Source organism: Oncorhynchus mykiss, chromosome 11, assembly GCF_013265735.2.
Source record: "Oncorhynchus mykiss isolate Arlee chromosome 11, USDA_OmykA_1.1, whole genome shotgun sequence".
Lineage (NCBI taxonomy): Eukaryota > Metazoa > Chordata > Actinopteri > Salmoniformes > Salmonidae > Oncorhynchus > Oncorhynchus mykiss.
The window spans coordinates 49,984,172-50,050,628 of NC_048575.1; the positions used below are offsets into that span (position 1 = coordinate 49,984,172).

The 66,457-nt window shown below is 43.7% G+C and overlaps 2 protein-coding genes across 7 annotated transcripts; one reads left to right on the forward strand and one right to left on the reverse strand.

The window, feature by feature from the left end:
• Nucleotides 1-2,734: 2,734 nt before the first annotated feature.
• Nucleotides 2,735-14,043, forward strand: LOC110535848 (mitochondrial-processing peptidase subunit alpha). Its single transcript, XM_021621172.2, has 13 exons — nt 2,735-2,781; nt 9,786-9,988; nt 10,094-10,173; nt 10,319-10,401; nt 10,579-10,673; nt 10,842-10,942; nt 11,123-11,386; nt 11,482-11,574; nt 11,696-11,814; nt 11,898-11,988; nt 13,262-13,324; nt 13,426-13,570; nt 13,726-14,043. The coding sequence occupies exons 1-13, from the start codon at nt 2,735-2,737 to the stop codon at nt 13,893-13,895; spliced, it is 1,554 nt and encodes a 517-aa protein (XP_021476847.1). The 3' UTR covers nt 13,896-14,043.
• A 3,407-nt stretch (nt 14,044-17,450) lies between these two features.
• LOC110535850 (phosphatidylinositol polyphosphate 5-phosphatase type IV) lies at nt 17,451-25,065 on the reverse strand. 6 transcript variants are annotated; one of them, XM_036935671.1, is made up of 11 exons: nt 24,744-25,065; nt 22,383-23,275; nt 21,351-21,474; nt 21,121-21,233; nt 20,917-21,041; nt 20,577-20,696; nt 20,343-20,450; nt 20,011-20,172; nt 19,745-19,860; nt 19,474-19,610; nt 17,451-19,293 (listed from the first exon to the last, which is right to left on the reverse strand). In XM_036935671.1, exons 2-11 carry the CDS (start codon nt 23,219-23,221, stop codon nt 19,161-19,163), a joined length of 1,977 nt encoding a protein of 658 aa, XP_036791566.1. In that variant the 5' UTR covers nt 23,222-23,275; nt 24,744-25,065; the 3' UTR covers nt 17,451-19,160. The 6 variants fall into 6 exon arrangements, with proteins under 6 accessions (XP_036791566.1, XP_021476849.1, XP_021476848.1 ...); XM_021621174.2 differs by lacking the exon at nt 24,744-25,065 and adding an exon at nt 23,880-24,698 and having other exon boundaries at nt 22,383-23,292; XM_021621173.2 differs by lacking the exon at nt 24,744-25,065 and adding an exon at nt 23,880-24,695.
• Between the last annotated feature and the right edge of the window lie 41,392 nt (nt 25,066-66,457).

Below are 66,457 nucleotides of genomic sequence, written 5' to 3' on the forward strand. Positions count from 1 at the left end.
CTACCTACCTACCTACCTACCTACCTACCTACCTACCTACCTACCTACCTACCTACCTACCTACCTACCTACCTACCTACCTACCTACCTACCTACCTACCTACCTACCTACCTACCTACCTACCTACCTACCTACCTACCTACCTACCTACCTACCTACCTACCCACCCACCTACCTACCTACCTACCTACCTACCTACCTACCTACCTACCTACCTACCTATCTACCTACCTACCTACCTACCTACAGGTTAAGGAAAATGTGCTCATTTAGTATTTCTCCAGTAGGTTTCCTCAAGGAGAAAGACCCCCACTTCTATGTCAAAGATAATAAAACAAAAACCCTTTAGTAAATACTACAGTAATGTCCCCCAAAACACTACAGTAAATTCTACAGTGTACTAGAGTCTGCAAAAACCCTACAGTAAAAACTACAGTATACCGTACTACAGTCCGCAAAAACACTACAGTAATTACTGTAGTATATAGTACTATTTTTTATTATTTATACTGTAGTTAACTGTAAATTCTACAGTATACTACAGTGAATACTACAGTATAGTCCGATGAAAAAACATTCATACCATTGTATACACTATACTATTTTTTCATGTGGGTAGATCTAACCAGAGACATATTTTTGTGATGAGGAGCAATTCCACTAAACTAAACTTGGCGAGACTTACCACAGAACCTGGAGGGGACTGGAGTATCTAGAGGGGCATTCTTCCTACCAAACCACATGACCTTTGTTTTGGAGGTGTTCAGAACAAGGATAAGGGTAGAGAAAGCTTGTTGGACACTAAGAAAGCTTTGTTGTAGCGCATTTATAAGACTGTATCATCTGCATATAAATGGATGAGAAAGCTTCCTACTGCCTGAGCTATGTTGCACATATTTGCAAATAGAGTTGCACATAGTGTGCTTAAACTAATAACACACAAAGTATTGTATTTTTCTTGTGTATATTGAATACATAATTTAAACATTCAGGGTGTAGGTTGGAAAAAGTGTGAAACCCTAGGCTAATGACTTCTCCAAAAGCTAATTGGGGTCAGGAGTCAGCTAACCTGGAGTCCAATCAATGAGACGAGATTGGAGATGTTGGTTAGCGCTGCCTTGCCCTATATAAAAACACTCACAAAATTTGAGTTTGCTCTTCACAAGAAGCATTGCCTGATGTGAACCATGCCTTGAACAAAAGAAATCTCAGAAGACCTAAGATTAAGAATTGTTGACTTGCATAATGCTGGAAAGGGTTACAAAAGTATCTCTAAAAGCTTTGATGTTCATCAGTCCACGGTAAGACAAATTGTCTATAAATGGAGAAAGTTCAGCGCTGTTGCTACCTAGGAGTGGCCGTCCTGCAAAGATGACTGCAAGAGCACAGCACAGAATGCTCAATGAGGTTAAGAAGAATCCTAGTGTGACAGCTGAAGACTTACAGAAATCTCGGAAACATGCTGACATCTCTGTTGACAAGTCTACAATACGAAAAACAGTCAAACAAGAATGGTGTTCATGGGAGGACACCACGGAAGAAGACACTGCTGTCTAAAAAAACTTTGCTGCACGTCTGAAGTTTGCAAAAGTGCACCTGGATGTTCCACAGCGCGACTGGAAAAATATTCTGTGGACAGATTAATCTACAAGTTGAGTTGTTTGGAAGGAACACACAACACTATGTGTGGAAAAAAAAAGGCACAGCAGACAAACATCAAAACATCATCCCAACTGTAAAGTATGGTGGAGCATCATGATTTGGGGCTGCTTTGCTGCCTCAGGGTCTGGACAGCTTGCTATCATCGACGGAAAAATGAATTCCCCAGTCTATCAAGACATTTTGCAAGAGAATGTTAGGCTCTCTGTCTGCCAATTGAAGGTCAACAGAAGTTGGGTGATGCAACAGGACAACGACACAAAACACAGAAGTAAATCAACAACAGAATGGCTTCAACAGAAGAAAATATGCCTTCTGTTGAAGCCATTCTGAGTGGCCCAGTCAGAGTCCTGACCTCAACCCGATTGAGATGCCATGGCATGACCTCAAGAGAACAGTTCACACCAGACATTCCAAGAATATTGCTGAACTGAAACAGTTTTGTAAAGAGGAATGGTTAAAAATTCCTCCTGACTGTTGTGCAGGTCTGATCCGCAACTACAGAACACATTTGTTTGGAGTTATTGCTGTCAAAGGAGGGTCAACCAGTTATTAAATCCAAGGGTTCACAATACTGGTACAGATCTACTAAAAATCCTAGTCATATATGTTTCAGTAAGTTTGGATTTTTAGCATTTATAACAATGGTTATCAACTGTACTGCAGGGATAATTGAGGTTGTGGTGGCACCTGCAGAGAGGTATTTGGGGAGAGGTATTTGGGAGTGTGAGTTATAGGGTGTGGTGGTGTCCCTTCCTTTCAGATTGTTGGCCTGAGGTAGGACTAAATGTTTTATATTAACAAGGCAAGTCAATTAAGAACTATTAAGAATGGTAGTGTTATTTTTTGTGTTTGATGTTTTGTGTTTGATGATTTTCTGTATTATTTTTTTCCCAGCAAAGTATAAGGGATTTGTACTCCAGTCTAGTAGATGGCGGTAACGCAACATTTATTGAATGCCAACAGCCGTTAAACCTCATCGAAGAAAAAAGACAAGGAGGAAGAAGAATAAGAAGGAAAATAAAGTGTTTTGAAATAGCATCCGGTTGAAATAGTGGTCAAAGAGAATTCAAGATGGCGGCGCACATGTCGCATTGTAGAAGTTGGGGCCGTGTTCAGAGGTAATAGTCAGAGTTTAGTACTTGCAAAAATAAAATACCGTAATATTTTATATTCACGTTTATCCTAAAGCATTTGAATTGACTTTACTGAAATATGTATTTTCGTGATCAGCTAGCGCGCAAGCAAGCCGTGTAACTGATTGTTTGTTTGACTTAATCTATGTTGTGGAAAGCTATATAGCATTATTGACAGTGGCGTTATATGCATGCGAGTACAGTCGTGATTTCCTCTTTAGCTAGCTAACTAGGTAGCTGACGTACACTGTCACTGGCAACTTGGATTTCTGGACAAACACACTTTGGCATCATCAATAGTTAGCATATGGTGCTACCTAGCTCTTTTTATAAGCTAACTACTACCTTTAGAGTCTATTGACAATAGTATCTTCTGGTCGTGGAAGTTTTAAGGTCCACTATAATTTCTCGGTTATTTCCTGATTACAAAATTCTAGTAGTTCGCCTATGTTCAGTTAATATAACAAAACAATCAAGTATAGTGTAGAGAATCATTGGACCATCTAAACCACTGAAATATTTTCCATTACCAAAAATATTGTATTTTCAGGTGTTTGAAGCTGGTGTACAAAACTAATAGTAAAAGATGCATAAACGAAAGTAAGAACAGGATGCATAGAAATCGCACACACAAAACATATACAGCTTCTTAGAGTTCCTTTTGATGATAATTACATTTTATTTTTAAGTTTATTATTATTATTTTTTGTATTTTACCCCCATTTTCATGATATATGAAGGTCAAGTCATGAGTCGCTAGAGTGCGATGGCCAAAACCTCCCCGAACCCGGATGATGCTGGGCCAATTGTGCGTCGCCCTATGGGACTCTCGGTCACGGCCGGTTGTGAGACAGCCTGGGAACGAACCCGGGTCTGTAGTGACACCTCAAGCACTGTGATGCAGTGCCTTAGACCTCTGTGCCACTCGGTAGGCCGAGAATTCCATCTCTATGTTTACGGGAAAAGGGGCATACATATAGTCTCCAAATATCTCAACACAACTCTCTGATGGAGTTGAGGGGAGACTACTGTGGGCTGACTGGAGCTCTGATATCACATAAAATGAAGTTATCAAAAATTATGGATTTCAGCACCCAAGGAATAGCCCACCGTATGGATGGTGTGATGCAATTGGGGAGCCTTCGGAGGCCCTCAGAGGCCAAATTGAACTCCGTACGGCATCGCAGTGGGCCTCTCAATTTTTTTTGTAACAATGTAGAGAGCTCCGTATAGGTCTGCATTGACTTGATTGGTTGACGGTAGGTGAGGGCGGGAGGTCCTGTATAAACACTAACTCCCTTGACAAATTCCTTCACAACAGCTCTGTGCTGCTCTGCAAAACGCAAGACTGCAAAACACAAGACTGCAAAACACAACAAGTATGAATGCCCTGACTTCTGCAGAGGCCACATCACTGTACGGCCAATGCAGACAACGGATTGACCATGCAGCGTCTTTAAGATACAACTGGTCCACGGACCCCAACCGATCCAAATGTAGCATGTATCGGTCAGATAATCGTTTCAAACTTTATCAATAGCAGATCTACTAAAACATTTAGCTCATTACTTTCTTTCTACCTTTCAAAAATACCTCATATTTTGTGGCACCTCCAGTGTAGAACTAAGCATGTAACTGTTGACATTTGTTTTGCATGCTGAACAAGATCAACTCCAGGCAATATTACTATCCTAGTCAAACTGCGCACTGATTTAAACAATCAGTGTAAATATATACAGGGTAAAGTTGATCATTTCATAACGACGACAGCAATCACGTTGCAAGGCACACTGCATGGCCAAAGCAGGAGCTCCCTAAACTTCCAAATGGTCAAAACCATTAGATTTTGAGGTGGGGTGAAATCCGAAGTTGTGCTTTATATTTGTTGGAGATGTCATAGCTAATTTGTAAACTAAAAAAAATGATGCGTTACTAGCCCAAACAGTTAATCTGCAAAAATGATACGTTAATTAGTGGGCGACGGTTATTTCTGAAGTGGGGGGACAAAAAACAGGCTACATTGCACTCCCCTCCCCAAATCTGATATTGGTAGTTGGGTGGTAGATGCCAAGTCTCCCTCATGGCCCATGTGCCTACATTGTACATACACCATAAACATGCAACATTCACACACACACATACACCATATATACAGTTGAAGTCAGAAGTTTACATACACCTTAGCCAAATACATTTAAACTCAGCTTTTCACAATTCCTGATATTTAATCTGAGTACAAATTCCCTGTCTGAGGTCAGTTAGGATCACCGCTTTATTTTAAGAATGTGAACTGTCAGAATAATAGTAGAGAGAATGATTTATTTCAGCTTTTATTTCTTTCATCACATTCCCAGTGGGTCAGAAGTTTACATACACTCAATTAGTATTAGCTAGCATTGCCTTTAAATTGTTTAACTTTGGTCACACGTTTTGGGTAGCCTTCCACAAATTTCCCACAATAAGTTGGGTGAATTTTGGCCCATTCCTCCAGACAGAGCTGGTGTAACTGAGTCAGGTTTGTAGGCCTCCTTGCTCGATACACACTTTTTCAGTTCTGCCCACAAATTTTCCATAGGATTGAGGTCAGGGCTTTGTGATGGCCACTCCAATACCTTGACTTTGTTGTCCTTAAGCCATTTTGCCACAACTTTGGAAGTATGCTTGTGGTCATTGTCCATTTGGAAGACCTATTTGTGACCAAGCTTTAACTTCCTGACTGATGTCTTGAGATGTTGCTTCAATATATCCACATGATGCCGTCTATTTTGTGAAGTGTACCAGTCCCTCCTGCAGCAAAGCACCCCCACAACATGATGCTGCCACCCCCGTGCTTCACGGTTGGGATGGTGTTCTTCAACTTACAAGCCGCCCCCTTTTTCCTCCAAACATAATGACGGTCATTATTGCGAAACAGTTATATTTTTGTTTCATCAGACCAGAAGACATTTCTCCAAAATGTACGATCTTTGTCCCCATGTGCAGTTGCAAACCATAGTCTGTCTTTTTTATGGTAGTTTTGGAGCAGTGGCTTCTTCCTTGCTGAGTGGTCTTTCAGGTTATGTTGATATAGGACTCATTTTACTGTGGATATACAGTGCCTTGCGAAAGTATTCGGCCCCCTTGAACTTTGCGACCTTTTGCCACATTTCAGGCTTCAAACATAACGATATAAAACTTTTTGTTTGTGAAGAATCAACAACAAGTGGGACACAATCATGAAGTGGAACGACATTTATTGGATATTTCAAACTTTTTTAACAAATAAAAAACTGAAAAATTGGGCGTGCAAAATTATTCAGCCCCCTTAAGTTAATACTTTGTAGCGCCACCTTTTGCTGCGATTACAGCTGTAAGTCGCTTGGGGTATGTCTCTATCAGTTTTGCACATCGAGAGACTGAAATTTTTTCCCATTCCTCCTTGCAAAACAGCTCGAGCTCAGTGAGGTTGGATGGAGAGCATTTGTGAACAGCAGTTTTCAGTTCTTTCCACAGATTCTCGATTGGATTCAGGTCTGGACTTTGACTTGGCCATTCTAACACCTGGATATGTTTATTTTTGAACCATTCCATTGTAGATTTTGCTTTATGGTTTGGATCATTGTCTTGTTGGAAGACAAATCTCCGTCCCAGTCTCAGGTCTTTTGCAGACTCCATCAGGTTTTCTTCCAGAATGGTCCTGTATTTGGCTCCATCCATCTTCCCATCAATGTTAACGATCTTCCCTGTCCCTGCTGAAGAAAAGCAGGCCCAAACCATGATGCTGCCCCCACCATGTTTGACAGTGGGGATGGTGTGTTCAGCTGTGTTGCTTTTACGCCAAACATAACGTTTTGCATTGTTGCCAAAAAGTTCAATTTTGGTTTCATCTGACCAGAGCACCTTCTTCCACATGTTTGGTGTGTCTCCCAGGTGGCTTGTGGCAAACTTTAAACAACACTTTTTATGGATATCTTTAAGAAATGGCTTTCTTCTTGCCACTCTTCCATAAAGGCCAGATTTGTGCAATATACGACTGATTGTTGTCCTATGGACAGAGTCTCCCACCTCAGCTGTAGATCTCTGCAGTTCATCCAGAGTGATCATGGGCCTCTTGGCTGCATCTCTGATCAGTATTCTCCTTGTATGAGCTGAAAGTTTAGAGGGACGGCCAGGTCTTGGTAGATTTGCAGTGGTCTGATACTCCTTCCATTTCAATATTATCGCTTGCACAGTGCTCCTTGGGATGTTTAAAGCTTGGGAAATCTTTTTGTATCCAAATCCGGCTTTAAACTTCTTCACAACAGTATCTCGGACCTGCCTGGTGTGTTCCTTGTTCTTCATGATGCTCTCTGCGCTTTTAACGGACCTCTGAGACTATCACAGTGCAGGTGCATTTATACAGAGACTTGATTACACACAGGTGGATTGTATTTATCATCATTAGTCATTTAGGTCAACATTGGATCATTCAGAGATCCTCACTGAACTTCTGGAGAGAGTTTGCTGCACTGAAAGTAAAGGGGCTGAATAATTTTGCACGCCCAATTTTTCAGTTTTTGATTTGTTAAAAAAGTTTGAAATATCCAATAAATGTCATTCCACTTCATGATTGTGTCCCACTTGTTGTTGATTCTTCACAAAAAAATACAGTTTTATATCTTTATGTTTGAAGCCTGAAATGTGGCAAAAGGTCACGAAATTCAAGGGGGCCGAATACTTTCGCAAGGCACTGTAGATACTTTTGTACCTGTTTCCTCCAGCATCTTCACAAAGTCCTTTGCTGTTGTTCTGGGATTGGTTTGCACTTTTCGCACCAAAGTGCGTTCATTTCTAGGAGACAGAACGCATCTCCTTCCTGAGCGGTATACCGACTGCGTGGTCCCATGGTGTTTATACTTGCGTACTATTGTTTGTATCAAAAGCTTCTAAAGCCATGACATAATTTTCTGGTATTTTCCAAGCTCTTTAAAGGCACAGTCAACTTAGTGTATGTAAACTTCTGACCCACTGGAATTGTGATGCAGTGAAATAATCTGTCTGTAAACAATTGTTGGAAAAATGACTTGTCATGCACAAAGTAGATGTCCTAACCAACTTGCCAAAACTATAGTTTGTTTTCAAGAAATTTGTGGAGTGGTTGAAAAACTAGTTTTATTGACTCCAACCTAAGTGTATGTAAACTTCTGACTTCAACTGTATATATTATCATTTACACTTGCACAGACAGATCCAGCTCAGAGGCCCAGCTCATGAGCAGCAGATTGTAATTTAGAATGAAAAAATGGTTTAAGTTTCAAGCTTTAATGTCACGTGTTAGCTATTTAGCAGACTTATGGCTTGGTGATAGAAGCTATTCAGGAGCCTGTTGGTGTCAGACTTGATGTACCGCTTGCCATGCAGAAACTGAGAGAAGTCTGTGGCTTGAGTGGCTGGAGTTTGTAATGATTTTCCTTCCTTTCACAGCCTTAATGTAACAAATGTTAGATCATCGGACCAAATCGCATTGATTAGTTCTCTAATCAAACTGAATGGCATATATTCGTTTTGAGTGGTCTTTAAAGGGAATGATGCACATCCCTAGCATTTACACATAACATTGTCCTGCCGGCTACAACAGTACTAAAACCTGTTAGAACAGTATACAGTAAGTGTATATTTTACATCTGATATTGTTTTGATGTGATGAAAGTAAAGGGCTGTATCTTTCTACAACTGTACCGCAATTGAGAATCGATTCGCGGTTAGATAGAGTATTTGGCTGTTTTGGCTACCAGAGCCGGTCTACCTCTGAAAATAGCATAAGGTCCTTGGACCTAATGGACTAACGGTAACGTTAGGCTCCTTAAGAGTATATATTGGGCTAGGTGCTACCTAGAACATGTGGGAAGGTGAATCCGGTACTTAGGTGTGACTTCAGTTCCCCTGACTGTCAAGACATGCTGTTGTTGATTGCCACAATCCATAAACTAACCTAAACCTGGCCTCTTTTCTAATCTTGGTGTGACATTTGTTTCCTCACTCGTCTCTAATATATATGGTCTAAAACGCCAAACGGTCTCTACAAGTCAGGATGTTGAATACATCTAATTTGAATTTACTCTGTTGTCTGACCATTTCGTCCTTATTCGGGTGGAAATGGGAGACAAAATATCCACACGAAAGTAATATTAACTGACCTAAAACGAGGATCTCTGTGTGTGGCTATCCCGATTTGTCTGCTTATCAACTAAAGCTGGACATTACATGATTTTTAAACTACTTGGGATCCACAACACATTTCTGAGATTGCAGGTGAATTGTTTAATTGTAGGCGCCAACTAAAACGTCTTAGGTCGCAGAATGGGAGCGGGAGAAGGACGTGCGATTATGGGTCTTTCGCTCTCCCGGTCCGCATTTTAGGTCCAGATAAACATAATTCTGACATGCTAGATATTTTGCGTCTTATCTTTTGTGCAATTTGTCCTCTGTTGCTTGGCTACAACCTCAAAGAAGGGGTAATGATGACACTTCTTAAAGCCACAGGCACCACGACTCATCTGGAAATGTATAAAACCGGGATGGGAGGCAATGTGAGCAAATTTGTGTAATATGAGCACACCAGTCGCAGACTTCAGGATGACAAGATTATGCTGACAATTCGCATAATGTTGGTGCTCCCAAGATGTGAAGATTTGTTTTTCGTGTAATGTATGCCTAGTTAAAGGCACAAAACGTAAGTTTTGCAGGTGTTTACATAGTTTTGCGCATGTGTCAGGTCATCGTAATCTCAACGGCAGTACTGACGTTCTAAAAAATTGGGTACATTATATTTTCCTGTGGATATTTTTCTTACATTTCTGCCTGAATAAAACAACTACAAGAGTAAGTTCAAATGTAATGTTGTTCATCATTTTGGCTTGTAAAGAAATGTATGTTTTTGCAGTCCTTTAATTCAGACTGGATTGCAGAAATCTGGGATTACAGTCTGATTTATTTAGGCACATTTAAACCTTACATCTTTGCATTTACAGGTTTGGAATTGCAGTATATAGAAAGTACAGCAGTGGCAGCAGATATCCAAATATCTCCCTCTCTGCACCGTTACCAGGGATCCCTAAACCAGTGTTTGCATCCGTTGACGGGCATGAGCAATGCGAGACTAAAATCACTACTTTGGAAAATGGCCTTAAAGTAGCATCTCAAAACAAGTTTGGTCAATTCTGCACTGTTGGAAGTAAGTTGAATATAATTGATATTTTCTTATTCTATTTCAGAAAGTCTCCATTGCTGCATAATCAATAAAGTATGAACGAATGATGATTTGCTTCTCTCCTTCCAGTTTTAGTGAATTCAGGATCCAGACATGAGACAAAATACCCCAGTGGAATTGCACACTTTTTGGAGAAACTGGCCTTTTCTGTAAGTGTCATCTGCTTTGAGACGGCTTGTGCAAGAGATGTTCCACCGTTTTGCCTCAGTCTTGTCACTGTTGTAGCATAAGCAAATCGATGGCCATGTTTTTGTTTATGGGAAACGATGAATGTACGTGTGTGTGCGTCTTCAGTCCACAGCCCAGTATGGCAGTAAAGACGAAATTCTTCTCACACTTGAAAAACATGGAGGGATCTGTGACTGCCAAACGTCCAGGTATGAATCATTTCCTTTTGGCTTCAATGTCCAGGCACAGTATGTTTTCTCTCTGACTGGCGGAAAGGTATAGGAACTATAGTCATGGTACTCTTTATCCCTTTCAGTGTTGTACTGCTTTGGAAGGGGATGAAGCTCTTCAGTCAGTTTGTGTGACGCCTAAGGTTTTATTCACAGAGACACAACCATGTATGCCGTCTCTGCCGAGGTGAAGGGACTGGACACGGTAGTCAGCCTGCTCTCTGATGCTGTATTGCAGCCACGCCTGCTAGGTGAGTCAACACTCTGAGTGACAGGTCTGTCTGTCGTCATGTTTGACGTCTCCTTCAATGATTTGGGGAAAATGTTGACTTAATTGAATTGTCTACGAAAGTAAGACTAGTAAACGTTTTTTGTGGGAGTATATTTTCTTCTTCGATGGCTTTGCTTCTGGTTACTAGATGAGGAGATTGAGATGACTAGGATGGCAGTGCGCTTTGAGCTGGAGGATCTGAACATGAGGCCTGACCCTGAACCTTTACTGACAGAGATGATCCACGCAGTGAGTCGTGCTATTGATTGATACTCAGAAATTATTCTTGAGCTGCACGACGTCTATTGTTGCACCGTTACTAATTTACTTTGGCCCCACCTCTGCAGTGAGCCTAGATCAATTGCGCCATTTTTGGACAAATTCGTATGATGATACATAACGTTTCACAACACTTACTCTGTGAACTAGGCAGCATATCGGGGGAACACTGTTGGGTTGCCTCGCTTCTGTCCAGTAGACAACGTGGAGAAGATTGACAAGAAGCTGCTACATACGTACCTGCGGAGCTACTACTGCCCAGAGCGTATGGTGCTAGCCGGTGTGGGTATCGAACATGAACAACTGGTGTCCTGCGCCAGGAAATATCTGCTGGATGTGAAGCCAGTATGGGGAGCCAGTACGCCTACCAATGTCGACCTGTCTGTGGCACAGTACACTGGTGGAATCGTAAGGGTAAGAGCAGGGGGGAAAAAATCCCTTTCCTTCCTTCCTTTTTCCTTGTTTATTTTACTAAATCAGAATGTAAATCTCTGTTTTGATCCTCTCAGATGGATAAGGATATGTCAGATGTGAGCCTTGGCCCCACTCCCATCCCTGAGCTCACCCACATCATGATTGGCCTGGAGAGCTGCTCGTTCCTGGTGGGTGCTCACTGTGATTGGTTGGTGTGGAGGATCTCCCGCCCACTTGCTTGAACTGTCTATCTAGCTCTATCTAGGCTATCCTGTATCTGGATGTTATTATACATATTTTGTGATACAGGAGGAGGACTTCATCCCATTTGCCGTCCTCAACATGATGATGGGTGGAGGCGGGTCCTTCTCAGCGGGGGGTCCTGGGAAAGGCATGTTCACTCGGCTTTACCTGAACGTGCTCAACAGGTAAGCAGGATACATCCTTCTCAATTCTAATGAAAGTAATTACGATTGTATATTTTTTAAATTCATTTTTTAAAAATCTACAGGCATCATTGGATGTACAATGCCACCTCATACCATCACAGTTATGAGGACAGCGGCCTGCTGTGTATCCATGCCAGTGCAGACCCCAGACAGGTAGGGAGAGGAGATTCAGGAGGGGCAGGACTTTACACTGTAGTTTAAAGGGCTAATACTAAGCCGCCATATGCTCGGAATATAATATCTGTTAAAAATAAAACATTTTTGTTATGTCTTTTAAAATTAATAATTTGGTGGTTGCTTATATTTGTCAAATTTCACACATTTACATGCACTCAGTGGCCAGTTTATAATGTATACCCATCTAGTTTTGTGTCTGACCCCCCTTTGCCTCCAGAACAGCCGGAATTCTTTGGGGCATGGACAAGTTGCTCAATTGGTATCAAGGGACCTAACGTGTGCCAGGAAAACATTCCCCACATTACACCACCGCCACCAGACTGGGGCCATGGACATGTACTGCTTATGCCAAATCCTGACTGCCATCAGCATGACTCAACAGCAAGCAACTGAAATTTGTTGGCCTAGGCAATATTTTTCCACTCAATTGTCCAGTGTTGGGGATTGTGTGCCCACTGGAGCTGCTTCTTTAGGAGTGGGACCTGGTGTGGTTGTCTGCTGCAATAGACACGGACTAACGAGTTGTGTGTTCCGAGATACCGTTCTGTACACTAATGTTGAACTGCGGCGTTATTTGCCTGTTGGTGGCCCGCCATTCTCATTTGACCTCTCAACAAGCTGTTTTCGCCGACAAGATTTCCGCTGACTGGGTGTTTGTTTTGTCGTACCATTCTCGGTAAACCCTAGACAGTGTCGTGCATGAAAAGCCAGGAGGCTGGCCGTTTCTGAGATGCTTGAACTGGCGCGGCTGGCACCGACAATCATACCACACTCAGTGTCTTAGGTCACTCGTTCTGCCCGTCTAGCATTCAATTGAACAGTAACTGAATGCCTCAATGCTGGGCTCTGACTGCTTTATATAGCAACCACGTGACTGTTTGTAGGAGCGACCCATTTTTGTGAATGGGGTGGTGTACCTAATAAACTGGCCATTGAGGGTGTGAGAATTGGATGTGGGTTTTTTTGCACATCCCAACTCTCTGAGACACCCTCAGAGTGGGGCCAGGGTCTGTCATTATCAATGGCGACCCTGGCGCAATTAGGGTTAAGTGCCTTTCTCAAGGGCAGATTGACAGATTTTGCACCTTGTCGGCTCAGATTGTTAGTTAGAATCCTTATGTTACTGGCCCAATAACCTTTAGGCTATCTGGCGCCCCTGGATTTGACTTTTGTATGATGTGTGTTCTCTTGACGTTGTGAAAGTGCTGCCATTCCAAAGTTGTTGATTACAACATCTTGCTTTGTCAAGGTTCGGGAAATGGTGGAGATTATAACCAGAGAGTTTATTCAGATGGCTGGGACAGCAGGAGAGGTAAGGGTTGTCACAAAAGCCATTTTAAAATGACAAAGATTTCTGAACTTGGAACTCTCTCTTTGAACTTCCAAACGTTGCATCTCTCTTTCTGTGCTCAGATGGAGTTGGCGAGAGCGAAGACGCAGCTCAAGTCCATGCTGATGATGAACCTGGAGTCGCGGCCGGTTATCTTTGAGGATGTCGGCCGACAGGTTCTAGCCACAGGGAAGAGGAAGCTGCCACACGAGCTGTGTGACCTCATCAGTGAGTAGTAGTGCCCTGGGTCATAATAGTGGATATTGATATCCTCAAGCCCAGAATGAAACATTGGTGTCCGACAATCTGCAGGGAAATGACAAATCATGACTCTCATGGCAGATCAGTAGTTCTTTATGCTGACTTTTCACTCCTCTTTCCAGGTAACATTACAGCAAGTGATATCAAGAGGGTCACAACCAAGATGCTGCGCAGCAAGCCAGCAGTAGCAGCGCTAGGAGACTTGACTGAGATGCCCTCCTATGAGCACATCCAAGCTGCCCTGTCCAGCAAGGACGGACGCCTGCCTCGCATGTACCGCCTCTTCCGATAGACCTCCCTGCGTTTACCCTGACATCAATGTATATATATACTGGACACTGACCTACACTACCGGTCAAAAGTTTTAGAACACCTACTCATTCAAGGGTTTTTATTTAAAATGTTTTCTACATTGCAGAATAATAGTGAAGACAAACTATGAAGTAAAACATATGGAATCATGTAATAACCCAAAAAGTGTTACAAAAAATAGCCACCCTTTGCCTGGAAGACGGCTTTGCACACTCTTGGCATTCTCTCAACCAGCTTCATCTGGAATGCTTTTCCAATAGTCTGGAAGGAGTTCCCACATATGCTGAGCACTTGTTGGCTGCTTTTCCTTCACTCTGCGGTCCGACTCATCCCAAACCATCTCAATTTGGTTGAGGTCGTGGGATTGTGGAGGCCAGGTCATCTGAGGCAGCACTCATTACTCTCCTTGGTAAAATAGCCCTTACACAGCCTGGAGGTGTGTTGGGTCATTGTCCTGTTTAAAAACAAATGATAGTCCCATTAAGCCCAAATCAGATGGGATGGTGTATTGCTGCAGAATGCTGTGGTATCCGTGCTGGTTAAGTGTGCCTTGAATTCTAAATAAATCATAGACCGTGCCACCAGCAAAGCACCCCCACACAATCACACCTCCTCCTCCATGTTTCAAGATGGGAACCACACATGCGGAGATCATCCGTTCACCCACCCGGTGTGTCACAAAGACACAGCCGTAGGAACCAAAAATCTCAAATTTGGACTCCAGACCAAAGGACAAATTTCCACCGGTCTAATGTCTATTGCTAGAGTTTCTTGGCCCAACCAAGTCTCTTCTTCTTATTGGTGTCCTTTAGTAGTGGTTTATTTGAAACAATTTGACCATGAAGGCCTGATTCACGCAGTCTTCTCTGAACAGTTGATGTCTGTTACTTGAACTCTGAAGCATTTATTTGGGCTGCAATTTCTGAGGCTGGTAACTAATGAACTTATCCTCTGCAGCAGAGGTAACTCTGGGTCTTCCTTTCCTGTGGCGGTCCTCATGAGAGCCAGTTTCATCATAACGCTTGAAGGTTTTTGCGACTGCACTTGAATAAACTTTTTGAAGTTCTTCAAATGTTCCGGATTGACTGACCTTCATGTCTTAAAGTAATGATGGACTGTTGTTTCTCTTTGCTTATTTGAGCTGTTCTTGCCATAATATGGACTTGGTCTTTTACCAAATAGGGCTATCTTCTGTATACCCCCCTACCTTGTCACAACACAACTGATTAGCTAAAATGCATTAAGAAGGAAAAGATTCCACAAATGTACTTTTTAAGGCACACCTGTTAATTGAAATGCATTTCAGGTGACCACTTCATGAAGTTGGTTGAGAGAATGTGCAAAGCTGTCAAGGCAAAGGGTGGCTATATTTATTTTGGTTACTACATGATTCCATATGTGTTATTTCATAGTTTTGATGTCTTCACTGTAATTCTACATTGTAGAAAGTAGTAAAAAGAAAAACCCTTGAATGAGTAGGTGTTCTAAAACTTTTGACCGGTATGGTACAATAATGTTCTCTCAATGGAGCTGTGCTAAGCACTGGGAGAGGATTAATGTTTGGATCTCCAACTGTAAAATAACATTTTTGAGTGAGGTGATTTTTAAAAAAAACTAAATGTTACACTGTGAGGATATACCCTGCTCTGCTTACCTGGAGCGTCTACACTTTCTTGCCAGAGGGAAGTTTTCATTTCCTTTTCACTATCCCACCTGACCCACGTTGGCTGGGATGGTTTGCATGCTTTTGGGTTTAATTCCAAGTATGTGTGAATGAATATGGCTCGAGAGTTACATTGCTGGATCTGTAGAGGGAGACCTACAAATTACCTTCGTGGTAAAAAGGAAAATAAAGGGTTGTGATTCTGTTTCCCGGCCTTCTGTTGGATAGCAAACAGGCCTGCTGGTTGCCCGACAGCGATGGACCTTCGGCGTATGAGTGTTGTTAACGATGCGTCGTTCCTGTAACAGCCAAAGATGTAACATGCGTTTCCCAAAACACCACACCGAGAGAATGTTCACGAAGTCCATCGTTGGAGCATGTCGATACAGTGATAGGATCAATAGAAAGGCTGTGCTGCTGAGGTTATCGGTGGTCACAGACAGATAAACATCTTGATCCTGTTCACGAAGTGACGTGGAGGGCCCCCCAAAAAAAGCATCTAATGACGCACCTAGTAGTTCTACGAGTGGTCTGAGGCAGTCGGTAAATAATGTGCGTTTTCAAATACAACTTCAGTAGCAAGGGTTTTGGGAAACTGCTCAGAGATTTAACAATGCTCCTACAAAGGCTCTAAAGATGAACTTAGCCTTAAGATACCTTTGGAAAACCGGGCCCTGGACTACACTGTATGTGTGAATGTCCTAGCAATGTCCTACTACACTGATGTTTGCACATTTAACACAGATACTTCCTTAAATTTGAGACACTTTCTAATGACATTTCAGAAGCTGGAGTCTCACCCAAGGCCTTGTCATCTTCAGCAGACGGTGACAATACTAAGAGAGACGTATCTGACTAACTGCAAGCACTTCTGTCAAAATGTCCCTTACACATATGGCTGAGTTGGTCACCTGTGTACAGCAGAGATAAGATGTTTGGATTAGTGTCACCAACATTGAGGCTGTTTCTTGAAGATAGGTACACATTGATTTCCACTTATCCAGACTGAAATTAGACCTACTGTATGATGCTGTGTAGTTATAGTATTGTCAGTATTCTAAGCTATATTCTTTCATTCAACCCACTATATCACTGTTTTGACATCTGTGTATACAGAGTGTACAAAATATTAAGAACACCATCCTAATTAGGTTTCACCCCCCCTACAAGGTGTTGAAAGTGTTCCACAGGGATGCTGGCCCCATGTTGACTCCAATGCTTCCCACAATTGTCAACTTGGCTGGATGTCTTTTGAGTGGGGAACCATTCTTGATACACGGGAAACTGTTGCGCTTGGAAAACCCAGCAGCATGCCAGTTTTTGACACACTCAAACCGGTACACCTGGCACCTACTACCATATCCCGTTCAAAGGCACTTAAATATTTTGTCTTGCCCATTCGCCCTCTGAATGGCACGCATACTCAATCCATGTCTCGATTGCCTCAAGGCTTAAAAATACTTCAACCTGTCCCCTTCATCTCCAGACTGATTGAAGCAGATTTAACAGGTGATAGTAGCTTTCACCTGGGCAGTATGTCATGGAAAGAGCAGGTGTTCCTAATGTGTTGTACACTCAATGTATATCGTACTGTGTGTGTGTGTGAGCTGATATCCTTTCAGGTGCCAGAGAAATCTTTCCATTTTTTTCTCATTTCCAAAACTATATCGTGGTATGTGTCTTCTCTACATTGTAATCATGTATTTAGCTTTTTTCACTTAGTTTCAGAATACTGCCACAATCCTAAATTTAAAACCAAGGTTTCTCTGCGTCCTTGAAAGTGAAAATAATGAATGTGATGACCCATATGTGTATCTGTATTCAGCCCAATTGGAGATTTGTTTCTGGTAAATTACAAATTATTGCCATGAATTAGCATTTATAAAGCAATTATACTGCCCTTCTTTGAGGGATATTTAATGTCCACTTCAGATGACAGAAAACATTTGTTTCACAATCTCAAAAATAACACAGAAATAACATTCCAAACAGCTTATGTGATGTTACATCACAAATCATGTTATAAAAGACCCACAGATATGGAGTCCTGAGAAAAATCACAAATAAGATCACAGGCACTTGCCCTGAGCGTTAAAGTGAATGACAACTCATGATTCACCATTACACCAGAACCATTGATCTCCATGCAATGAATCCTCTTCCCCTCGTTAGCACAATACAGTACATGGAAAGTATTTGTTTTGATTAAGTTACATGAGTGTATTTAATTTAGTCACGACAGATGACATTAAGGCAATGAACCAGAGTTCAACCGCTCCAACACGATCCACATCACCATTGCAAAGGATGGTTCTGTATCCATTATGTGAGATATTAAACAATATGTTAATAAGCAAGATATTTCACAAATATCAATCACACATGTTTTTTTATACAATGCCAGAAAAGCCACCATGCCTTAATTCAATAAGCACCATACTTGCAGGAAATGTATGTTCATCAAGCAACATCAAAATAACTGAAATTCCCCTTAAATTTGATAGGGATAAGTCCATTTCTGTGAAATCATGGGTCAGTTTCTTTACTGGAGGAAATCCAAGAACACCCCAAAAGTTTGGTATTTCAGAGAAAGTGCTTTATACTGCTTAAGAGCTGTTTGATGAAAATGCATTGACAAGGCCTTTGAATACAGGTACACCAAGTAAAAAGTGACATTACATATGGACCATATCAACCTGGCTTGTTAAATAAATGTACAAAATAAAACCAAAAAAAAAAGAACGTATTAAGTACAGTATACTCAGAGCAACATCAGCCAACCAGCACACACGGGTGACTGATTGCCTTTCAATCTTCAATGTCAGGTTCCCCAGTTCAGTCTTGTTTATAAATAGACCAGTTTACTGCCGAGTCTGCAGACTGGAGTCTGTCTGAACTCAAGGTCCCTGCCTTCGAGAACAGCCCCTCAGCCCCCCCAAACCACATTAGTGACAGTTCCAAAAGCTCTCAGTAGGGGGCGCTCATGGATCAGCCTACGTGACTTCCATGGCTCACAGGGAGATTCTCAATTGGGCAAAAGTCCGTCCTCTCCTCCCTGACCCGGAAAGCGATAAGTGGTCGAGGAGAGTGTCAATTCGTTAGTAGGCGAACGGAGGAGTCTGCTCATTACTTACTTCAGCAGAGGTTCCACAATAGTATCCTGGGCTAGTGTTTTAATATCCACCACACCCCTTTTGAATCAGCTGTTGTTTTCTCAAAGGAGAAAAGTATGCACACATTTAAAAACTATACGCTACTTTTATCTAGAAAATGTCTCGCACAACTAGCTAAATTTGTATCCATTTACACATTTATTTGGAGATTCTACCCCTGTCAACGTTATTTGCCTGATAACACGCAAGTGGAGAACGAGAGTCATTTCATACAAGCACATTTGTTTCTACGTTTCCTCTCCTCGACTCTGCTCCTCGATTACCTTTGACCTTTTTTCAAAAGCAGGCGAGGATGCAAGGCCTCGGACAAAAACCAACAGATTCTCCCACAGACTGGGCTGGAAGTGGAAACACAAGACTGGTTCCCTTTGGTCCCTCATGGCTGGGTCAGATTGATTCTGATCCAGGTTCAGGAGATGGAGCAGATGGTGCTGCTGCCCTGGTCCTTCGTGGCTTCTCTCTTCTTCAGCTCTCTGGTGATCCTCCTCCTGATGCCCTCCAGGTACAGACTCCTGTCAAACTGGCCCGCTCCCAGAGGAATACTGAGAAACACGCCAGACAGTGAACAACAAATAAAGAGGGTTAACCAACTGTTCTAAATCTTGAGCTTTTCGTTGACCGCACTTTTGGACACCTATTACTACGAGAAAGGTTAATAGTGTTGGAGCTGAAAGCTGCAAATAGCTTGCTGCTGTAAAAAGAGAGGCAGGGGTGGGACTCACTTGTCTCTTCCAGGACGGAGTTTGACCTGGAACATGCCGATGACAGGCCGGTGGTCTGACGTCTTGATCATCGAACAGCTGGTGTACTTTATCACTTTGATGTCACCCACCTGCCTGTTCCTGAACAGTATTCTGTCCTAGAGCACACAGAGGAACAGTGAAATAAAACATTCCTTTTTTTGTGTGTGTGTGTTTAAAACAAGCCTATAAAATAAAGCAAAGAGGCCTGCTTGTATGAATGACACAGGGTATCGCTGACGGTGACACGTACTGTGTATGAGGGAGTTCTCTGCTTAGAGGTGGTGTCATACACGTCACAGCCAACGTCAAATTTGTAGGTGGGGAGGAACTGAATCAGTGCTTCCTGGAAGCCTTTAAAGATGGAACCTAGAACAGAGCATAACACGTGTACTCTATGTCAAGTATCTGTCACAGTGAGCGTGGTAACAATACATTGAGATATCATCCACAATCTAATACATGTAATATTTGCCTAAACCTCTAGCGTTAGAATGGTGTTGTTCCATGTAGACGTACCATCCTTCATTTCCTTGGAGAGTTGGTCATGGTGGAGAAGAGGACCCATGTCCACACCCTGGTTCTGGTTTAGAAGGGCCTCTACCTCCACACGGTCTTTACTCAGGCGGAAGTTAAAGTCCCCAAACCAAAAAACCTCATCAAACCGTGTTGTCACATCCGCTGAAAGACATAGTCATTATCAGTAACATGTACTTATTGAGCAGTTGTTCCATGAGGGAAACCACAGCATTTCTCCTCACATAATTAGGATGCTCTTCTAGATGTGACAGCAGTACTTCAATATAGTAGTAGTACTGAAATAAACAGCTCTGGTCTTTAAGAGTACTTACAGGATGTGGAGCGGTAAGGGTTGGTGTCTGGAAGAACTTTAGGCAGAGCAAGCGCTTCAACGATCTTGTTGTAGTCCAGAATCCTCTCGTACACTCTGGAATCTCCAGCTGGAACATAAGGACATTTATTAAATCACATAGTTAGCAGTGTGACTGTATCCAAAAAGATTTCCACTTCCTGTTTACATTCACATGTAATAGCATCAGCTCCTGAACAACAGAGGTGTCACTCACAGGTAAAATGGGAGGTGATGAAGAGGAAGGAAGTGCCAAAGAAGGTGAAGCCGATCCCCACGGCTCCTTTGGTTTTAATCTGAGACATGATGCGTGTTGTGACCGTGGCATGCTCCACTTCTGTTAGGAGGAGATGCGATGGTTACAGGGGCCAAATCAGATCACGTACTGTACACATAAAATGTGCAGTGGGTAGCCAGAGAGATCACCTTACAATGTTACCGCTCTTACAACATTTTAATTAGAGACAACCTTCTGAGATTTGTTGATGGGAAAGGACTGATTCACTCTCCTCTGAAAAAAAACCTGACAACTTGTAGTAGTGCCATTTGGGACGGACCTGAGCAGAACCAAATGAGGTCCCTCCTGACGAACACAGTGAGGTAGAGAACCCCGTGGGAGGCTGCGTAGAGCATGACGTAGTACGGCCCCAGAGTCTCCTGAAGACGGATCTCCCATTCCCTTCTGTGACACACACACACACACACAATATCAGCATAGAGTGCTGAAGACACAATTGATATAATGCAAAATGCTCTCATACACAGTCGTCCTATACCGGTCTGGACATCCCTCCTGGACTCCGATGATGTAAAAGTCTTGTGCAAATTCAGAGTCTGTCGGGAGCAACAGATCATCTAGGTTGTTTGGAAGTCCCTGAAAATGATACAGAAGCGGCCATTTAAAAAACATTTTTATCAAAGAGTGAGTGTAGAACTTGCGTACAGATATTCAGGCTCTAGGCCTAATGTTGAACAGTAGGAGTGGTCCCACCTTCTCTCCATGCATGTTCCATGTGGCTATGTAGATGCCAACTCTCCTCTCTGGGAAATAGCGGTCCAGCTCCTCAGCGCCCAGAAGGGCACCACTGCCCAGCACGCTGCCCTCCAGAAAACTCCTGGAACACAATGAGGAAATGAACACTTCATAACCGGAGGTATAGCAGCACGGTTTTCCCTGCTTGCTCTAACAAACAGTTCCTATTCTTGGCTACTTTGAACCAAACCCATTTCAAAATGTCTGGTAGGCTCCATTATACAAGTTAAGTAGAATACACACACAATTCAAAGAACGCTGGATATTGTTGGCGCTGAGGCACATTTCAAAACATAGGCTTCTTCCATAGCTGATAGTTGTCTGAAACATTTCAGATAAATCCCCCGATTCCTTGAACAGCTCCTTGCTGAGGCACAACATGTGTATTGAGACCCATCTTTGCACCCCAAAAGGTGGCAAAAGCTATGCTGATTCACACACTCCCACCTGACAATTTCTGCTGTCAGAGTGAGCACTTACATACCATAAGCCTCTGAGGCCTTCATTAAAGCAGCCAGTGTTGCTAGAGCACACACCAATGCTAATGCCCTAGCTGCAGATGTGCCACGGTAATAATTACAGCACAGTCTTCTTGGTTACAATTCACTGATGAACGTGACTGCTCACAATAAGTTACAATAGCTCAAATGCCCATCTGTAGTTCATGCAGAATATATTTAACTCAAGGCCCACCTCAAGTCTTACCATGAGATGTCATGTTCCACATCGCAGGAAGTACATGATTTTATCAATGAGATGGAGCATCACTTAAGCCCATCTTCATTTTAGAGCTGCATCAAACATTCAACGGATACTTTATACACTGTATTTAGATCATCTATTACAGTTTCAATGCCTTCAGAAAGCTATCAAGACTTATAGCACTCTGATACCGGTATGGTATCCAATACAGGTAGAGAAGGCTTCTACAGGACGTATCTGGTCAGTAATCTGGAGAGGATATCATGAGTGAGAGGCGTGTAGTCCTACCTGTTCCTGACGTCCCTGGGTCTGATGGGGTTCAACACGCTGAAGGTGGACTTCATGGAGTTGACAGAGGTGTTGTCCAACACCATGTTATCCAGAAGCCGGCTGTCGCTCAGGTTCCTGTGCAGGTGCAGCCTCTCAGGCCCAGCTCTCCCCGGCACAATGCCATAATCCACGCAATCCCTGTCAATCCGATTAGCCGTCCTTAAGGACTCCGACGCCAAGGTCTGCTCCAGAGCAGGAAGTGGACCCGATGGCTGTAAGGGAGAGAGGCGTACCTTAAAGGGCCTCCCCCGCTGCTCCACTGGGTCACCGTGGTGGTCGTGGGGCCTCCTCTCATACTCGGAGAGGCTCTGGCCCCTGGCTCTGAAGACAGGGGACCCTGTAGGAGTTAAGAGGGGTCCAACGATGGAGCCCTGTCCGTTCCTTAAGGTGGCAGCACCGCTCAAGGTGAACACACCTGTAACTGTCGAGTCCTCCTTAAGAGAGTCTGTGGAGGAACCAGTCTCAGCTGGGTCAGTCAGACTCTCCTGGCTGTGCTTAAGTCTTCTGCTTCTCACCTCCTCCATCGAACCGCTCTTCCCTCCCTTCGACAGTGCAGGGGGCTTGGGCAGCAGGGGCGGTCGCGGCTGGTAGAGACTGGGCTTGCTGCTTTGGTCTTGTACATCCTGAGGGAATTGCAGGGTGTCGATGAGCTTGGTGGGTTTGTTGTCCTCTGTAGAGGGGTTCACTGGCCTCTTGTCACTGCTAACTCCTGGATCCTTCCCACCAGGAGCTCCACGAGGTAACACTCCATCAGGCTGAGAGGGGCTGCTGTCCTCCCCATTCTCAGTCATCCTCATGCCAGGCTGCACCTTCTGTCAGATGTCTGTCAGTATCATGGCATGGAAGGTCATCTAGAAAACAATTATAGCTACTGTACTATTAATGAGAATGGATTGACAATATTTCTAATTATATGCATGATTGTTACACTAGCTAGCTAGACACTTGCTATGTTACTTATCTTACACAAGCAATGACGCTAGGTAGGTAACGAATTGATTAGCCCGACTAAGTTAGCTGCACATATGGTTGGCTCATGTTAGCTAGCTAAATTACTGGAAAAGAGAACTCCACAGACAAAAGAATAAACCTTAGTTACCTGTATATTTAACAGCTCAGTTGGCAGTAATGTTAACTGGATGCTAAAATTGCTAACTACTGTGATGACATGTAAAGCTAACTAGGTAGCACGTTTACGATAATGCTAGCTAGTTAGCTACATCATCGTAAACATGTGCTGCTAGAAAAGATAGGGCGCATAGTAAGCTGCTAACATTAGCTATATATCATTCAAATTCACATAACATTCGCTAGATAGCTAGCGCACTGGTGAAACGTTGTAGCCGCTAGCTCTGCTAGCTAATATTCTAACCTATGACAGAACGCTAGGAATATGGCAGTCTGGGAAAGACAAATGCATTAGACATGACACTACATTTAATCAACGTTCGATACCTGGGGAAAAGCGAAATCAAGTTTCGTCCATTACAACATTGTGAGAATATATCGTTAGAGCTAACGTTAACTAGCTAGCTAGCTATTTTTAGTTTAGCTCCCAACGCTAAACCAAACTTTCCACTTCTCTATGATCACTTGACATGGTTTTTCTTCTTCGTTGATGTTTATTGGCAGACTACATGCATAATGTGTATTGCCGCCACCTACTGTAAGGGGTAGTAAAAAAAATACCCCCAAAACAAATTAATAACTAATGACCAAAAACACTAACCAAATTCACGCTACTATCCTGTATAAAATAAAATAGACACTACTCCTTCGGTCGGATTTTAGATCCCTACACAGGCTCATTGAACCTCTTCATTCAGTACTACTTGTAACATTTCAGCTGTATAGTCCTGGAGATCCATAAATATATTTGCCGCCTTCACAATTATGTCTAACTTAGATTTGTGTATTCATTTGACTAGTACAATTTATCACTTGCGCTATAAAACGCAACTAAGTCCACCTTCTTCACTGTTAGTGTGTCGGGATCCGTCTCCTGCATGGCATTCACTGCAGACTGTGGGCCATCCACTACCATCTCATCTCACCTCTACTCACTCCTTCAGCTATTTTCACTGCCTCCACATAGGCGACCTGCTGGATAGCCCTGATCCTAGCTACTGCAATCTCATTCATCCTTACAGGACACACCGGGAACGTGATTCCCATCACAATAACAACATGCTTCATCGGACTCTTCAACTGCTACATAAAGTATTTATTACTTCGACAAACACTTGCCACGTGTCCAAACTTGTTAGAATTGTAACACTGCAGCGGCTTCTGTACAGTACATATGTTGTCACCGTATACCTCACATTTCCACGTTTGACATAAATCGGGTGAACCACTTAATCAAACCGATCGGCTTTGCTCCTTCTTTCCATCCATCATTTAATTCAAGAGACGTGCGTCTACCACTCCTGGGACGTTATCCCTTAACCCCACAGCCTCTATGTCAAACGAGACACGAGATGACACCTTTATCCGGAGCCCTACTCTGAAAATCACAGCTTTCCACGTCATACGTCAACATCTTGTAGAGCCACAGATCTTTCTCCTTTTGCGCTTTCGACACTCACGATATCAATATCATACCGCTCATTGCCACTCTGACCGATTCCACTCTACCCAAATCGTCGTTCACCATCTTCGAGACCGCAAACGAGAAAACAAAACACACGTTGCTTGCATTGTAGCGCCACCTACTGGTAACTAGTAATAGTAGTCGTACAACTACGCGAGCCACCCTGATCTCATGTCATGAGTTTACTGTACATAAATAGTTCGCTCATACAATTAGGATTTAGAATATTAAAATGGACATGAATGCTCTAAAAATGGTTTATTTCACAATAATTCGACATTACAAAGTATCAATGGCAGCCGATGCTGAATTATTTTACACAATTCACATACAAGAAAATAATCAACACAATATTAACTACAACTTTAAAATATATATATTTTGGAAAACCATCAGAGCTAAGGGTAAAACAGAAATGGCAGTCCACAGCTCGCTGGTTGAGCAGTCTAGTTCTATGAAAGTATAAAAGGTCAGCCATTTTGTTCAGACAATTGTTTACAGACAGATTATTTCACTTATAATTCACTGTATCACAATTCCAGTGGGTCAGAAGTTTACATACACTAAGTTGACTGTGCCTTTAAACAGCTTGGAAAATTCCAGAAAATTATGTCATGGCTTTATAAGCTTCTGATAGGCTAATTGACCTCATTTGAGTCAATTGGAGGTGTACCTGTGGATGTATTTCAAGGCCTACCTTCAAACTCAGTGCCTCTTTGCTTGACATCACGGGAAAATCAACAAAAAAATAACCTCAGAAAAACAATTGTAGACCTCCACAAGTCTGGTTCATCATTGGGAGCAATTTCCAAATGCCTGAAGGTACCGACATAACCTGAAAGGCCGCTCAGCAAGGAGGAAGCCACTGCTCCAAAACCACAATATAAAAACCCAGACTATGGTTTGCAACTGAGCATGGGGACAAAGATCGTACTTTTCGGAGAAATGTCCTCTGGTCTGATGAAACAAAAATAGAACTGTTGGGCCACATCGTTATGTTTGCAAGCCGAAGAACACCATCCCAACCGTGAAGCACTGGGGTGGCAACATGATATGGGTGATATGCTGCAAGAGGGACTGGTGCCCTTCACAAAATAGATTGTATCATGAGGAGGAAAATTCTGTGGATATATTGAAGCAACATCTCAAGACATCAGTCAGGAAGTTAAAGCTTGGTCGCAAATGGGTCTTCCAAATGGACAATGAGCATTTATTTAACTAGGCAAGAACAAATTCTTAATTTCAATGACGGCCTAGGAGCAGTGGGTTAACTGCCTGTTCAGGGGCAGAACGACAGATTTGTACCTTGTCAGCTCGGGGATATGAACTTGCAACCTTTCGGTTACTAGTCCAACGCTCTAACCACTAGGCTACCCTGCCGCCCCAAGCATACTTCCAAAGTTGTGGTAAAATGGCTTAAGGACAACAAAGTCAAGGTATTGGAGTGGCCATCACAAAACCCTGACCTCAATCCCATAGAAAATTTGTGGGCAGAACTGAAAAAAGTGTGTGAAAGCAAGGAGGCCTTACAAACCTGACTCAGTTACACCAGCTGTGTCAGGAGGAATGGGATAAAATTCACCCAACTTATTGTGGGAAGCTTGTGGAAGGCTACCTGAAATGTTTGACCCAAGTTAAACAATTTCAAGGCAATACTAGCAAATACCAATTGAGTGTATGTAAACTTCTGACCCACTGGGAATGTGAGGAAAGAAATACAAGCTGAAATAAATCATTCCCTCTACTACATTTCACATTCTTAAAATAAAGTGGTGTTCCTAACTGACCTAAGATAAGGAATTTGTATTCGGATTAAATGTCAGGAATTGTGAAAAACTGTGTTTAAATGTATTTGGCTAAGGTGTATGTAAACTTGACTGGGTGTGGTAACTCATATGTCTAAAGTTTAGTAAAGATGTTAGGTACAGTGGAACTCTTTATAAATGGAAGCATAGCAGTGTATCAACCTACAGTTGGGAAGTCGGAAGTTTACATACACCTTAGTCAAATACATTTGAGTTACCACACCCGGTCTCAGGGATGGTTGACTCTGGAAACTCCTTTGGTCTCTACTGTTAGGTACGTCAGCTTTGAGTTTTCTTGAACCTTATCTGTGGAACAATCTTCAAAATGTTCTTAAACGTGATCTTGTGGTGCCTCTAGGGGAATTCAGAAAGCTGATTAAAGACCTTATTACTGATGAATGTGTTTGTTTTTATGACCATATTTTTCTTTCTGCTTGCATTTAGTATTTGTATGTTGATGCGTGTATTTTCTGTTAATTATTTAATTCAGGGCTCATCTGTAAAAGAGACCTTGGTCTCAGTCAACCCCCTCGTAAAATATAGATTATATATATATATATATTTTATTTACAATAAAATAAATCAAAATAGACTTGTCTGTTTGTTCAATGTATTCACACATAGCTACTGTAGCCTATATTTATGTTGAAATGACTTATTGTTGTTTATTTTTTCCCAGTAAGCTCTTTGAGATTCTGTAATGAAAAGCATTATAAAAAGTTGTTAAGTAAAATATTTGTTGCAGCCAGAGACAACCTTTGCAATTGCACTTTTAACCAGAAGGTGTCATTATAGGGATGTGTACTGTAAATGCAGCAAGTGTGGCTACTTGATTCACAATAACATATGAAATACATCTGATTTAGCTCAATTATTGACTTGTACGTCATCTACACACATTCACATATCCCATTTCCAATGAAATAGTGGGTCGAGTGAAGAGAGCAGGTTTGCAGACTGTTGAGGCCATGATTATTCAGCATACGGTCGACGAGGCTATTTACCCAGAGTAAATACAAAGGCCATTTTCTGAGCTGTTTGAGAACTGCTAAGTTCCTGTGTTTACTCATGTTTAAAATTTTTATTGGCTCAATGATCCTGCAGCACAGAAGTGTTCTCCTGTGATTGAATCACGGTGCTTTATCTGAAATCCCAGCGAGCGCTCTGACATTGAGTCTCACCCTGGTAGAGAGCAGATGGATGCTGCAGCTGGCTTCATGCAACTCAGCTCGTGTTTGATATCGTCACCTTTTATGGCTCCCTCCTACAGTTGAAAGCGAGATGGCTAGGTTAGAGAGGACCTGGGAATCTTGACTAGAGAGGGTTCCATAATCCAGGGCATCTGTTCACTGTAAACAATGTTCTTTCATGACTGTAAGACTAAAAAGCCTCCCAATGATGTCACTCCATGATTATGAACTTCTGGATCATCTGTACCAGAGCTTATTACATATACACTAAAGATCTGGGGACCAGGTTACCTCATCTCCCCTACTGAGAATGATCCTTGCACAGTTCAAACATGTTTGAGAATACTACTTACACATAGCCTGTTGGTGTGGACCCAAAGGTCTCCCAAATAGGACTGTGTTCAGACATGCCTCTCTCTCCCAGTGTTTCCGACCCATTTTACAGAGCTGCTATATAGAGAGCCCTGGTGAAACTGGCAGCTGCATGTTGCAACAAGACTCTTGGTTAGGCGTGGGAATAAAAAATGATCTGGAAGCTCAAGGGACACGTATGCAGTTTAACCATGAAAAAGTAATCAGGGTCTGCTCACGGAAAAGGTTTTCCACAATGTCTGAATCTTCTGCATGCTGTATACTGTATGTACAGTGGCAAGAAAAAGTAGGTGAACCCTTTGGAAATACCTGGATTTCTGAATAAATTGGTCATAAAATTTGATCTGATCTTCATCTAGGTCACAACAACAGATAAACACAGTCTGCTTAAACTAATAACACACAAACAACTATACATTTTCATGTCTTTATTGAACACACAGTGTTAACACTCACAGTGCAGGGTGGGAAAAGTATGTATTAAACCCCTGGATTTAATAGCTGGTTGACCCTCCTTTGGCAGCAATAACCTCAACCAAACGTTTTCTGTAGTTGCGGATCAGACCTGCACAATTTTGGACTATTCCTCATTACAAAACTGTTTCAGTTCAGTAATATTCTTGGGATGTCTGGTGTGAACTGTTCTCTGAGGTCATGCCACAGCATCTCAATCGGGTTGAGGTCAGGACTCTGAATGGGCCACTCCAGAAGGCGTATTTTCGTCTGTTGAAGCCATTCTGTTGTTGATTTACTTCTGTGTTTTGGGTTGTTGTTCTGTTGCATCAACCAACTTTTGTTGAGCTTCAATTGGTGGACAGACAGCCTAACATTCTCCTGCAAAATGTCTTGATAAACTTGGGAATTCATTTTCCCATCGATGATAACAAGCTGTCCAGGCCCTGAAGCAGAAAAGCAGCCCCAAACCATGATGCTCCCTCCCTCCACCATAGTTTACAGTTGGGATGAGGTTTTGATGTTGGTGTGCTGTGCCTTTTTATCTCCACACATAGTATTGTGTGTTCCTTCCAAACAACTCAACTGTAGTTTCATCTGTCTACAGAATATTTTGCCAGTTGCGCTGTGGAACATCCAGGTGCACTTTTGCACTGTTTTTTTGGACAGCAGTGTATTCTTCCGTGGTGTCCTCCCATGAACACCATTCTTGTTTAGTGTTTTATGTATTGTAGACTCGTCAACAGACATGTTAGCATGTTCCAGAGATTTCTGTAAGTCTTCAACTGACACTCTAGGATTCTTCTTAACCTCATTGGGCATTCTGTGCTGTGCTCTTGCAGTCATCTTTGCAGGACGGCCAGTCCTAGGGAGAGTAGCAACAGCGCTGAACTTTCTCCATTTACAGACAATTTGTCTTACTGTAGACTGATGAACATCAAAGCTTTTAGAGATACTTTTGTAACCCTTTCCAGCATTATGCAAGTCAACAATTCTTAATCTTAGGTCTTCTGAGATCTCCTTTGTTCGAGGCATGGTTCACATCAGGCAAAGCTTCTTGTGAATAGCAAACTCAAATTTTGTGAGTGTTTTTTATAGGGCAAGGCAGCGCTAACCAACATCTCCAATCTCGTCTCATTGATTGGACTCCAGGTTAGCTGACTCCTGACCCCAATTAGCTTTTGGAGAAGTCATTAGCCTAGGGTTTCACACTTTTTCCAACCTACACTGAATGTTTAAATGTTTAAATTACAATCATTTGTGCTATTAGATTAAGCAGACTGTTTGTCTATTGTTGTGACTTAGATGAAGATCAGATCAGATTTGATGACCAGTTTATGCAGAAATCCAGTTAATTCCAAAAGGTTCACATACTTTTTCTTGTCACTGTATGCACTAGTATGTGAGCATATACTGTATCGCCCCTCACCAAGAGACAACTGATCGACCTTCTCTGATAAAACATTGGAACTGTGGATCCACTCTTTCAATCATTTTGTACAGATTTTGGAATCAAAATATTTTTGTCTGGAACCATAGTTTAGACTGTCACGATACTAATTGGAATTTCAAACATTGTGTCTGTAGTGCCATGTAGTAAACCTGGGCAGAATATTTTGGATTCTTTGGTAATGTTAGCATTAGCAGCATTTGCTTGACTCCTATTCAAAGTGGCCATGCGGTGTAAACATTGACTTTGGCCACTTGATGTCTGTTTCTATCATGGCCAGACTGTACACTTCCTTTTGACCCGTTTCTCATTATAAAAAACAATAACAGAGCAGTGCAGTAAATACATCAGTGGTCATACAGACACACAAACACACCCACTCCATTCCATCCGTTTAAGGGTGAGAAAAGGACAAAGTTGTTCATTAAACTTCTTTATTGTGCAGCAGTGTAATGGTCTCTCTCTCTCTCTCTCTCTCTCTCTCTCTCTCTCTCTCTCTCTCTCTCTCTCTCTCGCTCTCTCTCTCGCTCTCTCTCTCTCTCTCTTGAGAGGGCCGAGCGAGCGGGAATCGATGCGCTGATATGATATTCAGTCTAATGAGGATCAGAAACATCTTACTGAAGGCCCGTAATCCCGGTTTAATCCCTCATTACAGGCCAATCTGTATTCAGTGCTCCTACCTCTGCAGTCACGGCACATTGCCCTCGCTATTGTTCTCCCTCTCCCCATCCTTCACATAGGGCCACGCTCTCTTTGTCTTCTCTCGGTGTCAGTTATATTTGATCCCCTCATTAGACTTTAAGAAGAGAAGCGCTCCAGGGCTGAAAATAGTGCTTTTGTATGCACTTCTTATAGTATTAGTGGACTGAAATGGAAAATGAGACATATGCTTAACAACTCTAGACCAGTGTGGGACTGGGGCACAGACGTATTGTTGAATCATTTTATCAAATTAAATGTTATAATGGAGTTTGAGTGGTGAGACTGGCTGGGCTTTGACCAGAAGTAAAGAGACACACTTCTGAGTCATGTAATACTCTCTGTATGACCTTAGACAGTGTGACTTTAGTAGTCAGACATATAGGCTTTTACAAAAGAAACCTCATCTTGAGAGTATCCTACATGAATTGTGTTCAAAACAGATATGACCCCTATAATGTGACACCATATGTGTATAGGACTACACACGTCTGACAGGACCACTGAAATCAATCAAACCTATGAAATCCAACCTGTCCAACCACATTGCTTTGCAAATACCTTTGCAAGGTAGACCCTTGTGAATGGAGCATGTTAAAATATCCAGAGGGAACATTGTTGGATGATATTTGAGGTGTTGGGTGTCTGAATGGAGGTGTGTGTATTGGTGATCTCTACTTCCTACAATAGTCCTGAACATGAAGGCCCTAGTTACGGGCTCCAGCTATAGGGCTGAGAGTTTTCCCAGGAAAAGTCAGGTCAGCTCACATGGTCAGGAAAAACTCTGTGCTCTATTACACTACAACGTTAGAACCATTTTGTTGAGCCCTGTGGATGAGAATAGCAGCCGAACCTTGTGAAAACCAGCTTATCAACACCAAGGGCGTCTATTCCTGTCGGCCAATGCACGCGTCTCAATTTACACTAATGAAGGAGGTTAATGTTGAATGATATGGAGAGAGAGAGAGAGAGGCGTTGCAATGGTCCACTGTTGGGGTGAGAGGATCATTTGTTTGGCGATGATGTCGCTATAGCTCAACCATCATAAATACCTCGCCCTATTGCTTGACGACGAGGGAGCCGGGGGAGAAAACATATAATGATAAATGAATCTCATTAAGAGTAAGAGTTGCTAAAAGCAGTAATGCAGCACATACATGATGAGGTGAGGCCATAGGGAGACATCGGTACAGTTGTATCTGTGTGTGTCTGAATGAAGATCAAAGGCATGTGTCTTTCACCTGAGGAGGAATATCAGCATCAAGAGCCCTGCTTTATTTTTTGGGGGGCAGATTCCCCATTTCTTCTCCAGCTAATGGCAGCATAAAAAAACTGTCTTTAAAAGACTGAAGAGGTGTAATTCAGAATTATCTCTACAATGGGGACCAGCACTGGCAATATTTTTGCAGTCAACAATTATGTTCATATTTTATGTCAAATATACGTCATAAGTCATATTTGATCTGCACTTTGTTTTGAATAGAAACGCATTTACGTTTTGTTTTGTTGAACCCAAAGGGACAGTTGATATACAGTTGACTTTGTCACAGCAAAGTTGTGTTCCCTTCCAAAGGTATTCCTTTCAAAACAGTGAGAACTCTGCAGGTCTAATTTAGAGCTCTGTGTCACTTGACACTGCCTTACCAGCCAATCAAAACCAAAACACAGCCTGCTGATTTTGATGATATCCATATCCAATATCCACCATATTTTCATGAGGGTAGGTTTTTATGAGGGTAGGTTTTCATGAGGGTAGGTTTTTATGAGGGTAGGTTTTCATGAGGGTAGGTTTTTATGAGGGTAGGTTTTCATGAGGGTAGGTTTTTATGAGGGTAGGTTTTCATGAGGGTAGGTTTTTATGAGGGTAGGTTTTTATGAGGGTAGGTTGGGCCATGTCTGTGCACGCACATCGAGTGGGCAAGGAACATTATCATTTATATCACCAAAAGGGGGTCAAAACAGGAAGAAAAACAACATCATTGCTTATTGGAAGTTTCTTGGAAACCAACCGTCAGGCAATGTGTAGTATATGATGGTGTCTTTAGAAAAGTATAGGGTTCGTAAGCTGTGGAGGCACAGGTTAGAGATCCATATACTCAATCACTGTGGCAGATCTCCCTCAGAGGGGATGTTTTTGCTCAAACATGCTTTGTGTAATCCACTCAGATTCCCTGCTTGCTTCATTCCATGTTCCCATTCCCAATTTGAGTCGGAATGATCCAGGCAGGTCTACGGGTCACCTGGCATGAACACTGCTCCACCCAAAATCACCAACTCTCAAACTCATCAACACCTAAACTTGGCTTCTTAAATTAAATTACTCCTACCTCAAATTCGAGGGTGTAGTATTTAATTAGCATTTACTGTTCAGATATTATTTAAATGAAAGGGGCCCCCAGTGAACCTCAACTTGAATTTGCCTGCATTGCTTCATCCCATTATCCACCCCCCCCCACTCCCCTCCTCCCTCTGGCTCTGCCCCTGCTCTGTTTACACTGGGCAAAGAGAGGAGCAGGTGCAGGCCTCAGGGGTATTGTGTGTGTGCGTGTGTTTGTGTGTGTGTATGTGCGTGTGTTTGTGTGTGTGTGTGTGTGTGCGTGCGTGCATGCTCGTGTGTGTGTGTGTGTGCTCTCTGAGAGAGCATGTGCCAGCAAAGACCCTGTACACTAATCACACATGATAGCATCTCCAGCAGAAAGACAACAGGCGCACGTTAGCGCCTCGGGCACTGGGCTGGCCAAACTGCCATAACCAGCCATGGTGACAGCACTCTCACTCAGACACATAAACACACTCTCACTCTCGCTCTCTCTCTCTCTCTCTCTCTCACACACACACACACACACACACACACACACACACACACACACACACACACACACACACACACTGCTGCCTTTAAGGTGTCTGTGTCTGTTATTTGTTATTGGAGAGTGAGGGGAACAAGATTAGATCTACAGATTGCACAGTGTGTGTGCGACGCTTTCTACTGACAAAACTAATGGTTTTGTGTTAATATAAGAATAGTTATTTTTCAAATCACATGGTTTTGAACACATTTAAAGTACAGTTGAAGTCGAAAGTTTACATACACTTACGTTGGAGTCATTAAAACTCATTTTTCAACCACTCCACACATTTCTTGTTAACAAACTGTAGTTTTGGCAAGTCGGTTAGGACATCTACTTTGTGCATTTTCCCAACAATTGTTTACAAACAGATTATTTAACTTAGAATTCACTGTATCACAATTTCAGTGGGTCAGAAGTTTACATACACTAAGTTGACTGTGTCTTTAAATAGCTTGGAAAATTCCAGAAAATTATTTCCTGGCTTTAGAAGCTTCTGATAGGCTAATTGACATCTTTTGAGTCAATTGGAGGTGTCCCTGTGGATGTACAGTTGAAGTCGGAAGTTTACATACACCTTAGCCAACTACATTTAACCTCAGTTTTTTAACAATTCCTGACATTTAATCCTAGTAAAATTCCCTGTCTTAGGTCAGTTAGGATCACCACTTTATTTTAAGAATGTGAAATGTAGTAGAGAGAATGATTGATTTCAGATTTGATTTCTTTCCTCACATTCCCAGTGAGTCAGAAGTTTACATACACTCAATTAGTATTTGGTAGCATTGCCTGTATCCACCATCTTTGGTTATATCTCTATGGGTGGGACCCTGCCAACCTCTGGTCATCTTTGACCCCTGTTCTGCTGTGGCCAAACGCTTTAGTAAGGGCTACAGAGATTAGTTCCACATGGTGACTTACAGTGGAGGACTTAGTGGAGCGCACCGGCAGGATGTTTCACAATTAAAAGTCTCCACTCTTTGATCACTGGAGCCGAGGAGCTGAGATCACCAGGAATGAAGAAGTGATCATAGATGGCTAATGGTTTAACACAACGCACTTTATTCTGTGTATTCTAATGACATTAAATGAAACATGTTGAAGTTTTTATTCAGGGCCTGGTGATATGATTGCATTTTTCAAAACAAGTTGTAGAAAAACTCAAACGTTGTAACAACATAATCATGAGCTACGATGGCACAATTCATGAAGTGTTATTATTGGATTTCCATGCAGTACATACTCACAATTCATAAGGGTCGATCAAATCAGGTATTTCATGTTATGATATGTGAAATAATATGTTATGCACATTTCTACAGCTATGTTTGTGATCATGTTGCTTCTCTGAGACTCCATTTGCAGATGAATAGAAGATGTCTGTCTGCAGTTAGGGAGTCTCCCAGCTTACTGTGTTGTTGACACAGCTGCAGGCAGGCGGAGTGAGTGTGTAGCCTACCCAGAAACCAGGATGCATCATGTGCTTGCCAGCCCACCTCAAAGGGCTAAACACTCACCGTGAGAACAATTGAAAGGTGAGGATATTTTGATTGTTAGCCGTGAGACTTGAGAGAAAGCTTGAGTAATTTGTAGGCCAGGGCACTGGAAGCAAACAACCCTCTTGGAGACGCCACTCTTTTATTTCTGAAGCTTGTTCTTACACAAAAACATTTTTCAAATTCCCTTTTGTTATTAGTCTTATCTTATCAGGTACTGATGAATAATTGTAGCCAGCACCCTTACAAAACTAAACAACCAGCGGCTCCACTCTACAATAACTGATCATCCATACTAAGAAAATATTGATATAGGTGCATTATGCAACTTTTTGGGAGACCTTACAGAAGTCACACAGAAATGTGTTTTACAGATCTGTCATTCTCATTGAAAGCAAATTGATGTGGTAGATCTGTTCTATGTCAGCTATTTCTATGCTTCCAGTTTTTACGTTTTGTTTTTGCGTCTTTTACTTTCGGTTTTGTACACTAGCTTCAAATAGCTGAAAGTACATTATTTTTGGTTATGGAAAATATATTTCACAGGGGTTTAGATGGTTCAATGATTTTCTACAACAGTGCTTCCCAAACTTTTTATAGTCCCGTACCCCTTCAAACATTCAACCTCCAACTGCGTACCCCCGTCTAGCACCAGGGTCAGCGCACCATCATTTTAAGCCTACCACACACACACTATACAATACATTTATTAAACATAAGAATGAGTGTGAGTTTGTCACAACCCGGATCATGAGAAGTGACAAAGAGCTCTTATAAGACAAGGGCAAAAATAATAATATAATAACAATCAATCATTTTGCTCTTTATTTAGCCATCTTACATAAAAAAAATCTTAGTTGTTCATCGAAAATTGTGAATGACTCAGAGAAAGGTGTGCTTGAAAGGATGCACATAACTCTGCAATGTTGGGTTGTATTGACAGAAAAGAGCTCCAACTTCTTAATCATAGCCTCAATTATGTTCCGCACATTGAATATAGTTGTGGAGAGTCCCTGTAATCTGAGATTCAGATCATTCAGGCGAGAAAAAACATCACCCAGATAGGCCAGTCGTGTGAGAAACTCGTCATCATACAAGCGGTCAGACAAGTGAACATGATGGTCAGCAAAGAAAACTTTAAGCTCGTCTCTCAATTAAAAACAACGTGTCAATACTTTGCCCCTTGATAACCAGCGTACTTCTGTATGTTGTAAAAGCGTTACATGGTTGCTGCCCATATCATTGCATAATACAGAAAATACACGAGTTCAGGGGCCTTGCTTTAGCAAAGTTAACCATTTTCACTGTAGTGTCCAAAACGTCTTTCAAGCTGTCAGGCATTCTCTTGGCAGCAAGAGCCTCTCGGTGGATGCTGCAGTGTACCCAAGCGGGGAAGAGAGCAACTGCATTACTGCTCCACTGTCATGGCTTTTGCGCCATCAGTACAGATACCAACACATCTTGACCACCTAAGTCCATTTGATGTCACAAAGCTGTTCAATACTTTAAAAATATCCTCTCCTGTTGTTCTGGTTTCTAGTGGTTTGCAGGAGAGGATGTCTTCCTTAATTGACCCCCCATAAACGTAACATCTGTTGACTCATCCAGCTGTAATGCATAGAATTCACTGGCTTGTATGTGAAGCAGTAATTGTTTCAAAACATCTCCTGCCATGTCACTGATGCATCGTGAAACAGTGTTGTTTGATGAAGGCATTGTATATATAGTTTTTTGGGCCTTTTCCCCCAGCATTTTCCCAGCTATATCCACGGCAGCAGGAAGAATGAAGTCCTCCACAATAGTATGGGGCGTGCCTGTCCTAGCCACTCGATAGCTCACCATATAAGACGCTTCTAGCCCCTTCTTATTAATGGTATCTGTTGCTTTTATACGTCTTACTACTCAAAAGTCCTATTTATTCTCGCTCAAAAATTGCCCGTGGCTTATTTTTCAAATTGTCATGTTTCGTTTGTACATTTCTGCGCAAGAGTGAAGGTTTCCCGCGAGTGAGTAACTGTTAATGTGATTGGATGTTAATTATTTGACTAGCCTAACTGTATTTGACATTGTGTTGTTATTTCGCTGAACACTAGATGGTTTAATTTTATTTTGTGCAGTGAAACGAGGTGAAAAAAACCTCACCTAAATGCATAGCCTCATTGGAAAATATATCATTTTTATTTTAGTTTATGTTTAAAAATGTGAATCACATTTTTATTTGGCATATGACATTGCGCTGCGCGTACCCCAGTTTAGCAATACCTGCTCTATGCTATACTTGCTTGTTGTGTCACATAAACTGAAAATATGCAAACTATTCGAATTTTTGCAACCAGGAAATGGCGGAGCGATTTATGTATAGTGCATCCATCTTTAAATTTGTTACCATAGTTGGGATGAAAACATGACAGTTTGGATGATCAATTCTTGCAATTAAAATGTTGTCACATGAACATTGAACCAATACAAATGCTGTGCTGTGACCTTTTTGTTACATTCTGTCACAGACCCCACCGGAACTTTCATTACCCACACCTGTCCCTTATTCCCACTGATTAGTACTTGTATAAGTGTGCCCTTTTGTTTCCTGTGGGCTGTTGATTATTGTTCCAATGTCTGTTGGTGCGTGTGTGTCACGACTCCTACCGAAGGGGAGCCACCCCGTTCTTGTGGCTTCATCACCGGCCTACTAGCTGCCACTGATCTTTTCCTCCCCCTCATTGTGTTTAGTTACACCTGTTGTTAATTAGGTTTATTAGTTGGCTTTATTAGCCAGCCGGCCCACCTGCTGGGTGTGCGGGATTGTTCTATGTGTACTCATTATACACGACTGTAAGTCATGGTTGTTCGTGTAAGTGAGTTGTTTTTGGGACTGTTTAGTTCCCCTGTGTTTTTGGGGCATTTGTTTTGAGTGGCGTCTGTTTTCACCTGGTTGGTGAATTTTTTTATTTTTTTATTTAACTAGGCAAGTCAGTTAAGAACAAATTCTTATTTTCAATGACGGCCTAGGAACAGTGGGTTAACTGCCTGTTCAGGGGCAGAACGACAGATTTGTACCTTGTCACCTTTGTACCTTGTCAGCTCAGGGGTTTGAACTTGCAACCTTCCGAACTTGCAACCTTTCGGTTACTAGTCCAACGCTTTAACCACTAGGCTACCCTGTGCGCTACTCTGAACCCTCTGTCTCCTGCGTCTGACTCCTTCATTACAGAATCCCGTACCAGTAAATATGGAGTCAGCAGGAGGAGCTGCCAAACCCCTCCCATCGATGGAGGAACGTGTCCTCCACCACACCACCATCCTCCATCGGATCGGATCCTCCATGGACCAAATGATGGAGAGAATGGACCGATGGGAGAGGAGTGGTCTCCTCTCTCCACCTTCGGCTTCCCCAGCTCAGGATTCCCCTTCTCCTCTCTCCCCATCCCCCGGCTCCAGCGCTCTCCGTCTTGCGCTCCCGAGGGATTATGATGGAGCGGCGGTGGGGTGTCAGGGGTTCTTACTCCAACTAGAACTGTACCTGGCGACCGTGAGACCCACTCCCTCGGGAGCGGAGAGGGTGAGTGTCCTCGTCTCCTGCCTGACGGGTCGTGCTCTGGAGTGGGCAAACGCGGTCTGGAACGGCCCAGACTCAGTGAAGGAGCACTACCCGGAATTCGGGTAGAGTGACTGTTCCACCTTAGGCAGGATAAGAGGAGCGCCCAGGATTACGCGCTGGAGTTCCGGACCTTGGCCGCTGGGTCTGGGTGGAACGACAGGGCCCTTATAGACCACCAATTAGATGAACTAATTGACATGTCTATCCGGCTGGAAAATCTGCTGGCTACCCGCGGGCGTTCGGAGAGGGTCCTGTGCGTTCCACCACCCAGCAGCCCCGCTCCCATTCCGATGGAGTTGGGAGGGGCCGTGCCGAGGGGTACCGGAGGAGGAGGCTTCCCCTGCACCAGCTGTGGTCGGAGAGGACACACGGCCGATCGGTGCTGGGGGGGCCCGTCTGGGAGACGAGAGGGCAGGCGGAACGTTTCTCGGTCACCCCAGGTGAGTCAGCACCAAACTCACCCAGAACCCCCGTTGGTCAAATGTTTGTCTTGTTTGTCTTGATTTTTCCCCTCTTCCCAGCATAGGGCGCTATTCGATTCAGGTGCAGCTGGGAACTTTATGGATCGCGGACTCACCCTTAAGTTAGGGGTTCCGCTGGTGCCGATAGATTCTCCTTTTCCCGTGCACTCCCTAGATAGCCGGCCATTAGGGTCAGGGATGGTCAGGGAGACCACGGTTCCACTGGACATGGTAATGCAGGGGAATCATAGGGAGCGTATAAGTCTCTTTATTATCGATTCACCTGCGTTTCCAGTGGTGCTGGGGATTCCCTGGCTGGCTCGGCACAATCCTAAGATTTCGTGGAGAAGGGTGCCACGTAGGTGGAGAGACCAGACCAGGGTTCCACGGTCCGCATCCCCCCCGAATATGCCGATTTAACAATCGCTTTCAGTAAAAAGAATGCGACTAAATTACCACCTCATTGACCGGGAGGGGATTGTGCGATAGATCTCCAGGTAAACGCTGCGCTTCCCAAGAGTCACACGTACCCATTGTCCCAGGAGGAGATGTTGGCTATGGAGACATATGTCACGGAGTCTCTGGGACAGGGGTACATTTGGCCCTCCATCTCACCCGTCTCCTCGAGTTTGTTTTTTGTGAAAAAAAGGAGGGAGGTCTGCATCCGTGCATTGATTATAGAGGTTTAAATGCCATCACGGTGGGGTTTAGTTACCCACTACCTCTCATCGCTACAGCGGTGGAATCATTTCACGGAGCACAGTTCTTCACAAAACTGGATCTCAGGAGCACGTATAGTCTGGTGCGTATTCGGGATGGTGACGAGTGGAAAACTGCATTTAGTAGCACATCAGGCCACTATGAGTACCTCCGTCATGCCATATGGTTTAAAGAATGCTCCAGCCGTCTTTCTGCACGGGCAGGGCGTGGTTGTTTGTATCGATGACATTCCGATCTATTCCGCCACCGATCTATTCCGCATGTGTCTCTGGTACGCAAGGTGCTTGGTAGACTGCTGGAGCATGACCTATACGTCAAGGCTGAGAAGTGTGTGTTCTCCAAACGAGCCGTCTCCTTCCTGGGTTATCACATTTCCACCTCGGGGGTGGTGATGGAGTGTGACCGCATTAAGGCCGTGCGTAATTGGCTGACTCCAACCACGGTAAAGGAGGTGCAGCATTTTTGGGGGTTTGCCAATTACTACCGGAGGTTTATCCAGGGTTTTGGCCAGGCAGTGGCTCCCATTACCTCACTGCTGAAGGGGGGCCCGGTGCGTTTGCGGTGGTCGGCAGAGGCGGACAAAGCCTTCAATAGGTTGAAGGCGCTATTCACGAATGCACCTGTGTTGGTGCACCCGGACCCCTCTCTAGCATTCATAGTGGAGGTGGACGCGTCCGAGGCTGGGGTGGGTGCCGTGCTATCACAGCGCTCGGGTACGCCACCAAAACTCCGCCCCTGCGCTTTCTTCTCAAGGAAGCTCAGTCCAGCGGAGCGTAACTATGATGTGGGGGACCGGGAGTTGTTAGCGGTGGTCAGGGCTCTGACGGTGTGGAGACACTGGCTTGAGGGTGCTAAGGACCCCTTTCTCATCTGGACCGACCACCAGAATCTGGAGTATATTCGGGCAGCTAGGAGACTGAACCCACGTCAGGCAAGGTGGGCCATATTCTTCACCCGGTTCCGGTTTACCTTGTCTTATAAACCAGGCTCCCAGAACGTAAAGGCTGACGCACTGTCCCGCCTTTACGACACAGAGGATCGGTCCACCGAGCCTACTCCCATCCTTCCCGCTTCGAGGCTGATGGCACCGTGGCATCCGAGTCAGACCGAGGCTCCTGCGGTGGAGGAGTGGGTGCAGCGCTCCAAGGAGACCTGGAGGGCCGTCCAGGAATCCCTCCAACAAGCCAGTGGACGGCAGAAGAGGAGTGCTGACCGCCACCGCAGTGAGGCCCCCGTGTTTGTACCAGGGGACAGGGTCTGGCTCACGACCCGAAACCTACCCCTCCGCTTGTCCTGCCGGAAACTGGGGCTGCAGTGTGTAGGGCCCTTCAAAGTCCTAAGGAGAATAAATGAGGTGTGTTATCGATTACAACTCCCTTCCTATTATCGTATTAACCCCTCGTTTCATGTGTCTCTCCTCAGGCCGGTGGTAGCTGGTCCCCTGCAGGACGATGGGGTGCCAGAGGTCCCTCCTCCCCCTCTGGACATCGAGGGGTCCCCGGCGTACACGATACGGGCCATTCTGGACTCGAGATGCCGGGTGAGGGGCCTGCAGTACCTAGTGGACTGGGAGGGGTACGGTCCGGAGGAGTGGTGCTGGGTACCGGTGGGGGACATTTTGGATCCGTCAATGTTGAGGGATTTCCATCGCCTCCACCCGGATCGTCCTGCGCCTCACCCTCCGGGTCGCCCTGAAGGCCGATATCGGCGCCCTGCGGGAGCCACGCGTCAGGGTGGGGGTACTGTCACGACTCCTACCAAAGGTGGCTTCCCTTCCCATTCGGGTGGCGCTCGGCGGTCGTCGTCATCGGCCTACTAGCTGCCACTGATCTTTTCCTCCCCCTCCTTGTCTGTTTATTAGTTACACTTGTTGTTAATTAGGTTTATTAGTTGTGCTTTATTAGCCAGCCGGCCCGCCTGCTGGGTGTGCGGGATTGTTTTATGTGTACTCATTATACACGCCTGTAAGTCACGGTTGTTCGTGTATGTGAGTTGTTTTTGGGACTGTTTAGTTCCCCTGTGTTTTTGGGGCATTTGTTTTGAGTGGCATCTGTTTTCACCTGGTTGGTGAATAAAGAAGTAGCACTACTTTGAACTCTCTGTCTCCTGCGTCTGACTCCTTCCTCCACTACACCCCGGGCATTACAGTGTGAGTACCTGTGCTGTGTGTTTTGGACTTTCGTGCCCTTGTGGATTGCGCAGATGATTACGGGTCTCGTCCCGTGTGATAATCATTATTCGAGGTACTCCTCGCTCTTTTGTTTTGGGTTTCTAACCTGTGTTTTGTATAGTGTTTGTTTGGTCTTCGTCCCCGTGCCTTTACACGGCACGATGTAAGTTGGGTGCAATAAAAAAAACTATTACGCATTCCTGCACCTGTCTCCCGATTCTCTTCATGCCAACGTGACAGAATAAACGACTATTAAGGTAGACAGTGGGAACGGCTTGTCCGACGACGCTGTGACCGGTCCGTGCAACGACGCCGCTACTTCGGCAGTGGCAACTGGCCCGTCCGACTACGAAGCAACTTCTGATCACCCGCACTGCGTTCATGTGATCGCCCTCGAGGCGAGGCTGGTGCCGGTGCCGGTGCCGCTGGGCTGCTGGTGCAGCGGGTCAGGGGGGGAGGCGGGGGGGTCACGGATCCCCCCGGAACTTTCATTACGCACACCTGTCCCCTATTCCCACTGATTAGTACTTGTATAAGTGTCCCCTTTGGTTTCCATTGGGCTGTCGATTATTGTTACTATGTCCGTTGGTGCGTGTGAGTACCTGTGCTGTGTGTTTTGGGCTTTCATGCCCTTGTGGATTGTGCGGATGATTACGGGTCTCGTCCCGTGTGATAATCATTGTGCGCTTGTGTTATTTATTCAAGGTACTCCTCGATCTTCTGTTTGGGCTTCAACCCTGTGTTTTGTTATGTGTTTGTTTGGTCTTCGTCCCCATCCCTTTACACGGCACGCCGTAATTTGGGATGAATAAAAAACCCTATTACGCATTCCTGCGCCTGTCTCCCAAATCATTCATACCAACATGACACATTCACCTTGTGCCCTGCAACCCCTTGCCCCTATGCTGATGTACTGTCCTAGTTGACCTGCTTGAGTCAGCCCTGATACAGTGCCTTCAGAAAGTATTCATACCCCTTGACTTATTTCACATTTTGTTGTGTTACAGTCTGAATTCAAAATGTTTTAAATATTATTATTTTTCACTCATCTACACACAATACCCCATAATGACAAAGTGAAAACATGGTTTTAGAATTTCTGCAAATCTATTGAAAATGAAATACAGAAATAGTATCTCATTTACAATACTTTGTAGAAGCACCCCTGGCATTGATTACAGCAGTGAGTCTTTCTGGGTAAGCCTCTAAGAGCTTTCCACACCTGGGTTGAACAATATTTGCCTATTATTATTTTAAAAGTTCTTCAAGCTCTGTGAAGTTGATCATTGCTAAACAGTCATTTTCCACTCTTGCCATAAATGTTCAAGTCGATTTAAGTCAAAACTGTAACTCGGCCACTCAGGAACATTCAATGTAGTCTTGGTAAGCAACTCCAGTGTGGATTTGGTGGGTGGGTGATTTGGCCACCCACTCACCCACCACGGGACAGTTGAGCTAACATGTGCAAATGTGATTAGCATGAGCTTGTAAGCAACAAGAACATTTCCCAGGACATAGACATATGTCCTTGTATTATCTTTTATCAGGTCTAATGTGTTATATTCTCCTACATTCATTTCACATTTCCACAAACTTCAAGTGTTTCCTTTCAAATGATATCAAGAATGTGCATATCCTTGCTTCATGGCCTGAGCTACAGGCAGCTAGATTTGAGTATGTCATTTTAGGTGAAAATTGAGGTCTGATCCTTAAATTCTGTAACTATTGGCCTCATGGTGAAATCCCTGAGCATTTTCCTTCCTCTCCGGCAACTGAGTTAGGAAGGATGCCTGTATCTTTGTAGTGACTGGGTGTATTGATGCACCATCCAAAGTGTAATTAATAACTTCACCATGCTCAAAGAGATATTCATTTTCTGCTTTTTTCATTTTTGCACATCTACTAATCGGTGCCCTTCTTTGTGAGGCATTGGAAAACCTCCCTGGTCGTTGTGGTTGAATCTATGCTTGAAATTCACTACTCGAATGTGGGGTACAGAGATGAGATAGTCATTAAATAATCCCGTTAACCACTGTTATTGAACAAGGAATGAGTCCATGAAACGTATTATGTGATTTGTTAAGTACATTTTTGCTTCTGAACTTATTTAGGCTTGCCATAACAAAGGCAAAGAATACTTACCTATAATGACTGAAGACATTTCCGCTTTTACATTTGTATTAATTTCTAAAATGTTCTTCAAACAAAATTCCACTTTGACATTATGGGGTATTGTATGTAAATCAGTGACACAAAATCTCAATTTAATGCATGTTTTATTCAGGCTGTAAACATAACAAAATGTGGAAAAAGTAGTTGTGTGAATATTTTCTGAAGGCAGTGTATGTGCTATTCTCCCCATTAGGGGGCAGTGGTGCTCTTAATGATGCCTTTCCTACACTATTGACCAGGAGGCAGCACAATGAGAGGAGGCCAAACAGTGGTGGAAAGCTGCCCTTTGTCTCTCAGTCAGTGCCCTGTCCTCCAGCTATGCCTGGAGATCTCGCTTGCATGGCTTCGTGTGGGCGAGGGTGTGGTACCAAACCCAAACTAACAACAATGGTATCAGGTTGGTCGGTCTACTGGGAGATAACAGCTTGTTAATACTTTGACCTGTTGTGTTTTGTTTCAGAGTTATTTGTGTCCGTATTGTGTTATTATATTATGTGAATGGTGGGGGGGGGGGGGGGGGGGGGGTTAGTTAGTTAGAGGGAGGATGTTCTCTCTCTCGCTCGCTCTCTCTCTCTCGCTCTCTCGCTTGCTCGCTCGCTGTGGTGTCACAGGTGCTTTAGGGATGTGTACTCCCCAAGGAGCCATAGGGATGGAAGTCCTGCTGAAGGGGGTAGGGTTTAATGTCTTGCCTCTAAATAGCAACAAAGAAAATACAGCTTTCTGGGAACACAATAGATGAATTATCAACACACACAGCGAATCCTCAGACTTTTGAAATGTCTCCTGACGAATTGGTTTTGTCTCAAGACACTTGTACAGATGATCTTGATGAGCTTACGAATTGGGTTATTTACAGCCAAGTGAGTGCATGTGCTACTGTAAGTGTCATAGTGTTAACAATGCAATCCACCTCCTCTCATGTACTGTATCTGTCTATTTCACAGCTCATTGAGAAGACCAGTGGTGTGGAAAAAGAAAGACTTATCCAGTCTGATTGATCTACCTCATAGTTAGTCATTCATTCCCAATAGGTTTGTTGACCTCCCTCAGAGATACACATTAACCCGAGATCCTAGTAGGCCGAACGAGGAGCAGTCTCCTCCAAGAAGAGGGGCCAATAGGTAAAACCTTAATCTTTCAATTTCAGGTGTCAAAACGTGATTCGGTTAATAAAGTTCAGTCAATTGGGCAAATGGTGAAGTTGTAATAATACACATTATAAATCAATAGGCTGTGACCTGACCCTAGGGTCCGAAGTTTAGTCTGGTCAGATCACATGATCTGGAAAAACTCTGTCCCTTGTAGATATATATAGATTTCTTCCGATTACATTAACCACGTGAAAAATATATTCTGAAGTGAGTTCAAGTGAATTCTCCAGACATTCGGAGATTCCTCACATCCTCTCTCCTCAACTCCTAAAAACCCATTGGATGAGAAGGTCCAAGATCCCTCCCGTCTGACCTTCTCATCCAATGGGTTTTAAGAAGAGGGTGAGGAGATGGGACGCGAGGAGTCAAGGAAATGCAGTTTAGATTCTCCCATTATTCTAGGCCTCTGAGGTAATTTCCTGCGGTGCTATTCCTGATCCTATTGTCATTGAATAATCCACGGTTGTTAATCATCCACAGGAAGTCCTTGCTTAATTTGTGTTGTTTTCCCCACCTCCTTTTTTTGTAATTCCCAAGGGAGAAACCAAGCGATCTACTTATCAGCACTTTCAGATGTTTATTTACAAATCATCAGGGGCTTGAGAAGAAAGGATGCCTCAAAGACAGTCACCTGCAGATCTTCAAACCCTGTATGATTTCCCTGGCACAGCAGCAGCCCGTCCCGGCTGCACCACTTGCCATATTTGATCGGTGTCGACAGCCACTCATGGGGCTTCAAAGGGAGATAATGAGGGCTGCAGATGTGTGACTGCTGGCAGTCCTAATCTATTTAAAGTAGGGATCCGCTCCGGATCTTTTTCATCCACCCTCACAGAGACGAGTCTTTTTCCAAGGACTCTATAATACAGTGCATTAGGAGATAAATGCCTCTCCTCACAGCTGTCTCATGCTGACAGCCTCCTGGAAAACTGGCTCTGTGAGGCTCTGGAAGGATCCTTCCTCCCCTGTATCTCTCTCTCCCTCTCTCCCTTCCATCCCTCAGCTCTGACTCCTGGCCTGTCCATTGAGCTGATTTTACTTCATAAGTTATTTTCATGGTGAGACACTAGAGTTTTTGGTCAAGACTGAGATATTTCTCTCTTTTTCTTAAGCTACCCGAAATAGAATGATACATTAACAAACTAGATGACATCTTGACCTGGGATTTGTGGTGACCTCCTAGTAAAAAAAAAAAAAACTCTCTGAGACAAGATGCCCAACTGTGATTGGACGAGCCCCGAGTGAGTGGTGTTCTATAAGACGCTGTTCTGGATCTTCTGTTTATGTATTTATAGAGCAAGGTCTTCTGAGGGTGATGGATGACAGTCTCTCATCCACTGGTCTCAGCCCAGATTGCAGACTTCCATCCCCAGAGCAGGAGGCCTGAGCTGGACCCCAGACGACACATCTGCCATCACTACTCCCCTGGGGCCACTGGGGCATGGGAACCTTGCTGCCTCCCCCACCCCCTTCCCTGTCCCCATCTCTCTCTCTCTCGCTCTCCTCTCTGTGGTCCATCTCACCCTCCTCTTGTCTTCTTACCCATTTCCCATCAACCTGATGACTTCTATGTAATCGCCATGTGAGGATATCATTGGAAAGTGATGTCGCGGAGGAGGACCCCGACGCCTGATAGTGGCCTGTGAGAGGCTGAGAGGAGCATATGGGTCATTTCTCCTGATAGTCCCCAATGGTCGTAGGTGATAATTGTCAAGTTATAGAGCCCTTTCATCTCCCATTGATCTCAGTAGAACACCTGGTGGGACAGATGGCTGTTTCCCACTGACTCATTCATTCCTCTAGGGATCAAGTACTGGGGGGGGGGTTTAACACAGCCATGCTACTTAACCATTTACACTCGTCCGAATTGGCCTACGTGGATAGGGCTAAATTGAAATGTTTCTTACAGACAAAATTTGAAAAGCAGATGCATGATCATGGTAGCAATTGAAAGGGAACAGTTTGGATAGACCAAAGGTGAGGACACAACAGTTAGACTTTTATCAGTGACCAAATCTGCTATTTTTAACCCATATACACTAGTTTATATTCTCCCCTTCTCTCTAGCTGTAAAATAAGCCATTCTGTCTGGATATGTTGCAGGAAAACATTCTTACATTTTACATTTACAAACAGTATTAGTCATTTAGCCGAGCACACAATCTTATCCAGAGCAACTTGCAAATTCATCTTAAGCTATATATACCTTTTTTAAACCTTTATTTAACTAGGCAAGTCAGTTAAGAACAAATTCTTATTTACAAAGACGGCCTACACCGGCCAAACCCAGATGACGCTGGGCCAATTGTGTGCCGCCCTATGGTACTCCCAATCACGGCCAGTTGTGATGCAGACTGGATTGAAACCAGAGTGCCTGTAGTGACACCTCAAGTACTGAGTTTGCAGTGCCTTAGACCGCTGTGCCACTCAGGAGCAGGGTGAGACAACCACATATCACAGTTGTAGCAAGTACATTTTTCCATTGCTAGTCAGTGCTGGTAGGAAAAGACACACAAAAAATATATTCTGTGTGACATTGTTACAGCCACACTGATTTGATCCACTCAAGTTTACACGCACATACAGTACCAGTCAAAAGTTTGGACACATCTTCTCATTCAAGTTCTTTAAAAAAATGTTTTACTATTTTCTTCATTGTAGAATAATCCTGCAAACATCACAACTATGAAATAACACATATGAAATCATGTAGTCACCAAAAAGGGTTAAACAAATCAAAATATATTTTAAAAAGTAGCAACCCTTTGCCTTGGCATTCTCTCAACCACCTTCATGAGGTGGTCACCTGGAATGAATTTCAATCTACAGGTTTGGCTGGCTAAAACGCATTAAGAAGGAAAGAAATTCCACAAATAAACTTTTAACAAGGCACACCTGTTAATTGAAATGCATTCCAGGTGACTACCTCATGAAGCTGGTTGAGAAAATGCCAAGAGTGTGCAAAGCTGTCATCAAGGCAAAGGGTGGCTACTTTGAATAATCTAATTTTGTTTAACACTTTTTTTTTACTACATGATTCCATGTGTTATTTCATAGTTTTGATGTCTTCACTATTATTCTACAACGTAGAAAATAGTACAAATAAATAAAAACCTGTTTGACAGGTACTGTACATGCACCACACACTGTTGGTTACTGTATCATTGACTTTCACACATTACTTCAATACATCAGTTCAGCGTGTTGCAGCTGTTGGCAATGCTATTTACCACAAAAAGGCAGCAGAGATGTCACTGGCACAGATCTGTACGTGTGAGTTGCAGCTGTCTGCAGCATGTGTGTGTCTGCCAGCCACTGGGCAGAGCCGGCCCGCTGCTCCTAAAGTTCACAACTTCACAGCAGGCCTTCCTTCACACTCTCACAGCCAGGCAGCTACTCCATATTCCACTACTTCCAGTCCAGTCTCTGTCTTATTTACTGCGTTACATTACATGCTGTTGGTTCCAGCACCTATGTGCGCCTGTCTTTTCAGAGAGGAATTATATGTACACAGTATAACAGAACAAAATGGTCAAATAAAGGCTATTCAAAAAAATACGACAGGAAAAAAAGTCATTTCTATGGGTCAAGATTTAGCTTTGTTTTTTTGTGAAAGGTCAGGATCATTTCAATGAAATAAATGTGTAGCCTAAATCAGTTTGATTCTGGTCTGACTGAACTGCTGAAGTCCCAAACCCCATTGTGCTCATTGGGGTCAATTCTGAAAAGCAGGCTTTGTTTTTGAGGGGCATGAGCAAGCGAAGGTCACTTCTGAAGTTGATCCATATAAGTTGTGTCTCTATAACAAGTTATATGGTACAGTTGACACACTATAAGGGTATAAGATAACACAGTTGACACACTATAACAATATAAGATAACATATCAGCCCAAATCAAATTAACAGACAGACACATGACGAAATACTCCACATAACTCAGATTTCACAAATATAGCATGCGCCCAAACAACAGAGAAGAGAATAATCAAGGAAATAGCTGAGATGCCTCAACATGGCCTGTCAGTGCTGTGAGGGAGGCACGTGGTCTCTGGACTGCACCAGTCAACCCCATGAACTGATTCTAAATCAGTGAAATGTATACTCTGGAATGTACAGAGCAGTCACAGAGTGGAGAGGACAGTGGAGAGAGTAATCGGTGGAATTACACGACTGGTAACATGTGGCGACTTTTCTCCTGCTTGGTTTACATGCCACTCATTCATGTCATTCTGATGTGTTGGACAGGTGACGAGTGAGAGAGATTTGCGGTATGTATTTTGGACAGGTCTGGGTCTACATATGTTGTTTGCACTGAATAAAGAAAACCGTGTGAAGTATAACAAGCACATTAACGTTTACATAATGGGTTGAGCTGGACAAATACAATTTGATCATCTGAGATATCTAATACGTTATAATGGACTAGGAAAGCGATCCATTTTTAATGGAACCTAGAATATCATTTCCTGCAAATAGCTATGATTGTGGTATTGGAGACGGCAATCTTGTTGACCTCGTACTGTATGTTTTGTTGCCCTGTTTCCTTATTGTCCAACTACATGTAATGACATCAGCATGCGACTTCCACTTGGCAAGGCAAACTCAATCAGGGGAAAACATGAATATTTCCGTAGATTCTATCGTTCATGGCCAAGAGTCAATTGCACATTTACACTTGATCACACAGAGAACAATGTGTTCATTCAGATGCTACTCAAGGACAAGAATGCTCACGAGATCCACCGATCAACTGATAGAGACTGATGGGAAAGTGTGCATGATGGGGAATATAAAGATATAGTGAGATTCACTCGTGGAGGATGATACTTAGTATTTGGTATTTTGGTATTTTATTAGGATCCCCATTAGCTGTTGCAAAAGCAGCAGCTACTCTTCCTGGGATCCACACATGTAAACATGAAAACATGAAACATGACATAATAGAGAACATCAATAGACAAGAACAGCTCAAGGACAGAACTACATGCAGTATCAATGCATACACACAAACTATCTAGGTCAAATAGGGGAGAGGCGTTGTGCTGTGAGGTGTTTCTTTATCTGTTTTTTGAGACCAGGTTTGCTGTTCATTTGATCAATATGAGAAGGAAGGAAGTTTCATGAAATAAGGGCTCTATATAATACTGTATGCTTTCTTGAATTTGTTCTGGATTTGGGGACTTTGAAAAGACCCCTGGTGGCATGTCTGTTCGGGTAAGTGTGCATGTCAGAGCTGTGTGTAAATTGACTATGCAAACTATTTATTGGATGATTGACAAATTAAGTAAGAATGCTTTTGTCGCTTTCTCATGGGGCCTTTTTTCATATTGAGCTTTAATGTAGAATTTGATGAATCATCAAGCATTATTGTTCAGCTCAATTCTACACACATGGAAACCACAGGAAAGTACTAGAATTTAATAGCAGGCCATTCGATAAGCTCCATGACAAATGAAGGGTGTGTTACACAGAGTGTGGTGAGCTAAATTACACCACAGATCCCCAGAGCAGAAGCTTTGACAGACAGAGGGGGGCATTTGGGAGGGAGAAAGGCTGGGGAATCAGTAACCAGTTGTTACCCTCTCATGTATGAGGAACAGGTGAGCAAGGCTGATGGACTTGCTATTGTCACACACACACACTACCAGGGAGGCTAATTGACACAGATCTTAAACAGGGGGACTTACAGGAAGAGCACCAGAAGAACGTGGGAGTCAGTCTCTCCTTTGTAATCCTCCAGTTGAGCAAAGGCAGCTGGGAGATTGGCAGCCGTTCAGTCCCAAATGAGGGACCATCTCCCTGGCCTGTCTCTGCCTCTCTCTGCACCCCTGACCCCATCCATCCATTCAAAGCACAAATCACAAATTAGGAGAGGAGCTGAATGTGGTGGCAATGAATGAAAGGACACAACCAAACAGGCCGGCAAAGGGTGGAGGTTGGCTTTGGAGGAGCATTGCGCTGGGGTAATGAGTAGTCCATGAGTCCAAAAGTACAAACGGGTCTTTGTTTCCCAGGGACTAGATAGGCAGATGCACGGGTGAGTTCTTCCCAGTGTTGCGGTCTCACTGTCGGGAGCGCTTGTCCAGCACATGTCCACATGGATGGCCGGTCAAACACTGGAGCACTGGTGCCTGTCTGGGGACACTGGGAGGGTGCCTGGGGGACAAACACATGGCGACCCTGACCTGCCCTGCCAGCCAGTACTGTATAACTCAGCGGCTCTGAATGGCCGGCTGGCAGGCCTAGCAGTATGGTTCCCTGAAACTGAAATTATTAGGAGCCGCAATGGAGGAGGTAAGGACGGTCTGATCATATGGTCAGCAAATAAGTGTCTTCTAAAGGAAAAGCAGGTACAGTACATGTATAGGCCTATCTTTACTGTTAAATATAGTCAAGTAACTGTCGAGGGAACTTTGAATTTGCAGACTTACTCCACTCCCAAAGTGGACTCAATGAGTCAAAGAATAACTGACACTATTTTCTTGAATTTCTGTTATGCAAAATGTGTCCTAGTTTGGTGTTTATAGTTTTCAGTATAGAAGATTCCATGCAAAATGTTGAGACCTGAGGCAATCACAGCGCAGGTTGACAAAACTAGCATGACTTATCTTTCTTCACCCAAACTAGAACATATGTTCACTCTCTTCTACCAATATACCAGCCAAATGAAAGTAACTCAAAACAGTGTGAAGGCTTCAATCTGGCCTACTGCAACATGGCACACCCAGCACTTAAACAAACAAACACACATTTTGGCAGAGCCTCATAAAAGAGAGTAACCCAAAACTCTTTGTACGAGGTCACAGCGGACATTTGTGGGGAAATAAAACTGTAAATAGAAATGTAAATATTATTTTCTCCACTCTGGAACTGTTTCCCAGGCTTCTGACTGTATGTGGAATGTGGTGATGTTACAGAACCCGCAGAATTGTGCTGATCGAGGAAGAAGAAGAGATATCGGGTTAAATGGTAAACAAAGTCCTAATGCCCTCCAGCTCTTTCCCTTTGTGTTGGGGCAGTAAACCGGTTGCTGAGACGACACAGGATGGCAGATGTCAGGTAAGTGAAAATGGGAGTCCGGCAGAGATTTCTCAGAGATAGAAAGATCAAGGCAGCAGTTACCTGTCCTGGGTGAGAGGAGAACATCCAGATCTCAGGGACAGGTATATCTATCAACAAGGTCAGGTAACTGCCAAAATAATGGAAACATTTGAGTAAATGAGGGACACATACTGTAGTGTTTTGAAAGCAGGTGTGGTTCCCGAGTGAATTAAGCAATGAGCATTCCATCATGCTTAGGGTCATGTGTAAAAATGCTGGACAGGCCATAATTTTGGCTACCATGGCTATGCCCCCATAGGATGACAATGCACCTATCCACAGGGCACGAGTGGTTACTGAATGGTTTGATGAAAATGATGTAAACCATATGCCATGGACGTCTCACTCATCAGATCTCAACCCAATTGAACACATATGGGAGATTCTGTAATTCTCTTCATGAGTGAGAGTAGTGCAACTCTTTTCTGCTCCGCTTTATGTACATACAGTATAGTCAGAGAGCGTGAGGTATAGTATTACTGTCATGTATTGTCATGTTGTGTCTTTCTGTCCTTTCCTTTCACCCTGTCTCCCTCTGCTGGTCGTATTAGGTTACCTTTTCTCCCCCGCTTTCCCCCAGCTGTTCCTTGTCTCCTCCTGACTACCTCGTCACCCCGTTTCCCACCTGTTCCCTTTTTCCCTCTGATTAGTCCCCTATATCTCTCTCTGTTTTTGTTCCTGTCCTTGTCGGATTCTTGTTTGTTGTGTTTCATGCCTGAGCCAGACTATCGTCATGTTTGCTGTAACCTTGTCCTGTCCTGTCGGAATCTGCCGGTCTATCTGAGCCTACCTATGTTTGGTTATTAAAGAAGCTCTGTTTAAGTTAGTTCGCTTTTGGGTCCTCATTCACTCACCGTAACAGAAGAATCCGACCAAGAATGGACCCAGCGACTTCGGATCCTCTCCACTCAGCCGTCGAGATCCAGGGAGCGATGCTAGGCAGACACGAGCAGGAATTGTCTGCTGCTCGACATGCCGTTGAGACCCTGGCCACCCAAGTCTCCAACCTCACAGAACAGGTTCACCATCTCCGCCTCGATCCACCGGCCACTTCCAGGGCTTTCGAATCTCCGGAGCCCAGAATCAATAACCCGCCGTGTTACTCTGGGGAGCCCACTGAATGCCGCTCGTTCCTCACCCAGTGTGATATTGTGTTTTCTCTCCAGCCCAACACTTACGCCAGGAGCACTGCTCGTGTCGCCTACGTCATATCTCTCCTTACTGGACGGGCTCGTGAGTGGGGCACGGCAATCTGGGAGGCAAGGGCTGAGTGTACTAACCAGTATCAGGACTTTAAGGAGGAGATGATATGGGTTTTTGATCGATCTGTTTTTGGGGAGGAGGCTTCCAGGGCCCTGGCTTCCCTATGTCAAGGCAATCGATCCATAACAGACTACTCTATTGAGTTTCGCACTCTTGCTGCCTCCAGTGGCTGGAACGAGCCGGCTTTGCTCGCTCGTCTTCTGGAGGGTCTCCGCGCAGAGGTAAAGGATGAGATTCTCTCCCGGGAGGTTCCTTCCAGCGTGGATTCCTTGATTTAACTCGCTATTCGCATTGAGCGACGGGTTGATCTTCGTCACCGAGCTCGTGGAAAGGAGCTCGCGTTCTCCGTTGCCCCCCTCTCCGCATCACTACCATCTTCCTCTGCCGGCTCGGGAGCTGAGCCTATGCAGCTGGGAGGTATCCGCATCTCGACTAAGGAGAGGGAACGGAGAATCACCAACCGCCTCTGTCTCTATTGCGGTTCTGCTGGACATTTTGTCACTTCATGTCCAGTAAAAGCCAGAGCTCATCAGTAAGCGGAGGGCTACTGGTGAGCGCTACTACTCCTGTCTCTCCTTCAAGATCCTGCACTACCTTGTCGGTCCATCTACGCTGGACCGGTTCGTCAGCTTCCTGCAGTGCCTTAATAGACTCTGGGGCGGAGGGCTGTTTTATGGACGAGACCTGGGCTCGGGAACATGACATTCCTCTCAGACAGTTAAGGGAGTCCACGGCCTTGTTCGCCCTGGATGGTAGTCCTCTCCCCAGGATTCAGCGTGAGACGCTACCTTTAACCCTCACTGTTTCTGGTAATCATAGCGAAACCATTTCTTTTTTGATTTTTCGTTCACCTTTTACACCTGTTGTTTTGGGCCATCCCTGGCTAGTTTGTCATAATCCTTCCATTAATTGGTCTAGTAATTCTATCCTCTCCTGGAACGTCTCTTGTCATGTGAAATGTTTAATGTCTGCTATCCCTCCTGTTTCCTCTGTCTCTTCTTCACAGGAGGAGCCTGGTGATTTGACAGGGGTGCCGGAGGAATATCACGATCTGCGCACGGTGTTCAGTCGGTCCAGGGCCACCTCTCTTCCTCCACACCGGTCGTATGATTGTAGTATTGATCTCCTTCCGGGAACCACTCCCCCCCGGGGTAGACTATACTCTCTGTCGGCTCCCGAACGTAAGGCTCTCGAGGATTATTTGTCTGTAGCTCTTGACGCCGGTACCATAGTCCCCTCCTCCTCTCCCGCCGGAGCGGGGTTTTTTTTTGTCAAGAAGAAGGACGGGTCTCTGCGCCCCTGCATAGATTATCGAGGGCTGAATGACATAACAGTTAAGAATCGTTATCCGCTTCCTCTTATGTCTTCAGCCTTCGAGATCCTGCAGGGAGCCAGGTTTTTCACTAAGTTGGACCTTCGTAACGCTTACCATCTCGTGCGCATCAGGGAGGGGGACGAGTGGAAGACGGCGTTTAACACTCCGTTAGGGCACTTTGAATACCGGGTTCTTCCTTTCGGCCTCGCTAACGCTCCAGCTGTCTTTCAGGCATTAGTCAATGATGTCCTGAGAGACATGCTGAACATCTTTGTTTTCGTTTACCTTGACGATATCCTGATTTTTTCACCGTCACTCCAGATTCATCTTCAGCACGTTCGACGTGTCCTCCAGCGCCTTTTAGAGAATTGTCTTTTTGTGAAGGCTGAGAAGTGCACTTTTCATGCCTCCTCCGTCACATTTCTCGGTTCTGTTATTTCCGCTGAAGGCATTAAGATGGATCCCGCTAAGGTCCAAGCTGTCATTGATTGGCCCGCCCCTAAGTCACGCGTCGAGCTGCAGCGCTTTCTCGGCTTCGCGAACTTCTATCGTCGTTTCATCCGTAATTTCGGTCAGGTGGCAGCTCCTCTCACAGCCCTTACTTCTGTCAAGACGTGCTTTAAGTGGTCCGTTTCCGCCCAGGGAGCTTTTGATCTCCTCAAGAATCGTTTTTCATCCGCTCCTATCCTTGTTACACCTGACGTCTCTAGACAGTTCGTTGTCGAGGTTGACGCGTCAGAGGTGGGCGTGGGAGCCATTCTTTCTCAGCGCTCCCTCTCTGACGACAAGGTCCACCCATGCGCGTATTTTTCTCATCGCCTGTCCCCGTCGGAACGTAACTATGATGTGGGAAACCGCGAACTGCTCGCCATCTGGTTAGCCCTAGGCGAATGGCGACAGTGGTTGGAGGGGGCGACCGTTCCTTTTGTCGTTTGGACTGACCATAGGAACCTTGAGTACATCCGTTCTGCCAAACGACTTAATGCGCGTCAGGCGCGTTGGGCGCTGTTTTTCGCTCGTTTCGAGTTCGTGATTTCTTATCGTCCGGGCTCTAAGAACACCAAGCCTGATGCTTTATCTCGTCTCTTCAGTTCTTCAGTAGCCTCCACTGACCCCGAGGGGATTCTCCCTGAGGGGCGTGTTGTCGGGTTGACTGTCTGGGGAATTGAGAGGCAGGTAAAGCAAGCGCTCACTCACACTCCGTCGCCGCGCGCTTGTCCTAGGAACCTTCTTTTCGTTCCCGTTCCTACTCGTCTGCCCGTTCTTCAGTGGGCTCACTCTGCCAAGTTAGCCGGCCACCCTGGCGTTCGGGGTACGCTTGCTTCCATTCGCCAGCGTTTTTGGTGGCCCACCCGGGAGCATGACACGCGTCGTTTCGTGGCTGCTTGTTCGGTCTGCGCGCAGACTAAGTCCGGTAACTCCCCTCCTGCCGGCCGTCTCAGGCCGCTTCCCATTCCCTCTCGACCGTGGTCTCACATCGCCTTAGATTTTGTCACCGGACTGCCTTCGTCAGCGGGGAAGACTGTTATTCTTACGGTTGTCGATAGGTTCTCTAAGGCGGCTCATTTCATTCCCCTTGCTAAGCTTCCTTCTGCTAAAGAGACGGCACAAATCATCATCGAGAATGTTTTCAGAATTCATGGCCTTCCGTCAGACGTCGTTTCGGACAGAGGTCCGCAATTCACGTCTCAATTTTGGAGGGAGTTTTGCCGTTTGATTGGGGCTTCCGTCAGTCTCTCTTCCGGCTTTCACCCCCAGTCTAACGGTCAAGCAGAACGGGCCAATCAGACTATTGGTCGCATCTTACGCAGTCTTTCTTTTCGCAACCCTGCGTCTTGGTCAGAGCAGCTCCCCTGGGCAGAATACGCCCACAACTCGCTTCCTTCGTCTGCGACCGGGCTATCTCCTTTTCAGAGTAGCCTCGGGTACCAGCCTCCGCTGTTCTCATCTCAGTTCGCCAAGTCCAGCGTCCCCTCCGCTCAGGCTTTTGTCCAACGTTGCGAGCGCACCTGGAAGAGGGTCAGGTCTGCACTTTGCCGTTATAGGACGCAGACTGTGAGGGCTGCTAATAAGCGTAGAACTAAGAGTCCTAGATATTGTCGCGGTCAGAGAGTTTGGCTCTCCACTCAGAACCTTCCCCTTAAGACGGCTTCTCGCAAGTTGACCCCGCGGTTCATTGGTCCGTTCCGCATTTCTCGGGTCATTAATCCTGTCGCAGTTCGACTTCTTCTTCCGCGATACCTTCGTCGCGTCCACCCGGTCTTCCATGTCTCCTGTATTAAGCCCGTTCTTCGCGCCCCCGCTCGTCCCCCCCCCCCCCCCCCATCCTTGTCGAGGGCGCACCCATCTACAGGGTCCGCAGGATTTTGGACATGCGTCCTCGGGGCCGTGGTCACCAGTACCTCGTTGATTGGGAGGGGTACGGTCCTGAGGAGAGGAGTTGGGTTCCCTCTCGGGACGTGCTGGACCGTGCGCTGATCGAGGATTTCCTCCGTTGCCGCCAGGTTTCCTCCTCGAGTGCGCCAGGAGGCGCTCGGTGAGTGGGGGGGTACTGTCATGTATTGTCATGTTGTGTCTTTCTGTCCTTTCCTTTCACCCTGTCTCCCTCTGCTGGTCGTATTAGGTTACCTTTTCTCCCCCGCTTTCCCCCAGCTGTTCCTTGTCTCCTCCTGACTACCTCGTCACCCCGTTTCCCACCTGTTCCCTTTTTCCCTCTGATTAGTCCCCTATATCTCTCTCTGTTTTTGTTCCTGTCCTTGTCGGATTCTTGTTTGTTGTGTTTCATGCCTGAGCCAGACTATCGTCATGTTTGCTGTAACCTTGTCCTGTCCTGTCGGAATCTGCCGGTCTATCTGAGCCTACCTATGTTTGGTTATTAAAGAAGCTCTGTTTAAGTTAGTTCGCTTTTGGGTCCTCATTCACTCACCGTAACAATTACGTTTTTATTGTCATTTAATTATGAACCAAATGAACACAGTGCTTTAGGAAAGACTAGTCATCCCTCTCCCCATTATAGCCCATTTCCACCCTCAGAACCAAAGCTTGCAAGTCTTACTGATATCCCTCTACTGAAAGGGGAAGGGGAAAGCCGCGACGAAAGTACTATACAAGCCCATTTTCTCAGATATCACAGAAGCTGGAATGACGTAGTGAAGTCAACATGTTCATAACGTGGCGGATGACCTACCTGCAAAAAAAACCCAGCCCAGTCCGGCCATGTTTCGCAGTTGCTGTTTAATAAGGTTCCAAACATATGTAATTTTCTTATCCCATTTAGTGACTAAATGACAGCACAGGCTTCAAGTGTCATGCTAGCTCTGGGTTTTAGTCTGGGAGAAGTTACAGGAGAGACGGTTGGGGGGAAAGTAACACAATGTAAACTGATGACCTGGAATATAATGGAAATGAATGTTTCAGCACAGGCCGTTGTCTCCTCTAGTTCACATTGCTTTTATAATGCTAGCAAAATATCAACAAGTGACTGAATGTTTGAAAATGATATATGACATCATTCGAATTATGACTTAATCAATTCACTTGATGGATCAGCTTCTCACATGAGCTTTCATCGACAGTTAAGTGGTTGAAACACGTCATTATAAAATATCTTTATAATTCCTTATTACCTTATGTCAAGCCATGGAAATGTGAGAGACATGATGAGTTTGTTGTTGGTGAAATTAATAAAGATGTTTATTCTATCAAGACACCAAGAGTGCGCATGACAATGGCAGCTGGAGCGCACCTGATTGGCCGAATTAAGCATGAATAGTCAAAGAAAATGGTGAAAAACATCTCCTATCACATTCCCATTAAAGTGAGATGAGAAAATGATGGTTAATACAGCTATTATGTCATCCATTTTAGTCTGATTAATATTCATAAGGCTAAATATTGTGGTTGTGCAACATTGCGCTGTTGACTCATGGCTCATTTTCATACATTTATGTATGAACCAAAAGCATCAATTATTTAACTCGATACAAACATGAAATGACGGCTGATAGTACATTTGTTGAAAGTAAAGGGCATTACAAACCAGAAACATGGAGAGAAGACAGATATTGTGCGCTTCTCGCTAGCCGTTACTTCCGTCCCAAGGCTGTTACTCCTGTCCTGCTGGCAAGTACAAAAGTAAGGTTGTGGTAGTTCTGTTCTCGGTCTATTTAATTTCAACTTATTTCCCCTGAAATGAAATCACAACTAATAAAATATGGTGTCTCTATCGCTATTGATTGCTGAGTAATCATCCTGGTTCTCCCCTACTACAGTGAGTGTAACATCATCCTGTGGCAACGCTGATTCTCCGCCCCATGCCCGGCCTGGGAATAGGAGGCCATTTCCTGTTGCACAGAACGCTGGGAGAAGTGATTTCTACCTCTGACCTGTTGGGACACTGGTATGAATGGAACACGACAGGAAGGAGACACTGTTTGTGTCTATGAACATGCCATGTTCTGACCAGAGGTATGTCAAGTTAGAATAAGTCAGTACCAAATTAGATATTCTGTTGCCCAGAAATGACAGATACACAAAAGACTATAGAAGACACTGGACACAGATGCCATGATACAAAGCATCAATTGTGCATATGCAAAAGCTCTACTTTCCCAAAATAACATTTGTACAAATAGATATTTTCAATGTTATTCTAATAAACCTCTTGAGGACACATACACTACATTATTACTGTGACGATAATGTACAGTCAAAGATCATCTCCACCCCAGGGAGGCTGCTACATAGTGCAGAAGTTAAATACTCACAGTACAGTACCATTGAACACAGCAAAAGATCAGAAAGGGTGGAGCATCCTCAGAGCACTGCTGAAGTTAGCTAAAGAAAGCCATATGTCCTTAGATTCTCACTGCCTTTTGGGTTGTGTTTTAGCCTTCCATGGTGGCATCACGATGAGGTAAATTAGTTAAAGACCAATAAGAAAGAGAGTTCCAAACCTCTCTGCCAATAACAGCTAGTTTTCAGTTTCCCTCTCCCCAATCAGACCACTCCCAGACAGTTATAGCAAAATTCTTGCTTGAGAAATTGCTCTTTGCTAAGAAGCCATTTTTGTTTATTTATCACAGTAAGGTACTTAATTGTTCCCCAGAAATGATTTGACATTGAGATAAAATAGCTGCATTGGACCTTTAAAATGGCAATGTGCCAGGTTTGAGTTTTAAGGAAGAGATGAAAGAACCCCCATACACCAGGGAGACATATTTGAGATCTTCGTCAGATATCGTAAAAAAAAGTGTTCACCGCACATCAATCAAAATCCTTAGAATACTGCTTTTATTATGCATTCATAGGCAACATAAAGAACTAGTAAACTAATGCAAGGCTGTTGCGAATGCATGCAATAAATCAGAGATATTGTTGATCCCGGACGGTCTCTCTATGTGAGCTGCAGAATAGGACCTCATGATAACAGGGACTTTTTATCATCCAAAGCAAGTTGAAAAGAAAGTACTGAAGAACTGCACTGCACTTAAAGGGGAAATATACAGTAGCTACTATGTATTTTTGGACTTTAAATTAATAAATTAATGATATGCACACATTGATTCTGGAATACAATATAACATATAAATGCCTCATGAGCTGAGTTCAACTGTCATAATAACATATTATGACATAATAACATAATTAACAAACATTACATAGCCTCAAAACATGGTTGAAACTGTAATGTTGATATCATGCATGATCAGTCCTTAGCTCTGTCTATGATTTGAGAGTGGTTACATTTCTCCTGCCCCATCCCTCAGCTTCTTTGCGAAACCATGGCGGAGAGAAGCTTTGTTATCGTTTCAACTGCTGATGGCCTCTTTAGACTTCACTTGTCCGATGTGCACTTTATCAGGCTGTTGATTATATTTTACAATCGTCCCATTTGTGTGTGGTCACGGTATAACGCCCAAGGTGTAATCAACCTTTTGTTTCTCCTTCTTTCTCACAGATGTCGTTGCAGAATGATTTCCTCCCTGTTACTCTGTGTGTTTCCCACTATGTAGAAGTAGTCATATCATGAATAGGACAATAGTTTGTGCCAGACACAAACAAAATAGGTCTGAAATGCGTAGACTCTTAAATGTGGCATTGTTTGGAGAGAGTAGGGGGTGAACATCTGAAAACCCTGTGAAAAGCACGAGGGCTTGAGCTGAAACTTGCCTTAAATAACTGTTTTTCACATGTTAGGCATTCAGGACACATCGAAGAAATTCTGGAGTTAGTGAGAGGAGGAAGTTGAAGGTGATTTAGTGTTGATGGTACCATATTATATGGAACATTTTTCCTAAGTTTAGAGAGAGAGGACAGTAAGAAAAAACTTTTGTAAGGCGAAATATGGATATTGTTGATCTGGGCGGGCTCTCTATGTGAGCTGCAGAATAGGACCACATGATAACAGGGACTTTTAGCACAAGAAGTGAAGGAACCTGGCTATGGAAGAAAGGAAGATATGTACATGCTGTCTTCAATGTGTAGTAAAAACCCTCTGGTGGTCCATTGTCCAGCTAGCACAACACTGATCTCCAAGTCTCTTTCTAAACCAGAGTGTCACAATCTACTACCATAGTGCTCAGTGCTCACATACCGACATTACACAGCGCTCATAGGAGAGTACTAATCTTCCTCACCCTTCCTTCCCTCTCCCCAAACAAACATTAGATCACACACACACACACACACAATTGAGGCATACACGACTATTCAGTCTTGTAAAAAAAACACTTGATGTAACACTATATTTTGCTAAAACAACCAGAGTCCATCAGTCTTAAGTATATTGTTTTGCTGCAAATATTGAGAGAGAAGGAAAAGGAAGAATGAAAGAAAGAGAGAAAGAAGGAAAGTCCCTCACTCACACACAGAGGCACAGTTGTGGCCTTGCTGTGTTGGTGCCAGTGCTACTGTCCCCGCTCTGAGACTTGACATGTATTTCATTCCCATGACTGGTCCGCAGATATTTACCCAGAGTTCCATGGGGCATGGAGCCAGTCTGTCCTGCTGATCAGTGATCCTTAGCCTCTCACAACACTCTAATCGTGACTACATCAGCATACCCTATGAAGGAATATCAAACTCAGGATCTGTCATCTTCTAGAATAAAAATTGCAGAAGTTGATGTTGAAAATATATGCCGGATTTTATCCTGAAGTAATGATAAGATAAATGTTTGATTGCGCTATGCACAGCCATATACCCATAAAGGGAGGATATTAGTAAGCCACTAAAGTGAAAAGAATGAAAAGAGGAGTGTTTCTAGGAAAAGGTGACTCTCCTAACTGGAATTCAGATTGGCCTGGAGGAGGTGGTGCAATAAGTCAGAATATTGTCAATTTGGTGAATTACCTCATCATGACACAGAATACTGAGCTGCATGGGCAGACAGATACTCCCATACCACTGGAAGCCTTTTGTTGAGCCATTTCCTGGACCACCAGTTCTCTTGGCTCATTGGCTGGTAAACAACACCTCAGGGACCATAATGTGAAAATGGTGCACTCGTTTTCCAATTTGGGTAGCCTTATGGGAGATCTTTGGATAATCTTCAGGGAGATGAGTTATGTTTGAGAGAAAGTTCCTCTAGTGTCACCAGTGCAAAGTATCATTTAGTGTTGAGAAAGTACATATTTTGAGATGGATGTGAGCTCAATCTATTTTTACATTTTATGGGAAGTAAAGAAAAAATCTGGGAGGACCTCTTGACTCATGGCCCAAGAAATGGGTGTGGAACATAACATTTCTGCCTGATACTGTAGACCTACAGCAGAGGAGGACAGGCGATAATATACAGTGCCTTTTGAAAGTATTCAGACCCCTCAACCTTTTCCACATTCTGTTACGTTACAGCCTTATTCTAAAATGAATTAAATACAAAAATGTCCTCGGTTATTTACACACAATACCCCATAATGACAAGGCGAAAACAGGTTTTTAGAAATACCTTATTTACATAAGTATTCAGACCCTTTTCTCTGAGACTCAGGTGCATTCTGTTTCCATTTATCATCCTTGAGATGTTTCTACAACTGGATTGGAGTCCACCTGTGGTAAATTCAAATGATTGGGCATGATTTGGAAAGGCACACACTTGTCTATATAAGGTCCCACAGTTGACAGTGCATGTCAGAGCAAAAACCAAGCCATGAGGTCGAAGGAATAATCCGTAGAGCTCCGAGAGAAGATCGTGTCGAGTCACAGATCGGGGAAGGGTACCAAAGCACTTCTGCAGCGTTGAAGGTCCCCAAGAACACAGTGGCCTCCATCCTTCTAAAATGGAAGAAGTTTGGAACCACCAAGACTCTTCCTATAGCTGGCCGCCCGGCCAAACTGAGCAATCGGGGGAGAAGGATATTGGTCAGGGAAGTGACCAAGAACCCAATGGTCACTCTGACAGATTTGGATTTTTCCAAGCTTTTTAAAGGCACAGTCAACTTAGTGTGTGTAGTGTTGTTTACAGACACATTATTTCACTTAAAATTCACTGTATCACAGTTTCAGTGGGTCAGAAGTTTACATACACTAAGTTGACTGTGCCTTTAAACAGCTTGAAAATTCCAGAAAATGATGTCATGGCTTTAAAAGCTTCTGATAGGCTAACTGACATAATTTGAGTCAATTGGTGGTGTACCAGTGGATGTATTTCAAGGCCTACCTTCAAGTGCAGTGCCTCTTTGCTTGACATCATGGGGAAATCAGCGAAGACCTCAGAAAACAAATATAGACCTACACAAGTCTGGTTTATCCTTGGGAGCAATTTTCAAACACCTGAAGGTACCACGTTTGTTTGTACAAACAATAGTACGCAACTATAAACACCATGGGACCACGCCGCCGTCATACCACTCAGGAAGGAGACGCGGTCTCCTAGAGATGAACATACTTTGGTGAGAAAATTGCAAATCATTCCCAGAACAACTGCAAAGGACCTTGTGAAGATGCTGGAGGAAACAGGTACAAAAGTATTTATATCCACAGTAAAATTAGTCCTATATCGACATAACCCGAAAAGCAGCTCAGCAAGGAAGAAGCCACTGCTCCAAAACCGCCATAAAAAAAAGCCAAACTACGGTTTGCAACTGCACATGGGGACAAACATCATACTTTTTGGAGAAATGTCCTCTGGTCTGATGAAACAAAAATAGAACGGTTCGGCCATAATGACCATCGTTATGTTTTTGGAGGAAAAAGGGGGACGCTTGCAAGCCGAAGAACATCATCCCAACCGTGAAGCACGGTGGTGGCAGCATCCTGTTGTGGGGGTGCTTTGCTGCAGGAGATACTGGTGCAATTCACAAAATAGATGGCACAATGAGGAAGGAAAATGACGTGGATATATTGAAGCAACATCTCAAGACATCAGTCAGAAAGTTAAAGCTTGGTTGCAAATGGGTCTTCTAAATGGACAATGACCCCAAGCATACTTCCAAAGTTGTGGCAAAATGGCTTAAAGGATAACAAAGTCAAGGTATTGGAGTGGCCATCACAAAGCCCTGACCTCAATCCTATACAAAATGTGTGGGCAGAACTGGAAAAGCGTGTGCAAGCAAGGAGGTCTACAAACCTGACTCAGTTACATCAGCTCTGTCAGGAGGAATGGGCCAAAATTCACCCAACTTATTGTGGGAAGCTTGTGGAAGGATTCCCAAAACGTTTGACCCAAGTTAGACTATTTAAATGCAATGCTAGCAAGTACTAATTGAGTGTATGAAACCTTCTGACCCACTGGGAATGTGATGAAAGAAATAAAAGCTGAAATAAATCATTCTCTCTACTATTACTCTGGCATTTCACATTTTTAAAATAAAGTGGTGATCCTAACTGACCTAAGACAGGGACTTTTTTCTAGGATTCAATGTCAGAAATTGGCCAAGGTGTATGTAAACTTCCGATTTCAACTGTCTCTATGTCTCTGTCTCTAAAAAGTCTCTATCTAGCATATATATATATATATATATATATATATATATATATATATATATATATATATATATATATGCTAGATAGAGACTGGGGAGCAAGGCTCAGCAAGCAGGGAAGTAAAGGATATGTGAGAGAAAGAGAGATGTGAGAGAGGGAGTGAAAGAGAGAACTAGATAGAAAAGGAAAGATGGATAAAGTACTGGGGAGAAACAGTGTCCTAGGGGATATCCTTGTGAAGAAAAGGCCACATATTTCCCAAACTCAATAAATTCGCCAATTTTTCCTGGCTGCACCTCACACAGTGGCTTTAATGGGATGTTGGGAAGCCAACATTTACCCTATGAAATATATCTGTTATCTAGGGCTCAAGGGAGGGGATTTAGAGTCTCGGACAGAGCGCATCCGACCAGGGAAAGTCAAAACCTTGAGAACACTTCTTCAGCAAATACAGAATCCTTCCTCAGCAGATTTATTTTATACAGTATGTGCAATGAAAATGAAATAAACATGATAAATTAAATAAACAAATAAAAGCATTTTATATAATCTGATTTCATAGAGACAGTCTTGAACACACTTTTGTTGTTTTAACTTGTCATATTTTGATGCTGTAATTTTTTTTTTTTTACCTTTATTTATCTAGGCAAGAACAAATTCTTATTTTCAATGATGGCCTAGGAGCAGTGGGTTAACTGCCTGTTCAGGGGCAGAATGACATATTTGTACTTTGTCAGCTCGGGGATTTGAACTTGCAACCTTTTGGTTACTAGTCCTACGCTCTAACCACTAGTTAGTGATGCTAACCACTAGGCTACCCTGCCACCCTGGCAGTTGAAAGAACACACAGGTAAAACGCTGGTATTGTGAGGTGAAAACTGTGAGAATAAAAACCCAGTAATTATTGACTGTTATACAACGGATGGTTCTAATCCTGAAAGCTGATTGGTTAAATCTGCTTTCCAACCCGTGTCTATACCACAAGTTACCACCGGCTAAATATATGACTTTAAAATGCCTTTTTACTCTGTTCCATCTGACTGTACAATCCACAGTCTCATCAGCCCAGCCAGGCAATTTATGAATTTGATCTCCACAATGAAAAGTATCTGGACATTATCTCAGATTTCTTTTCGACTAACATTTAGTTTTCAACAGCAGAGATTTTTATAAACCCTGCTGTCTGTCTCTCCGACATTTGCAACATTGTTTCAATATTCAAATTCGATCTCCAGCTGTCCCATAGTAAT

What these genes read in the sequence shown, in the direction of transcription:
- LOC110535848 (XM_021621172.2), top strand. Translation starts at nt 2,735, where the DNA reads ATGGCGGCGCACATGTCGCATTGTAGAAGTTGGGGCCGTGTTCAGAG. An exon ending in TCAATTCTGCACTGTTGGAA is followed by an intron (nt 9,989 to 10,093) that starts GTAAGTTGAATA and finishes CTCTCCTTCCAG; the next exon opens with TTTTAGTGAATTCAGGATCC. An exon ending in TGACAGAGATGATCCACGCA is followed by an intron (nt 10,943 to 11,122) that starts GTGAGTCGTGCT and finishes TCTGTGAACTAG; the next exon opens with GCAGCATATCGGGGGAACAC.
- LOC110535850 (XM_036935671.1), bottom strand. Translation starts at nt 23,221, where the DNA reads ATGAGGATGACTGAGAATGGGGAGGACAGCAGCCCCTCTCAGCCTGAT. An exon ending in GGAACATGCATGGAGAGAAG is followed by an intron (nt 21,234 to 21,350) that starts GTGGGACCACTC and finishes TATCATTTTCAG; the next exon opens with GGACTTCCAAACAACCTAGA. An exon ending in GACCGGTATAGGACGACTGT is followed by an intron (nt 21,042 to 21,120) that starts GTATGAGAGCAT and finishes TGTGTGTCACAG; the next exon opens with AAGGGAATGGGAGATCCGTC.